The sequence below is a fragment of the Eleutherodactylus coqui genome, chromosome 10 (genome assembly GCF_035609145.1).
Source record: "Eleutherodactylus coqui strain aEleCoq1 chromosome 10, aEleCoq1.hap1, whole genome shotgun sequence".
NCBI classification, from domain to species: domain Eukaryota; kingdom Metazoa; phylum Chordata; class Amphibia; order Anura; family Eleutherodactylidae; genus Eleutherodactylus; species Eleutherodactylus coqui.
The window spans coordinates 75276376-75348464 of record NC_089846.1 but is presented as its reverse complement, the minus strand read 5'-3'; the positions used below and the strand labels follow the sequence as shown (position 1 = coordinate 75348464).

At 47.5% G+C, this 72089-nt stretch overlaps 1 protein-coding gene across 1 annotated transcript; it reads left to right on the top strand.

Annotated features, from left to right (window-relative positions):
- Positions 1 to 15398: 15398 nt before the first annotated feature.
- On the top strand, positions 15399 to 41048 carry LOC136580608 (serine/arginine-rich splicing factor 4-like). Its single transcript, XM_066581299.1, has 9 exons — positions 15399 to 15469; positions 24284 to 24394; positions 27164 to 27400; positions 28611 to 28733; positions 31313 to 31390; positions 31478 to 31609; positions 33499 to 33651; positions 34918 to 35030; positions 38624 to 41048. The coding sequence occupies exons 2-8, from the start codon at positions 24290 to 24292 to the stop codon at positions 34993 to 34995; spliced, it is 906 nt and encodes a 301-aa protein (XP_066437396.1). The 5' UTR covers positions 15399 to 15469; positions 24284 to 24289; the 3' UTR covers positions 34996 to 35030; positions 38624 to 41048.
- Positions 41049 to 72089: the final 31041 nt, after the last annotated feature.

Genomic DNA, 72089 nt, shown 5'->3' with positions numbered 1-72089 from the left:
CTTGTCCTAATATATGAGGACCCAGACATGACTACACAGGGCACCCTTAGTACTTGTCCTAATATATAGGGGACCCAGACATGGCTACACAGTGCACCCTTAGTACTTGTCCTAATATATGAGGACCCAGACATGGCTACACAGGGCACCCTTAGTACTTGTCCTAATATATAGACCAAATATGACTACACAGGGCACCCTTAGTACTTGTCCTAATATATGAGGACCCAGACATTACTACACAGGGCACCCTTAGTACTTGTCCTAATATATGAGGACCCAGACATGACTACACAGGGCACCCTTAGTACTTGTCCTAATATATAGACCAAATATGACTACACAGGGCACCCTTAGTACTTGTCCTAATATATGAGGACCCAGACATGACTACACAGGGCACCCTTAGTACTTGTCCTAATATATGAGGACCCAGACATGGCTACACAGTGCACCCTTAGTGCTTGTCCTAATATATATGGACCAGACATGACTACACAGGGCACCCTTAGTACTTGTCCTAATATATGAGGACCCAGACATGACTACACAGAGCACCCTTAGTACTTGTCCTAATATATAGGGGACCCAGACATGGCTACACAGGGCACCCTTAGTACTTGTCCTAATATATAGACCAAACATGACTACACAGGGCACCCTTAGTACTTGTCCTAATATATGAGGACCCAAACATGACTACACAGAGCACCCTTAGTACTTGTCCTAATATATAGGAGACCAGACATGGCAACACAGTGTACCCTTAGTACTTGCCCTAATATATGAGGACCCAGACATGGCTACACAGTGCACTCTTAGTACTTGTCCTAATATATGAGGACCAAGACATGACTACACAGTGCACCCTTAGTACTTGTCCTAATATATGAGGACCCAGACATGACTACACAGGGCACCCTTAGTACTTGTCCTAATATATAGACCAAATATGACTACACAGGGCACCCTTAGTACTTGTCCTAATATATGAGGACCCAGACATGACTACACAGGGCACCCTTAGTACTTGTCCTAATATATGAGGACCCAGACATGGCTACACAGTGCACCCTTAGTGCTTGTCCTAATATATATGGACCAGACATGACTACACAGGGCACCCTTAGTACTTGTCCTAATATATGAGGACCCAGACATGACTACACAGAGCACCCTTAGTACTTGTCCTAATATATAGGGGACCCAGACATGGCTACACAGGGCACCCTTAGTACTTGTCCTAATATATAGACCAAACATGACTACACAGGGCACCCTTAGTACTTGTCCTAATATATGAGGACCCAAACATGACTACACAGAGCACCCTTAGTACTTGTCCTAATATATAGGAGACCAGACATGGCAACACAGTGTACCCTTAGTACTTGCCCTAATATATGAGGACCCAGACATGGCTACACAGTGCACTCTTAGTACTTGTCCTAATATATGAGGACCAAGACATGACTACACAGTGCACCCTTAGTACTTGTCCTAATATATGAGGACCCAGACATGACTACACAGTGCACTCTTAGTACTTGTCCTAATATATGAGGACCCAGACATGACTACACAGTGCACCCTTAGTACTTGTCCTAATATATAGGAGACCACACATGGCTACACAGTGCACCCTTAGTGCTTGTCCTAATATATATGGACCAGACATGGCTACACAGGGCACCCTTAGTACTTGTCCCAATATATAGACCAAACATGACTACACAGGGCACCCTTAGTATTTGTCCTAATATCCAGGAGACCAGACATGACTACACAGGGCACCCATAATACTTCTACTAATATATAGGAGACCGGGCATAACTACACATTGCGGACGGCTGCAGGTTGGACGTGTTCCATTGACTTCAATGGAAGCTGTCAGTGCGGATTGCACACAAAAATAGAACGTTCTGCGATTTCAAATAATAATAATAATAATAATCTTTATTTGTATAGCACCAACATATTCCGCAGCGCTTACATAGACAGGGGGAGTACAGAAAGACAAAAGTACAAAAAAATTACAGAACCACGGTTACAATCGTAATCAGTTGGTGGAAACAATAGGGAAGGGTCCTGCTCCAACGAGCTTAGATACTACAAGTAATGGGGGGATACAAAAGGTAAAGGGCTGGAGATGTGCACGGTATGTCGGGGTGGAGAGTGAGGGATTCTATACACAAACAATGGTCAGATGTTTGGCCGTGTGACGGCAGAATCGGTATGACTGCAGGGGCAGTTTATGACAGCTAGCAGGGATTGCAGTCAATAGGTCAGGGAGCATGTTATCAGGTGGCATACAGAGGAGTCGGTTTAGGGTATGCGGTATGCCTCCCTGAAAAGGTGCGTTTTTAGAGCACGCCTGAAGTTTTTCGAGTCCTGGATTGCCCGGGTATCCTTTGGTAATGCGTTCCAGAGGTCTGGTGCTGCTCTGGAGAAATCTTGGAGGCGGGAGTGAGAAGTTCGAATTAGAGGGGTGTGCAGTCTAGTTTCGTTTGCCGAGCGGAGAGCCCGGGCTGGGTGATGGATTGTGATGAGGGAGGCAATATAGGGGGGGCGCTGCACTGTGGAGGGCTTTGTGGATTAGGGTAGTAAGTTTGAATTGAATTCTGTATTTAACGGGCAGCCAGTGCAGTGACCGGCACAGGCGTCCGAGTAGCGGCTGGACAGGAATATGAGCCGGGCTGCGGCATTCAGGATGGATTGGAGAGGGTAGAGTCTGGTGCAGGGGAGGCCGATCAGCAATGAGTTGCAATAATCGAGTCGTGAGTGGATGAGGGCAACAACAAGTGTTTTCAGCGTGTCTATGGTGAGAAAAGAGCGGATTCTTGCAATATTCTTGAGGTGCAGCTGACATGTTCGGGCGAGAGATTGGATGTAGGGGGTAAATGAGAGATTGGAGTCGAATATGACCCCAAGGCAGCGGGCATGCTGTTTGGGAGTTATGGTGGTGCCACACACTGAGATGGAGATGTCAGGATGAGGTCGGTTTGTGGAGGGTGGAAATACCGGTAAGTCAGTTTTAGAGAGGTTTAGTTTTAGGTAGAGAGAGGACATAGTGTTAGAGACAGCAGACAGACAGTCGGTGATGTTTTGGAGGAAAGGTGCAGAGATGTCACGGGAAGAGGTATATAGCTGGGTGTCATCAGCATAGAGGTGGTATTGGAGGCCAAAGCTCCTGATGGCTTGTCCAACAGGGGCTGTGTAAATAGAGAAAAGGAGGGGGCCGAGGACTGAGCCTTGGGGGACCCCAACAGCAAGGGGAAGAGGAGGGGAGGTAGAGCCAGCAAAGGAGACACTGAAGTAGCGGTCAGATAGGTAGGAGGAGAACCAGGAGAGAGCGGTGTCCTTTAGGCCGATGGAGCGAAGCATAATGAGGAGGAGTTAATGGTCAACAGTGTCAAATGCTGCGGAGAGGTCGAGGAGGATCAGTAGGGAATAGTCGCCCCTCGATTTGGCTGTCAGTAGGTCGTTTGATACCCTTGTAAGGGCAGTTTCTGTCGAGTGTTGGGGTCGGAAGCCAGACTGTAGGGGGTCGAGGAGAGAGTTCTCTGATAGATAGCTTACAAGGCGGGAGTAAACCAGCCGTTCAAGTAGTTTGGAGATAAAGGGGAGGTTTGAGATGGGTCGGTAATTGGCAACGTCAGTCGCGTCAAGAGTCGGCTTCTTTAGCAGTGGGGATATGATGGCGTGTTTGAAAGAAGAGGGAAAGATGCCAGAGGTCAGAGAGAGGTTGAATATAGTGGTGAGATGGGAGATGACCACTGGGGAGAGGGATCGGAGGAGGTGTGAGGGGAGAGGGTCGCTAGCGCAGGTGGTGGGGCGAGCAGAGAAGAGCAGTTTGGAGACTTCTTCCTCTGTCGCTGGTCTGAGTACAGACATTGAGCAGGAGCTAGATGCAGTGCTGACAAGACTAGGGTCAGGGCTAGTCTGGGATTGGGAAGTTATTTCCTGACGGATGTCATCAATTTTCTTTTTGAAATAGGCAGCCAGCTCTACAGCACTGAGATCCGTCACCGGGGGCTGTGGTTTAGGGCCGAGAAGGGAGTGAAAAGTATCAAAGAGCCGTTTAGGGTTGTGGGATAATGAGGAGACGAGAGAGGTGAAATAGACTTGTTTGGCATGATGGAGGGCGAGGTTGTAGGTTCTGAGCATGAATTTGTAGTGGAGAAAGTCTGTGGACGTTTGCGACTTCCTCCACAGCCGTTCAGCACTTCTAGAGCACCGCCGGATAAAGCGCGTTTGAGGCGTGAGCCAGGGTTGCCGCAGTCTACATCGGATGGCTTGGATCCTGGGGGGAGCCGCTTCATCCAGGGCATGTTTGAGAGCGGTGTTGTAGCGATCGGCAGCCAGGTTGGGGCAGGAGAGGAGAGAGATAGGGGACAGAGAGGACTGTAGGGACTCAGCAAAATCTTGGGTGTGTATGGCCTCAAAGTTCCTATAGGTACGGTAGGTAGGTGGGTGTGGAGAGATGTTAGGGAGCGTGACAGAGAAAGAGAGGATGTTATGATCTGAGAGCGGGAGAGGGGAGTTAGTGAAGTTGGAAGCAGAGCAGAGACGGAGGAAGACCAGATCCAGAGTGTTGCCATCCCTGTGAGTGGGAGAGGCTGAGAGTTGAGAGAGACCAAGGGAGGAGGTGAGCGAAAGAAGCTGAGAGGCAGATGGGGAGTTGGGGTCATTAGTGGGGATGTTAAAATCGCCTAAGATGAGGGTTGGGATTTCGCAGGATAGGAAATGGGGAAGCCAGGCGGCAAAGTGGTCCAAAAACAGGCGAGCAGCACCTGGGGGGCGGTAGATAACTGCTACTCGCATGGACAGCGGGCGGAAAAGCCGTAACGTATGTACCTCAAATGATGGAAAGGTGAGTGAGGGTACAGGGGGGATGACCAGGTAGGTACAATTTGGGGAGAGAAGAGCACCTACTCCTCCGCCACGCCTGTCATCTGGTCTCGGGGTATGGGAGAACAGCAGGCCATTGTAAGACAGTGCAGCAGGGGATGCCGTGTCAGACTGCTGTATCCACGTTTCTGTGAGAGCGAGCAGATTAAAAGAATGGGCAGTAAAATAGTCGTGGATGGTGGGGAGTTTATTACATGCTGACTGGCAATTCCAGAGGGCACATTGAAAGGAGTCAGGGGAGCGTATGCATGGGCTAGCAGTTGGGCTTGAGGGGTGTCTTAGTGAGTCAGATAGGGGGTAATAGTTAGGAGCAGTGGAGGGTGGGCCAGGATTGGGAGAGATATCCCCAGCAGCTAGTAGCAGCAGGATAGCAAGCGTGAGCAGATGGTTAGGAGATTTATGGGGGTGGCAGTTATATTTGTTAGTGGTATTAGGGGGTGTGAGGCGTAGTAAGAAAGTAAAGAGTGCATGTGAGCTGTGCATAGGGGAGGACAGGAGAGAGGGGCTAATGTGAATAGTGCCCCCTGGAGGTGGGCACTTGAAAGAAGTACTGAGAATGAAAGCAAGGATGAGAACAGAAGTGACAGCATAAGCGATAGCTTTGAAGCGAAAAGCATTTGAACAGAGGTTGCGGCGTACCTTTCTCCTACCCTGTTGAACTGCCATGTTAAACTGCATGGAAGTCACACTTAATCACGGGCGCACTTCGTCACAGGGACCACATGCGTACACTGCCACATGCGTGCCAGTGAAGGGATACTACTTTTAAAGCCAAGCTACAGCCAACACCTGGGAGGGACTAGTTCAATTTAGGCTCGTTAAGCAACTGGCTAGTGACCCACCCAGAGGTTTTATGGCTCGCTTACATAAATAACACCTCCACACTAAAACTGGACATAGAAGTGGGGGGTGAGACTATATGGGGGGGGGGGGGGTTGTACAGATATGGCCAGTAGTCAAGCTAGGCAAGAGACACATACCATAAGCATAATAGTGAAAAGATGCAAGAAAATAGCAATGGTGCAGGTTAAGCAGAGATGAAAGCAGCAGGGGGGTGGGTGGACATCAATTGCAGGAAAAAGCACATACCTGTTGAGAAGGAAAGGATAAGCAGATATTAATTCATGCCATGTTAAACTGCATGGAAGTCACACTTAATCACGGGCGCACTTCGTCACAGGGACCACATGCGTACACTGCCACATGCGTGCCAGTGAAGGGATACTACTTTTAAAGCCAAGCTACAGCCAACACCTGGGAGGGACTAGTTCAATTTAGGCTCGTTAAGCAACTGGCTAGTGACCCACCCAGAGGTTTTATGGCTCGCTTACATAAATAACACCTCCACACTAAAACTGGACATAGAAGTGGGGGGTGAGACTATATGGGGGGGGGGGGGGGGTTGTACAGATATGGCCAGTAGTCAAGCTAGGCAAGAGACACATACCATAAGCATAATAGTGAAAAGATGCAAGAAAATAGCAATGGTGCAGGTTAAGCAGAGATGAAAGCAGCAGGGGGGTGGGTGGACATCAATTGCAGGAAAAAGCACATACCTGTTGAGAAGGAAAGGATAAGCAGATATTAATTCATGCCATGTTAAACTGCATGGAAGTCACACTTAATCACGGGCGCACTTCGTCACAGGGACCACATGCGTACACTGCCACATGCGTGCCAGTGAAGGGATACTACTTTTAAAGCCAAGCTACAGCCAACACCTGGGAGGGACTAGTTCAATTTAGGCTCGTTAAGCAACTGGCTAGTGACCCACCCAGAGGTTTTATGGCTCGCTTACATAAATAACACCTCCACACTAAAACTGGACATAGAAGTGGGGGGTGAGACTATATGGGGGGGGGGGGGGTTGTACAGATATGGCCAGTAGTCAAGCTAGGCAAGAGACACATACCATAAGCATAATAGTGAAAAGATGCAAGAAAATAGCAATGGTGCAGGTTAAGCAGAGATGAAAGCAGCAGGGGGGTGGGTGGACATCAATTGCAGGAAAAAGCACATACCTGTTGAGAAGGAAAGGATAAGCAGATATTAATTCATGCCATGTTAAACTGCATGGAAGTCACACTTAATCACGGGCGCACTTCGTCACAGGGACCACATGCGTACACTGCCACATGCGTGCCAGTGAAGGGATACTACTTTTAAAGCCAAGCTACAGCCAACACCTGGGAGGGACTAGTTCAATTTAGGCTCGTTAAGCAACTGGCTAGTGACCCACCCAGAGGTTTTATGGCTCGCTTACATAAATAACACCTCCACACTAAAACTGGACATAGAAGTGGGGGGTGAGACTATATGGGGGGGGGGGGGGGTTGTACAGATATGGCCAGTAGTCAAGCTAGGCAAGAGACACATACCATAAGCATAATAGTGAAAAGATGCAAGAAAATAGCAATGGTGCAGGTTAAGCAGAGATGAAAGCAGCAGGGGGGTGGGTGGACATCAATTGCAGGAAAAAGCACATACCTGTTGAGAAGGAAAGGATAAGCAGATATTAATTCATGCCATGTTAAACTGCATGGAAGTCACACTTAATCACGGGCGCACTTCGTCACAGGGACCACATGCGTACACTGCCACATGCGTGCCAGTGAAGGGATACTACTTTTAAAGCCAAGCTACAGCCAACACCTGGGAGGGACTAGTTCAATTTAGGCTCGTTAAGCAACTGGCTAGTGACCCACCCAGAGGTTTTATGGCTCGCTTACATAAATAACACCTCCACACTAAAACTGGACATAGAAGTGGGGGGTGAGACTATATGGGGGGGGGGGGGTTGTACAGATATGGCCAGTAGTCAAGCTAGGCAAGAGACACATACCATAAGCATAATAGTGAAAAGATGCAAGAAAATAGCAATGGTGCAGGTTAAGCAGAGATGAAAGCAGCAGGGGGGTGGGTGGACATCAATTGCAGGAAAAAGCACATACCTGTTGAGAAGGAAAGGATAAGCAGATATTAATTCATGCCATGTTAAACTGCATGGAAGTCACACTTAATCACGGGCGCACTTCGTCACAGGGACCACATGCGTACACTGCCACATGCGTGCCAGTGAAGGGATACTACTTTTAAAGCCAAGCTACAGCCAACACCTGGGAGGGACTAGTTCAATTTAGGCTCGTTAAGCAACTGGCTAGTGACCCACCCAGAGGTTTTATGGCTCGCTTACATAAATAACACCTCCACACTAAAACTGGACATAGAAGTGGGGGGTGAGACTATATGGGGGGGGGGGGTTGTACAGATATGGCCAGTAGTCAAGCTAGGCAAGAGACACATACCATAAGCATAATAGTGAAAAGATGCAAGAAAATAGCAATGGTGCAGGTTAAGCAGAGATGAAAGCAGCAGGGGGGTGGGTGGACATCAATTGCAGGAAAAAGCACATACCTGTTGAGAAGGAAAGGATAAGCAGATATTAATTCATGCCATGTTAAACTGCATGGAAGTCACACTTAATCACGGGCGCACTTCGTCACAGGGACCACATGCGTACACTGCCACATGCGTGCCAGTGAAGGGATACTACTTTTAAAGCCAAGCTACAGCCAACACCTGGGAGGGACTAGTTCAATTTAGGCTCGTTAAGCAACTGGCTAGTGACCCACCCAGAGGTTTTATGGCTCGCTTACATAAATAACACCTCCACACTAAAACTGGACATAGAAGTGGGGGGTGAGACTATATGGGGGGGGGGGGGGTTGTACAGATATGGCCAGTAGTCAAGCTAGGCAAGAGACACATACCATAAGCATAATAGTGAAAAGATGCAAGAAAATAGCAATGGTGCAGGTTAAGCAGAGATGAAAGCAGCAGGGGGGTGGGTGGACATCAATTGCAGGAAAAAGCACATACCTGTTGAGAAGGAAAGGATAAGCAGATATTAATTCATGCCATGTTAAACTGCATGGAAGTCACACTTAATCACGGGCGCACTTCGTCACAGGGACCACATGCGTACACTGCCACATGCGTGCCAGTGAAGGGATACTACTTTTAAAGCCAAGCTACAGCCAACACCTGGGAGGGACTAGTTCAATTTAGGCTCGTTAAGCAACTGGCTAGTGACCCACCCAGAGGTTTTATGGCTCGCTTACATAAATAACACCTCCACACTAAAACTGGACATAGAAGTGGGGGGTGAGACTATATGGGGGGGGGGGGTTGTACAGATATGGCCAGTAGTCAAGCTAGGCAAGAGACACATACCATAAGCATAATAGTGAAAAGATGCAAGAAAATAGCAATGGTGCAGGTTAAGCAGAGATGAAAGCAGCAGGGGGGTGGGTGGACATCAATTGCAGGAAAAAGCACATACCTGTTGAGAAGGAAAGGATAAGCAGATATTAATTCATGCCATGTTAAACTGCATGGAAGTCACACTTAATCACGGGCGCACTTCGTCACAGGGACCACATGCGTACACTGCCACATGCGTGCCAGTGAAGGGATACTACTTTTAAAGCCAAGCTACAGCCAACACCTGGGAGGGACTAGTTCAATTTAGGCTCGTTAAGCAACTGGCTAGTGACCCACCCAGAGGTTTTAATGGCTCGCTTACATAAATAACACCTCCACACTAAAACTGGACATAGAAGTGGGGGGTGAGACTATATGGGGGGGGGGGGGTTGTACAGATATGGCCAGTAGTCAAGCTAGGCAAGAGACACATACCATAAGCATAATAGTGAAAAGATGCAAGAAAATAGCAATGGTGCAGGTTAAGCAGAGATGAAAGCAGCAGGGGGGTGGGTGGACATCAATTGCAGGAAAAAGCACATACCTGTTGAGAAGGAAAGGATAAGCAGATATTAATTCATGCCATGTTAAACTGCATGGAAGTCACACTTAATCACGGGCGCACTTCGTCACAGGGACCACATGCGTACACTGCCACATGCGTGCCAGTGAAGGGATACTACTTTTAAAGCCAAGCTACAGCCAACACCTGGGAGGGACTAGTTCAATTTAGGCTCGTTAAGCAACTGGCTAGTGACCCCACCCAGAGGTTTTATGGCTCGCTTACATAAATAACACCTCCACACTAAAACTGGACATAGAAGTGGGGGGTGAGACTATATGGGGGGGGGGGGGTTGTACAGATATGGCCAGTAGTCAAGCTAGGCAAGAGACACATACCATAAGCATAATAGTGAAAAGATGCAAGAAAATAGCAATGGTGCAGGTTAAGCAGAGATGAAAGCAGCAGGGGGGGTGGGTGGACATCAATTGCAGGAAAAAAGCACATACCTGTTGAGAAGGAAAGGATAAGCAGATATTAATTCATGCCATGTTAAACTGCATGGAAGTCACACTTAATCACGGGCGCACTTCGTCACAGGGACCACATGCGTACACTGCCACATTGCGTGCCAGTGAAGGGATACTACTTTTAAAGCCAAGCTACAGCCAACACCTGGGAGGGACTAGTTCAATTTAGGCTCGTTAAGCAACTGGCTAGTGACCCACCCAGAGGTTTTATGGCTCGCTTACATAAATAACACCTCCACACTAAAACTGGACATAGAAGTGGGGGGTGAGACTATATGGGGGGGGGGGGGGTTGTACAGATATGGCCAGTAGTCAAGCTAGGCAAGAGACACATACCATAAGCATAATAGTGAAAAGATGCAAGAAAATAGCGTGCAGGTTAAGCAGAGATGAAAGCAGCAGGGGGGTGGGTGGACATCAATTGCAGGAAAAAGCACATACCTGTTGAGAAGGAAAGGATAAGCAGATATTAATTCATGCCATGTTAAACTGCATGGAAGTCACACTTAATCACGGGCGCACTTCGTCACAGGGACCACATGCGTACACTGCCACATGCGTGCCAGTGAAGGGATACTACTTTTAAAGCCAAGCTACAGCCAACACCTGGGAGGGACTAGTTCAATTTAGGCTCGTTAAGCAACTGGCTAGTGACCCACCCAGAGGTTTTATGTCGCTTACATAAATAACACCTCCACACTAAAACTGGACATAGAAGTGGGGGGTGAGACTATATGGGGGGGGGGGGGGTTGTACAGATATGGCCAGTAGTCAAGCTAGGCAAGAGACACATACCATAAGCATAATAGTGAAAAGATGCAAGAAAATAGCAATGGTGCAGGTTAAGCAGAGATGAAAGCAGCAGGGGGGTGGGTGGACATCAATTGCAGGAAAAAGCACATACCTGTTGAGAAGGAAAGGATAAGCAGATATTAATTCATGCCATGTTAAACTGCATGGAAGTCACACTTAATCACGGGCGCACTTCGTCACAGGGACCACATGCGTACACTGCCACATGCGTGCCAGTGAAGGGATACTACTTTTAAAGCCAAGCTACAGCCAACACCTGGGAGGGACTAGTTCAATTTAGGCTCGTTAAGCAACTGGCTAGTGACCCACCCAGAGGTTTTATGGCTCGCTTACATAAATAACACCTCCACACTAAAACTGGACATAGAAGTGGGGGGTGAGACTATATGGGGGGGGGGGGGGGTTGTACAGATATGGCCAGTAGTCAAGCTAGGCAAGAGACACATACCATAAGCATAATAGTGAAAAGATGCAAGAAAATAGCAATGGTGCAGGTTAAGCAGAGATGAAAGCAGCAGGGGGGTGGGTGGACATCAATTGCAGGAAAAAGCACATACCTGTTGAGAAGGAAAGGATAAGCAGATATTAATTCATGCCATGTTAAACTGCATGGAAGTCACACTTAATCACGGGCGCACTTCGTCACAGGGACCACATGCGTACACTGCCACATGCGTGCCAGTGAAGGGATACTACTTTTAAAGCCAAGCTACAGCCAACACCTGGGAGGGACTAGTTCAATTTAGGCTCGTTAAGCAACTGGCTAGTGACCCACCCAGAGGTTTTATGGCTCGCTTACATAAATAACACCTCCACACTAAAACTGGACATAGAAGTGGGGGGTGAGACTATATGGGGGGGGGGGGGGTTGTACAGATATGGCCAGTAGTCAAGCTAGGCAAGAGACACATACCATAAGCATAATAGTGAAAAGATGCAAGAAAATAGCAATGGTGCAGGTTAAGCAGAGATGAAAGCAGCAGGGGGGTGGGTGGACATCAATTGCAGGAAAAAGCACATACCTGTTGAGAAGGAAAGGATAAGCAGATATTAATTCATGCCATGTTAAACTGCATGGAAGTCACACTTAATCACGGGCGCACTTCGTCACAGGGACCACATGCGTACACTGCCACATGCGTGCCAGTGAAGGGATACTACTTTTAAAGCCAAGCTACAGCCAACACCTGGGAGGGACTAGTTCAATTTAGGCTCGTTAAGCAACTGGCTAGTGACCCACCCAGAGGTTTTATGGCTCGCTTACATAAATAACACCTCCACACTAAAACTGGACATAGAAGTGGGGGGTGAGACTATATGGGGGGGGGGGGGTTGTACAGATATGGCCAGTAGTCAAGCTAGGCAAGAGACACATACCATAAGCATAATAGTGAAAAGATGCAAGAAAATAGCAATGGTGCAGGTTAAGCAGAGATGAAAGCAGCAGGGGGGTGGGTGGACATCAATTGCAGGAAAAAGCACATACCTGTTGAGAAGGAAAGGATAAGCAGATATTAATTCATGCCATGTTAAACTGCATGGAAGTCACACTTAATCACGGGCGCACTTCGTCACAGGGACCACATGCGTACACTGCCACATGCGTGCCAGTGAAGGGATACTACTTTTAAAGCCAAGCTACAGCCAACACCTGGGAGGGACTAGTTCAATTTAGGCTCGTTAAGCAACTGGCTAGTGACCCACCCAGAGGTTTTATGGCTCGCTTACATAAATAACACCTCCACACTAAAACTGGACATAGAAGTGGGGGGTGAGACTATATGGGGGGGGGGGGGGGTTGTACAGATATGGCCAGTAGTCAAGCTAGGCAAGAGACACATACCATAAGCATAATAGTGAAAAGATGCAAGAAAATAGCAATGGTGCAGGTTAAGCAGAGATGAAAGCAGCAGGGGGGTGGGTGGACATCAATTGCAGGAAAAAGCACATACCTGTTGAGAAGGAAAGGATAAGCAGATATTAATTCATGCCATGTTAAACTGCATGGAAGTCACACTTAATCACGGGCGCACTTCGTCACAGGGACCACATGCGTACACTGCCACATGCGTGCCAGTGAAGGGATACTACTTTTAAAGCCAAGCTACAGCCAACACCTGGGAGGGACTAGTTCAATTTAGGCTCGTTAAGCAACTGGCTAGTGACCCACCCAGAGGTTTTATGGCTCGCTTACATAAATAACACCTCCACACTAAAACTGGACATAGAAGTGGGGGGTGAGACTATATGGGGGGGGGGGGGTTGTACAGATATGGCCAGTAGTCAAGCTAGGCAAGAGACACATACCATAAGCATAATAGTGAAAAGATGCAAGAAAATAGCAATGGTGCAGGTTAAGCAGAGATGAAAGCAGCAGGGGGGTGGGTGGACATCAATTGCAGGAAAAAGCACATACCTGTTGAGAAGGAAAGGATAAGCAGATATTAATTCATGCCATGTTAAACTGCATGGAAGTCACACTTAATCACGGGCGCACTTCGTCACAGGGACCACATGCGTACACTGCCACATGCGTGCCAGTGAAGGGATACTACTTTTAAAGCCAAGCTACAGCCAACACCTGGGAGGGACTAGTTCAATTTAGGCTCGTTAAGCAACTGGCTAGTGACCCACCCAGAGGTTTTATGGCTCGCTTACATAAATAACACCTCCACACTAAAACTGGACATAGAAGTGGGGGGTGAGACTATATGGGGGGGGGGGGGGGTGAGACTATATGGGGGGGGGGGGGGTTGTACAGATATGGCCAGTAGTCAAGCTAGGCAAGAGACACATACCATAAGCATTATAGTGAAAAGATGCAAGAAAATAGCAATGGTGCAGGTTAAGCAGAGATGAAAGCAGCAGGGGGGTGGGTGGACATCAATTGCAGGAAAAAGCACATACCTGTTGAGAAGGAAAGGATAAGCAGATATTAATTCATGCCATGTTAAACTGCATGGAAGTCACACTTAATCACGGGCGCACTTCGTCACAGGGACCACATGCGTACACTGCCACATGCGTGCCAGTGAAGGGATACTACTTTTAAAGCCAAGCTACAGCCAACACCTGGGAGGGACTAGTTCAATTTAGGCTCGTTAAGCAACTGGCTAGTGACCCACCCAGAGGTTTTATGGCTCGCTTACATAAATAACACCTCCACACTAAAACTGGACATAGAAGTGGGGGGTGAGACTATATGGGGGGGGGGGGGGGGGGTTGTACAGATATGGCCAGTAGTCAAGCTAGGCAAGAGACACATACCATAAGCATAATAGTGAAAAGATGCAAGAAAATAGCAATGGTGCAGGTTAAGCAGAGATGAAAGCAGCAGGGGGGTGGGTGGACATCAATTGCAGGAAAAAGCACATACCTGTTGAGAAGGTAGGCTCGCAGAAATTGCAATCGGATTCCGCTCATTGGAGCGGCCATGCGAATGTTCTACTTTTTCAATAGGCATAGAATATTGCGTATCGTCCGCATGGGTGACGATCGCGGATTCCGCAATTGAAATTTGGTTGTGTGAAGCCGGCCTTAGTAAAAGCGCATTTATTCAAATATCACATTATTAATCCCAAATGCTGAAAGCAATTGCCAAAAAAATGCATTCGATGAATTGTCTGATCCCCGTCTGCAGGAAGTGAGCAAAAAGCCGTACGCACCCCAAATAGTAGCAATAACCACTACAATGTGCAAAAACGGGCCGCCGTACAGCGCAGTAGCAAAAAAAGTAAAAAGGTTACGGGAGTCAAATGACGGCAGCCGAAAATATTTCATATTAGAATATAGAGTATCTAGATGTGGTTTCACTTGCACCGCAGCTTTAGTTCTGTAAAACCTCTCCCTAAAGAAGGCACAATAGCTTTTTTTCCATTTTGCCTCATAAGGAGAACTTTTCGATCACATCATGTGGTGGGTTAAACGGTAATGAGAACAATATAACCGGTCTCGCAAAAAACAAGCGTCACAAAGCACGGTCAGCAAAGAGAGAATGGAAAATGGATGGCACAAAGTATCCAGTCGCCTCCGTAACCAATCACAGCGCAGCTCTCATTCTACTAGAGCAGAATGCAAAGTGAAAGCTGCGCAGTGATTGGCTGCTGCGGCAGACACTTTGTTTCCGTTCATAAATCTCCCCGATATTTTTTGGAAGGGAGGAGAAAAAAAATGTAAAAGAGCGTCAGCAGGAAGGGGTTAATGCTACACTCTGGAGCCCGTGCGTACAACAGGCCACAAGTCCCCGGTTATGGCTGGCAGTGGGGACTGCGCCCGTCGTGGGGCGATCACCGGCCACACAGTTAAGCTTGTGCTCCTAGGGCCCCCCCCCTGGTGGAGGGTGTGCGGTCCGCAGGAAGTGACGCGCGGTGTTGAAGCGGCGGCGTCAGACCGGAAGGGGCGGGCTCGGGCGCTTTGTGCGCGGCGCTGACAACGGTCCGGCGGTGGAGAGGTGGGTGATGCTGCGCGCGGCTGGCCGCGGTGTCCGATCCTATCTGGCCAAGGGGAAGCTGCTCAGCAGCCGCAGGGTCTCCACCCAACAGGGGGCGGTGCTGCCGCAAGCTGCGGGGAAGGAGAGCAGTCCGGGGAGTCAGCAGCTCCCATGATTGGCAGTTGTGTGTGATGGAGGAGGAGCGCTCTGCGTGCGCGTGGGGGGAGCACCCTGCGTGGGCGGTTGGGGGGTAGCGCTCTGTGGGCACGCGTGGTTGGGGGGGCGGAGCGGGTGCGCGTGGTTGGGGGGGGAGCGCTCTATGGACCCGCGGGGTTGGGGGGGGGGAGCGCTCTGGGGGCTCGCGCGGTTGGGGGGGGAGCGCTCTGGGGGCTCGCGCGGTTGGGGGGGGGAGCGCTCTGGGGGCTCGCGCGGTTGGGGGGGGAGCGCTCTGGGGGCTCGCGCGGTTGGGGGGGGGAGCGCTCTGGGGGCTCGCGCGGTTGGGGGGGGGGAGCGCTCTGGGGGGGAGCGCGGTTGGGGGGGGGAGCGCGGTTGGGGGGGGGAGCGCGGTTGGGGGGGGGGAGCGCTCTGGGGGGGGGAGCGCGGTTGGGGGGGGGAGCGCTCTGGGGGCTCGCGCGGTTGGGGGGGGGGAGCGCTCTGGGGGCTCGCGCGGTTGGGGGGGGGAGCGCTCTGGGGGCTCGCGCGGTTGGGGGGGGGAGCGCTCTGGGGGCTCGCGCGGTTGGGGGGGGAGCGCTCTGGGGGCTCGCGCGGTTGGGGGGGGGAGCGCTCTGGGGGCTCGCGCGGTTGGGGGGGGGAGCGCTCTGGGGGCTCGCGCGGTTGGGGGGGGGAGCGCTCTGGGGGCTCGCGCGGTTGGGGGGGGGAGCGCTCTGGGGGCTCGCGCGGTTGGGGGGGGAGCGCTCTGGGGGCTCGCGCGGTTGGGGGGGGAAGCGCTCTGGGGGCTCGCGCGGTTGGGGGGGAAGCGCTCTGGGGGCTCGCGCGGTTGGGGGGGGAAGCGCTCTGGGGGCTCGCGCGGTTGGGGGGGGAAGCGCTCTGGGGGGGAAGCGCGGTTGGGGGGGAAGCGCTCTGGGGGCTCGCGCGGTTGGGGGGGAAGCGCTCTGGGGGCTCGCGCGGTTGGGGGGGAAGCGCTCTGGGGGCTCGCGCGGTTGGGGGGGAAGCGCTCTGGGGGCTCGCGCGGTTGGGGGGGAAGCGCTCTGGGGGCTCGCGCGGTTGGGGGGGAAGCGCTCTGGGGGCTCGCGCGGTTGGGGGGGAAGCGCTCTGGGGGCTCGCGCGGTTGGGGGGGAAGCGCTCTGGGGGCTCGCGCGGTTGGGGGGAAGCGCTCTGGGGGCTCGCGCGGTTGGGGGGAAGCGCTCTGGGGGCTCGCGCGGTTGGGGGGGAGTGCGTTGGGGGGAAGCGCTCTGGGGGCTCGCGCGGTTGGGGGGGAAGCGCTCTGGGGGCTCGCGCGGTTGGGGGGGGAAGCGCTCTGTGGGCGCGCGCGGTTGGGGGGGGGAGCGCTCTGTGGGCGCGCGCGGTTGGGGGGGAAGCGCTCTGGGGGCTCGCGCAGTTGGGGGGGAGCGCTCTGTGGGCGCGCGCGGTTGGGGGGGGGAGCGCTCTGTGGGCGCGCGCGGTTGGGGGGGGGAAGCGCTCTGTGGGCGCGCGCGGTTGGGGGGGGAAGCGCTCTGTGGGCGCGCGCGGTTGGGGGGGAAGCGCTCTGTGGGCGCGCGCGGTTGGGGGGGAAGCGCTCTGTGGGCGCGCGCGGTTGGGGGGGCACGCGCGGTTGGGGGGAAGCGCTCTGGGGGCTCGCGCGGTTGGGGGGGAGCGCTCTGTGGGCGCGCGCGGTTGGGGGGGAGCGCTGTGGGCGCGCGCGGTTGGGGGGGGAGCGCTCTGGGCTGCGCGCGGTTGGGGGGGAAGCGCTCTGGGGGGGCGCGCGCGGTTGGGGGGGAAGCGCTCTGGGGGGGGCGCGCGCGGTTGGGGGGAAGCGCTCTGGGGGCTCGCGCAGTTGGGGGGGAGCGCTCTGTGGGCGCGCGCGGTTGGGGGGGGAGCGCTCTGGGGGCTCGCGGGGTTGGGGGGGAGCGCTCTGGGGGCTCGCGGGGTTGGGGGGGAGCGCTCTGTGGGGGGGAGCGGGGTTGGGGGGGGAGCGCTCTGTGGGCGCTCGCGGGGTTGGGGGGGAGCGCTCTGTGGGCGCTCGCGCGGTTGGGGGGGAGCGCTCTGTGGGCGCTCGCGCGGTTGGGGGGGGAGCGCTCTGTGGGCGCGCGCGCGGTTGGGGGGGGGAGCGCTCTGTGGGCGCGCGCGGTTGGGGGGGAGCGCTCTGTGGGCGCGTGCGGTTGGGGGGGGGGGTGCGCTCTGTGGGGGGCGCGCGGTTGGGGGGGGGGGAGCGCGCGGGTGGTTGGTGTGGTCATAGGGCAGGTTTCCAGTAGCCTAGGGAGGGCTTTTTTTATACTCGTCAGCTTCCCATTCCCGCTCTCATGGACCGTGCAGAGGACTGAAGGCTGCAGGAGCCACAGAGCGTTGGAAGCTTGTCAGCAGCGTAGTGACGGGGATCTGCCCAAGTATAAATAATCCCTCCCCGGACTCCTGGGAACATGTAGTTTCTGCTGCTCATACCTGCTGACAGGTTCTCCCTTCTATCAGATCTGCTTCACTGCCCTACCACTAGGTGATCCACCCCATACAGCGCAGTGGCAGCCACATGACACAGAGGCTCCGCCCACTCAGCTGGTTGTTGGGGCTGTGGATGCTACACACTGCTCCTCGTCGCCGGGGTCTGCTCTCCTGCTGCTGGAGCGATGCGGTTTTTCCCTCAATGGATAAATCCAACCTCTTGTTCACAAGTAGAGGATGAAAGCCGCCGGGATCTTCTGCTGTAACTACCGTAAGGCCAGTCACAGCAGCGGAAGATTAGCGCGTATTACGCTGCCATGTACACATACACTGACCGATGTAGTTTCGCCCACCTTTTTGTGAAGGAAATGCGTGATATGTGAGCGCAAAAAAGAGCGCAGTATGTTCTATTTTGTCGTGTATTACGAGAGATTGTTCTCTGCGTGTAATTAATGGCGCCCAAACACAATTACATGACGTAGGGGCGGGGCTTCCTGGAGGGGGCTTGCTCATCTGATCGCTCCCTGACACCATTTGATGCCCCTTTTACACAGCGGGAGAAGCTCACAATCTGGCTGAGCGGGCAACTTCCTTACAGTCGTGCAGCGTGTCTAGCCCCCGCAGGGTCCTGCAGTTCCCACCTGGTTCACCTTCCTATGACCGATGGCGGTTTAACCCCTTGGTGACCGAGCCTGTTTGCACCCTAATAACTAGGCCAAATTTTAGAAATCTGACGTGTCACTTTAATGTAGAATAACTCCGTAAAGGTTTTGCATATCCCGGTGATTCTGACATGTTTTGTACTTCATTTAGGTGGTTAAAATAGACCGATAGAATTTGTGCATATTTATTAAAAGCGCCAAATTTGGGAAAATTTTGAAAAAGCTGTCATTTTTTTCACATTTTTAATTGCGATATTTCAAATATGTGCCAACATGCTGTACAAATGTTTGCTAAGATATTTATTTCCATCCGTTTACTTTATTCTCGGCGCACATTTGAAGAACTGTTATTTTCTTTAATCACTAGGAGACGTACAAATGTAACATTGACGGCCGCCTGCGCTTGCTGTCCTACATCTGGTGTGCATGCGCAGAAAGTGGCGTCATGTCCTTCTGGACTAGATCGCTGCGGGAAATTGTGGAGGACGGGTGTGAGTAGTTTCAGCGCCCCTCATGAAACCGATCCATGAGGGTAGCTGAAACTTCAACTTTTTATTTACATTAATACGATCGGTGTTATCCATTGGATAGCGCCAATCGCATTATCGGGAAAGGGGCTTCCCACGGATCCCCGTAACAGGTCATTTCATCTACCTCCAGTAACTGACAGCATGGAGCTGTCACGTCCAGAGCCTGCAGGGCCGTAATCCCCAGCGGCAGCGTGTTTTTATGTCCCTGGGGATTTAAGCCCAGCAAAGCAGGGCATAAGAAGGCAATGGTGCCGTCTCTAAGGGGTTAAACTGCCCGACAAGTGAATGAGCCGCTGATCTATAGGCCGCCTGAAACTGAATGCCGAATGAAAAGAGTGCGGTTCTCAATGTGTTGGCTGCGTCGTAACTGAACAATTATCCAGTTTTGCTTTTTTGTACAATTTTCTGAACGATCCTTACAGTCTAAACCCAGCATAACGTTGGCGATGTTACGGACGTGTCCTTAAGTGCCCCCCCTTCCTGCAAGACTTTATACGAGGGGCTGCTGATAAGTCTTTGGCTTTACCCAGAAAGAAACGAGATAGGAAGATGAAACTATATTTATTCCACATCCTCTCCACTGATGCCAACACACTTCTTACATTGGTATTCCAAGTTCTGTAAGCCTTGCAAAAAGAAGGATTTCGGTTGTGCCTCAAACCAGTCATCTGTAGCAGCCATAGCATCAGAAATGGGGTGAAATTTGGTACCCTTGAGGTTTGGAAACAGATGATAGTCGGAGGGAGCTAGATCTGGTGAATAAGGTGGGTGGTCAACCAGCTGGAAGCCTAGCTCCTCCAGTTTTGCCGTGGTCGCTTGTGCAGTTTGAGCGGAGGCGTTGTCTTGCAGGAACAAGATTCCTTTGGACAGCTTGCCGCACCTTTTGGCCTTCAGAGCTGCCTTCAATTGGTCCAAAAGTTCAGTGCAATAACTTGCATTGATGGTGGAACCATTTTGAAGATAGTCCCCTAGCAGCACGCCCTCCTTATCCCAGAACACAGTCACCATCACCTTAGTGGCTGATTTGGGTGAGGAGAACCCCTGTGCCTTCACTCTTCTGACTGCTCCTTGGTTTCAGGGTCATACAAATAAATCCAGGTCTCATCCATAGTGACCAGTCGGTCCAGGAAGTTCTTATCAGTCTGGAAACGTTGACAAATGGACCGGGAAGTTTTCACTCTCATGCTTTTCTTATCTGCTGTCAAACATTTGGGGACCCGCTGTGCAGATAGCTTCTTCATGTTCAAATGTTCATGGATAATGACACAAACACGTTCACGAGAAATCCCCATGATGTCGGCTATTCCTGCAGCTGAAATTGGCCCATTCTGCAGTATGAGGTTGTGCGCGGCATCAACGATCTCCAGAACAACAACCTCTCTCGGTCGCCCAGGACGTTCCTCATCATTGGTGCTGAAGTGGCCCGTTTTAAATTTGGCAACCCAATTCTTAACTGTGGAATATGAAGGGCACTGATCCCCCAATGTCTGCGACATATCACCATGAATATCCTTCGCGGACTTTCCTTGCAGAAACAAGAATTTTATCACTCCTCTGCTCTCATTTGCTGTGAATATCGCCTTAGACTCCACCATTTTGTTTTCCCGCGTGCCGAGATCACTGTTGCCATAAGCTACAAACACAAAATTTTTAAAACCTATATTAGACACACAAGGCTTTCATGTCATGTAACATTCGTTACCATAGAAACAAAATAACACAAAGCCAAAGACTTATCAGCACCCCCTCGTATATAAAAAGAACAAAGACAGCCTGCAGGTGACTGGCATCGCCACATCCGTACTAGGAAGGGGTATTAGTGTATCTTGACGCCACCAGGAATTCCTGGTGGAGTCAAGATTGACAGGGGGAGACGCCCCCTCATGCTGATTGGCAACTAAGGGGTGTTAATCATCAGGTCCTGCAAGCCCACTATAGCTTCATACTAAAGGTATACAGCGGCCACGCAGACCCACTACAAAGTTACTTGACCTGCGGCGGTGCACAAGCAGCAACCGCTGGCATGGCAGCACAGGACACACACTTCCTGCAGTGGCAGCACACAAGCACCAACCCTGAAAATGTCGCCAGCCCATACCCGGAGTCTCACTGGAGTGGCTGTGACAGAGCTGTGTTGCCGGCAGCGCAACAGCGGTGACAGCGGAGGTCCGGCACGGAGCCCTGAAGCTGGGACGGAGGTTGCGGGCGGAATGGAGAGGTGAGCAGCCGTGCACCTCTCACTGTTGGCTGAAATGCCGGTCCGCACGGAGAACACACGCTGCAGTGTGTGCATACATGTTTCCCAGCTCTGCAGCCTTACCCTCTGGGTTACTATAGTAGTTAGCCTTACATTATGACATGTTAATGCTGCGATGTTACACCCCTAACATGACACCATTTACAGGTAATAATGTAAGGCTAGCTACTATAGTAACCCAGAGGGTAAGGCTGCAGAGCTGGGAAACATGTATGCACACTGTGCTACTACGGTCTTTCTCCCTTCACCCTATCGGGAGCTAGGGGTGTGAGAGGGACGTTCCTCCTGTCAAACCCCTAGCTTCCTGGTGGTGTCAAGGTACACTAATACCCTAGGAAGGATTACACTATTTATCCCGCACACTAAATTCCATTAAAGAAAAATGCCAAAATACCCATTTTTTGGTTCATCTCAGCAAAACAGGAAAGAATAATCAAACAGTTATATAAACCTGAAAATGGTACCAATAAGACTGAAGCGGTCCCTTGCAGTGCAGCTCTGCTGTTGGGAAGTATTAGAATGTGGCACCAGAGCAGTAAAACAGATAGGAATCTATAACTTTGGTGTCGTCACCGCTGTGACCCGAATAATAAAGGTAACCTAATATTTCTGGTGAGCGCCCTAACAAATGCCCTAAACTCAGGGAAATGGCTTTTTCTTTTCTATTGCCTCCTACAAAAAATGTATAAAGGTTATTGAATACACAAAATTGGTTTCTATAAACATTACAACTCATCCCGCAGAATCCCAGATGCCAGGTGCTTAAGGCTAAAAGTGGTCATTAAAGGGGTTCTGACATGAATAATGTTTTTATGCTTTAGCAGCCATTGTTCCCTGGTCTGCCTAATGGACCCAGGGAACCCATGGTTTAATGGCTGCTAAAGCATAAAAAGATAATACTTACCTTGTCTTCTGTTGTTGTTGACATCAGGGGGTCATCTCCCGGCAGGCGCTGCTCCTCCTCTTCTGTCTGCACGAGCAGCGCCGCTCCGGGATCGCGCGCATGCGCAGTGGAGAGGTGCCCTCTGACAGGAGTCAGGACGGGCTGCGTCTCCACTGCGCATGCGCAACACTCCGGAGTTCAGCCGGACGGACGGGCCGCCCACAGCAAGCACTGCTTGTGACGTGCTTGCTGTGGCGGTCTGTCCGTTGACCTTGGAAGTGCCTGACGGATGGACCAGAGCAGGAAGCGGTCTTTTTGACCGCTCCTGCTCTGCTTTAAAGGCACAGAAGAAGATGCCGGCTGGAGGGGACATGCCTGGCGATCGGGCCAGACCAGTCAAGGTGAGTACAAATTTTTTTTTTTGATGTCAGAACCCCTTTAAAGGGCTTGTACCACTACCACTAGTTCTGCCCCGCCCACAGGATAGTGGATCGCTTGCTGATCGGGGGGGGTCTCGCCACCTACTTGGGGATATCAGCATTCTTATTGAGCGTGAATGGCGCACTATTCTTGTGCTGCTGACGGTTTTCCATCTCGCCCATGGAAGTAGATCCATTGCAAATATTGGTTTGTATTTTCATGCGAGTTTTGTCTCGCAATGTACAAAACTCACACGATTTTCTTCCCCATGTGAACGTGCGCCGAGGGGTTTGTTGCTAAAAGTAGCCTTAGGCCGCTCTCACACACCATTTAGAAACGCCGCGCTAAACACTGTAAAACACCTCATTGATTTCAATGGGGCTTCTCAGACGAGTGTTCAAATGCAGCGATTAGCAAACTCCGTTCTATTTTGTACCTTTCAGTGCTTTGTAACGCACCTCACCGCCCATTGTAATGAGGGGGTGCAGTAAAATCCGCTGTTGTATGCTTATTTCCTGTAGTGCTTCTGGTCTGTGCTGACCGCTGCAGCGTCACTGCCTGTTCTCCTGGCTGCACTTGCATCCCAAGCACTATGATGCCAGGAGTTCAGGACTGTGAAGCTGCAGCAGGCGGCACCTGACTGCCACTGTAGTACACACCGGGAGCGTCTCTTAGAAGAGAAGACAGACGAGTATGGCGTCACTTGTTTTATTGCATGGCTGACCAATAAAATAATTCATAAGCCAGACCTCCCCTTTAACACCTATGTGACCCTTCTTGGCGAGCAGGGTAATCGCGCTGAACAGAACGTCTCTACATGGGAACCGACCCCTTCCGTACCTTTATAATCACCCGTCCAGCGTGCTTCTGTTCGGGAATGTCACTGGGGAGAAAGCGGACATGGCCTCAGAGTAAGCAATAGATAACTAGAGAGATAGCCCCCCCCTCTTGTAGGGAGGCTCAAGGACCCTGTTGTACCGCCTCTAGCTTGGATACAAGATGTAATACGGGTGGGCATGGGCTCTAGGATCCTGTTGTACTACCTCTAGCTTGGATACAAGAGGTGATACTGGTAGGCATGGAAGCTCTAGTACCCTGTTGTACCGCCTCTAGCTTGGATACAAGATGTGATATAGGGGTATGGAGGCTCTAGGACCCTGTTGTACCACCTCTAGCTTGGATACAAGATGTGATACGGGCGGGCATGGAGGCTCTAGTACCCTGTTGTAATGCCTCTAGCTTGGATACAAGATGTGATACAGGGGGCATGGAGGCTCTAGTACCCTGTTGTACCGCCTCTAGCTTGGATACAAGATGTTATATGGGGGTATGGAGGCTCTAGGACCCTGTTGTACCGCCTCTAGCTTGGATACAAGATGTGATACGGTTGGGCATGGAGGCTCTGGTTCCCTGTTGTACTAGCTTGGATACAAGATACGCTTTGATGGCTGTTCTGTATAATAAGGGGAACTTGTTGTCTTCCTGCAGGTAATAATGGGCCCTCGCAAAACAGACTCAAGTTCTAAGCGGAAGAGGTCAACGCCACAGAAGCTAAAGAAAAGAAAATTGTTTGCTGCCTCGGAAAATGATTTCGTAGAGGTACGGTACGCAGCTCTCATGCACAGGGCCTTATGTAATGAAAAGCTCTATAATCCTAAAAAGCGGCAGGATAAGGGCACTTATAGAGGCAACAGATCCCCTCAGGTCAATTCAAACATTCACATTAGTTTACAGCATTTCTTAAAATACACCCCTCAGCTGCTGCAGAAACTCTTGCTGAAGTGTAAGTGTCCCCCCCAACAGTAGCATATTTGGAGCTGTGTGCTGTCCACCTTAATCCACGGAGAGCAGACAGCCACGTTATAGGGCTGTGGCAACCTCATTGAGGACTGCCAGTCCATGGGAAAACCTCGTGGTGTCCTATTCTTGTCTGTATCCTGAGAAGTGGCACGATGGGCCGTGTCCATGTAAACCGGACAGCACAGAGCAGTGGCCATGCAAGTGTCCCATGCAAGTTATGCCGGATCCTCAGGCGCCGGCCTAAGGCCCCATGCCTAAAAGTGGGTCGGAATCCAGCCCTGGCAGTGTCCGTGCTTTTCTTCAATCTGTACTGCGGGTGGTCTGCAAGGCTCGCAGTCGGACATGTGCAGTACAGTTTTTTTTATTTATTTAAAACCTCTTCTTTTTCCCCGTCATCGCTAGGCGATGACATGAAGTCTGCAACCTTTCCACAGTGTCAATTGCGGAAGGGCCGCAAATTGGGCGGCTTCCATAGACTTCCATGGAAGCTGTCCGCGCAGAATCGGCGCAAAAATGGAGCATGCTGTGATATTTTTCCCTCCACAATCGTGTGCATGACAAATCACTTTTCCATAACATGCCACGGGCGGTACTTGCTGCTGAACCCGGGGGTGGACACCAGCTCCAGATTCCGCAATGCAAATCCAGCCGTGTGCAGGCGGCCAATAGGAGAGATTTCTGTCAATCATTGACTCAGTGATATGCAACTTCCTAAATCTTTTCATGAAGATGATCTGCAGCTGCTGACGGGTGGACGGCGTGATGGTGTGCAGCTGCTGACGGGTGGACGGCGTGATGGTGTGCAGCTGCTGACGGGTGGACGGCGTGATGGTCTGCAGCTGCTGACGGGTGGACGGCGTGATGGTCTGCAGCTGCTGACGGGTGGACGGCGTGATGGTCTGCAGCTGCTGACGGGTGGACGGCGTGATGGTCTGCAGCTGCTGACGGGTGGACGGCGTGATGGTGTGCAGCTGCTGACGGGTGGACGGCGTGATGGTCTGCAGCTGCTGATGGGTGGACGGCGTGATGGTCTGCAGCTGCTGACGGGTGGACGGCGTGATGGTGTGCAGCTGCTGACGGGTGGACGGCGTGATGGTCTGCAGCTGCTGACGGGTGGACGGCGTGATGGTCTGCAGCTGCTGACGGGTGGACGGCGTGATGGTGTGCAGCTGCTGACGGGTGGACGGCGTGATGGTGTGCAGCTGCTGACGGGTGGACGGCGTGATGGTGTGCAGCTGCTGACGGGTGGACGGCGTGATGGTGTGCAGCTGCTGACGGGTGGACGGCGTGATGGTGTGCAGCTGCTGACGGGTGGACGGCGTGATGGTCTGCAGCAGTTGGCACACAGAACTGTGTATTACAAACTGCAATTGCTGAAGAACCTCTTTTTAAACAATACATGTCAATCACTTATTGGTTGACAAAGGAGAAGTTGTTGCACGTATGAGATAAGCGGTGTCTGTAGCGTTGTATGAGATAAGCGGTGTCTGTAGCGTTGTATGAGATAAGCGGTGTCTGTAGCGTTGTATGAGATAAGCGGTGTCTGTAGGGTTGTATGAGATAAGCGGAGTCTGTAGCGATGTATGAGATAAGCGGAGTCTGTAGCGATGTATGAGATAAGCGGTGTCTGTAGGGTTGTATGAGATAAGCGGTGTCTGTAGGGTTGTATGAGATAAGCGGTGTCTGTAGGGTTGTATGAGATAAGCGGTGTCTGTAGGGTTGTATGAGATAAGCGGTGTCTGTAGGGTTGTATGAGATAAGCGGTGTCTGTAGGGTTGTATGAGATAAGCGGTGTCTGTAGCGTTGTATGAGATAAGCGGTGTCTGTAGCGTTGTATGAGATAAGCGGAGTCTGTAGCGATGTATGAGATAAGCGGTGTCTGTAGGGTTGTATGAGATAAGCGGTGTCTGTAGGGTTGTATGAGATAAGCGGTGTCTGTAGGGTTGTATGAGATAAGCGGTGTCTGTAGGGTTGTATGAGATAAGCGGTGTCTGTAGGGTTGTATGAGATAAGCGGTGTCTGTAGCGTTGTATGAGATAAGCGGAGTCTGTAGCGATGTATGAGATAAGCGGTGTCTGTAGCGATGTATGAGATAAGCGGTGTCTGTAGGGTTGTATGAGATAAGCGGTGTCTGTAGCGATGTATGAGATAAGCGGTGTCTGTAGCGTTGTATGAGATAAGCGGAGTCTGTAGCGATGTATGAGATAAGCGGTGTCAGTAGCGTTGTATGAGATAAGCGGTGTCTGTAGCGTTGTATGAGATAAGCGGTGTCTGTAGGGTTGTATGAGATAAGCGGTGTCTGTAGGGTTGGCCGCTGATCTCTGTATAATAAGAATGGGATGAGGATACAAACATCCCTTCTAGACACCTTCCTGACTAGTAATCCTCTGCAGTCGGTGCTGTAAGGATGTTATTGGCTTCCCCGCCTACAGTCTCGGCCGCTCACACAGGTTACTGATACAGTACTTGGATACTCAATTTCCGAAGGTTAGACATGAAAGGAGCCGCAGAGCTGAGTGCTGAATCCCCGCAGGTCTGTTATATCTGCACTGTGTCTCTTATCTGCAGTCAGATCAGGACGACAACCAGTTGTACTTGTCTCAATTGCCCGAAACTCTGCACAACCGAGAGAACGTGACAAAAACGCCTTCTCAGACGCCGACTAAGAAGGAAAGCCTGACGGAAACCCCGCAGAACAAAGAAAACATGCCTGAAAAATATTCCAGCAGCTCAGGATCTGCAAGTAGGGGTCGAGGGCGGCCGAAAGGAAGCAAAAACAAGACCTTCCCTGTATCCGTGACTAAGGTGAGAGATTGCCACATCTTCCTGGGTCATTACATCTACATTACTAACATGTCAGGGAACCCGTCGGTCCTGTGAGCCCCATAAAGTAAGTTTAAGGGCTCCAAACAGGAGCGCCCATTCCCGGGGGTGATTTATATTGTTGCCTGCCTGTTCCCTTGCCGACTGTCCACGGAGCCATCACTGGCTCCACTCATTAGGCTCCTCATTGCGCACACAGAGGTCCGATGTTGCGGTCTATTATTTCATCTGTCCCACCAGTTAGAATTAGGATTTATTCCAGCTTCTTGGGCTGGATTCACACCAGCGTATCTGTATTTACATACACATGAACACAACTTTTTCGCGGAACGGACAGGGCTTTCTTTGTGTGCGCATCAGCATATTTTACTGTACTTTCTGCTTACGCAAAAAAATGTGCCAATGGGTCCAGCCATAATTAGTGGAATGCGTTCCAGATGTGTTTTTTTTCCTGCGCAATTATGCAGTGTTTCACGTATCTCATAGCGTATTTTGCGCGCATTTGCGCATCCCTACTGGCTCCTACCGGGACTTTTGGTGCGCAAATGCGCAGGAAAATGGGGCATGCTGAGTTTTTTTGTGCAACCGAAATGAGCTGGAAAAAATATTGTGCATGGTAACAAACCCATTGGAATCGGTAGGTTCTATTCACTGTGTTGCGCTTGCAAATAAGCTCATGTGAAATTGCCTAAAGGGCCTTTTACTTACTGCGATTATCGCTTAAACAACCGCGGGATTGAACAAACTGCTGACATTTTTGAATAAATTACACTTGCAGATGATGGCTTTAATCATCTGTGTTTTCCTCCAGGAGTTGTTTGCTCAGCCGGGCCTGTGTTTATGGGATGGTTTTCGGGCCAGCAGGGGTCTATTGTCTCTTCTAGTAAAGTAAACTGTGAACTCCTGATGTGCAAACACCAGCACACTGATAAGGTCTTTTGAACAGAGAAGGGATGGTTTTAATACTGGCTAATAACCAGCTGTAGACGAATTGAAGGAATAGCGCACGACTGCCCGCCTTTACATGTAACCATTATCGCTCTTTCGGCACTTTGAACAGATTTTGAGCCATAATTATTGCGTGTAAAAAGGCCTTTAGTCTGAGGTCAGAGCTGCTCCAGAGCCCCGATGACCGGCTCATAACTGTAGAACTGAACATAATGTTCTAACGAAGTCTTTTATTGCTTCGTAGGTTTATTCAGTCCGTGAAGGGAAGTCGCAGGTATATTCCCCCAAAAAAGAGAATGATGTGAAGAATCAAAATGGAGTAGAGACTCAAAGTCGAGGCAGAGGCCGACCAAAGGGAAGCACAAAGGTAAGTCGGCATCAGGGAATATGTCTTGTAGATATTATTTCAGTAGACCGTTTTATTTCTTGAATTTCCATGCTTTTAATGATTTCATTCCTTAGGGCTGTGGACACCTTTGGGGGCAGATTTTTTTTTTTTACTTAAATGCATGTATTTTGCACTGACAATCATTAAAAATGTTGCACGGTTTGTCTTCTGCAGCTTTAACATATCACTTCATATAGAAACTGCAGGCTAGGGACCCTTTTACACAGAACAGTCGGGCACAGGGGTGAGCATCGCTCAGTGAATGGAGGCGGAGTGGGTGGGCCATCATTCTTGTGCGCCTGCATCCATTCACAGAAAATAGACATTCATGAATGAACGCCTGCCTGTTCACACGGGCTGATCATCTTTTTTTTTCTCATGCCTGCACAATCCTAACGCCGAACAAATTCTCATTCATCGCTCAGATCATGCACGCATTTACACTGTACAATTATCACTCCGATTCCTGCAATCCAGCGAGAATGTGAACAATCATCGTACAGTGTAAAAGGGCCCTTTATCTCAGTAGGAGATTCATCAGTGAGGCTGGACTGACGGCTTGAGGCCCTTTTACACGGAATGATTATTGTTCAAAAAATCATTTAAGTGAGCGAAAGTGAACAGTAATCATTTACTTTTCATTTGTCCCTTTCATGCAGGCATAAAAATCGTCTCATTCACTAATCATTCAGTTTAAATAGCGGCCATTCAGTCGCTCTCATTCCCGAATACAGTGAAGGTGAACAACGGAACAAGCCAACGATGTATCTGCCATATAAACGGGCTCAATGAATTGTTTGGTGTAAACAAACCCTAATGGCCCTTTTAGGCCTCATGTCCACGGGGAAAATCAGGCCCGCCGTGGATTCTTCATGCAGAATCCACAGCGGGTCCCTCCTTTCCCGCGGACATAAGGCCTAAAAAGAAGATTTACTTACCTGTCCGGATGCTGCGGATCTTCCCTCCGTCGCGGCTGTGCACTTTTTTTTTTTTTTTTTTTAACTCCTGCTCTCTCGCGCCGGAGAGCAGGAATTCAGCTGCGGGTGTGCCGCGGATCCGGACGGCTTCCATAGGCTTCAATAGAAGTCTGCGGGAGCTGTCCCCGGGGGAGACATGCACTAAAATGGAGCATGCTGTGGGTGTTTTTCCACACACGCATTCCGCGCCTCAATGGAAAATGACATCCGCAGGTATTTAATTACTTGCGGGTGTCCAATGCATTCCTATCGGGCGCGGATCACGTGTGCGGGTGACCCGCTGCGGATCTGTCCTCATGGACACGAGGCCTTATACGGACCAAGAATCTCATGATTCTTGTTAGCCCAACAGAATCAGCTGGTGACGCCCTCATCGACTCGGGCAGCCCGGTTAGATTTGTGCAGTCCTCGGGCACTTATCGCTCAGGGTTTCATCTTCCTATGTGGAGCGAACGACATGATGAGTGCCCGAGCCGGCACTGACTGAGACTGAAGAAGGAGTGATAACTTCACGATTCTCGCCCCTCACTCAGTCGTCTGCCGGGGTTTAAACTGAGTGATTATCGTTCAGTTTTGTTAATTTGAAGGATTTTCTGAATTCTAATCGTTCTGTCTAATCTTGGCATTAGTTTCCCTCTATTGTCTCTTCTGCACCTTCTTATCAGCTAATTTATAACCAAAAGAAAGTTTCTTTGTTGTGTTCATAAATTGGCTGATAAGAAGGCGCTGGAGAGAAGGGTTACGGCCCCTTTACACGCTGCGATTAAAGCTTAAGCAACCGCACAACTGAACGAATTGTGAACGAACTGCCGACACTTTTGAATAACATTAGTCTCCTGTACTAATCTGTATTTCCCCTCATTAGCTTACGTAAACTCAGTAGCAGATGGGTCTGTGAGCAACAGCAGATTCCATTGTATTTCTCCTTGCATACACAATGGGTACATTGCCCTCTCCCAGTAAACACTGCACTCATTGTGCATGCTAAGCAAACAAAACCATCGTTAAGTCGCTGAAAAGACTGAAAGAACAGCATTTAAATGGAACAATTTTTTCAGCGGCTTCACGATGGCCTTTATGCCGGCAAAAAAACAGCACTGAGCAACAATTGAACGAATAGTGCACGATGGCCGCGTTTACATGTAATGATTATCGCTCACTTTCGGTGGTTTGATCGAATTTTGAGCAATAGTTGCGTGTAAATGGGCCTTTAGAGGCTGAAAATTAAAGGCCCTTTTACGTGGGACAGTTATCAATCAAACACCCACACTCCTATGGGTATTTGAAAGAAAGTCATCCTGTGTAAAAAGCATGCAGAAACTTGAACGACTAGCCGTTTATCAGCGTGGCTTATGCTGGATGCATTCAGTGCATCTTTAGACACTTGGTAACTGTCTTCCACCCATTTGCTGGCACTTAGTGTAGCATTTACCTATACTCCTTTCCCAAGAAGCCACGTCCTTTGTTGAGGTACTGCTGAAAGTGTCTAAAACCCATAAGAGCGGTGCACAGTAAGTGCGCCAGTTTAGCCTGAATTCAGACACATTTAGCTTAGTAAGTCTCCCCATTGTATTTCTTTAGGTAAAACCCATTGCTGAGGATATCCAAAAGAAATCAAGAGGAAGGCCAAAGGGAAGCAAAAACAAGAAGCCATCCAAGGTTGGTGAGAGGAGCGTGATGCTGGCTGTTCCTCCTTAGAAGTTCTTATAGCATCCTCATAGTTTACTCTTGTCATACTGATCACAGAAATTAACACCTGGATCCCCAAAGGTGGGAAGAGGGAGACCCCGTAAATTGGCATTAACAAATGAAGAAGAAACCCCAAAACGAGAGAGGGGGCGACCAAAGGGAAGTTTGAATAAGAGGTCACTCAAAAAGGTGAGATGTACTCACATGGTATGTTTAAGTCCGCACTCGCTCCATGCCTACTGTCTTTCCCTAATCTCTGCTTTTCAACCCCTCCTGCTGTAGTCCTTTTTATTTATTTATTTAATTAATCTTTACATCCCCATAATCCTAATTTTTTAAATATTTTTGTGGCCACATAAGGGCTGTTTGTTGCAAAAGTTGTGTCTTTCAGTAATACCATGTAACGTACCATTAAAAATTGGGGTGAAATGGGGAGGCCCTGGTCAGTGGTAATTGTGACACTACATATAGGGTGACATATAAGAACGCTTTGCGCCAGTTTTCTGGCATCGAAAAGTCGCAAAATTTTGCACAAAGGCCACTTGCGCAAAAGTCTAGTGACTTTTCACCTGTCTGCAGAAGCTTTGCAACTTTTCTTTTGTTTAAGTGGACTGTGCTTGGGGAGGGGGTGTAGCTGCCCTGGATCGCCAGATTTATATATAATTTACGCCAGACATGTACGCCTGGCCGGGACCAGGCGTACGTTTCTGTGAAGGCGCACAGAGTTGTGGAGGATGTGGTGAGTGCAGGAATAGGTATCTGCCTCTTTATGTATTAACCCCTTCTCGCTCCAGGACGTACATTTACATCCTGGAGCGTCGTGGTATGTATGCAGAGAGGTCTACTACAGCTGACACCCGCGGGCAATAGCCGCGATCGGCCGTTTGGCCGATCGCGGCTATTAACCCTTTAAATGCTGCTGTCAATTCTGACAGCGGCATTTAAATCTCCCGAACGATGTTCCGGGTCCTGCAAGGCCCCTTTGGTGAGATTGGGGGACCCATGGGGTGGCTTGATAGACTGCCTGTCAAATGGCAGTATGACGTAATGCTTAAGCATTACGTCATACTGCATGAGCGATCAAAGCATCGCTGGTTGTAGTTCCCCAGGGGGACTTAAAAGTAAAGTTAAAAAAAATCAATAAAGTTTTATTAATTGTAAAAAAAAAAAAAAAAAAAAAAAAAGTAGTAAAAGTTTCAATCACCCCCTTTTTGCCATATCTATTATTAAAAAATCTAAATTTATAAAATAAAAATACATATTTGGTATCGCCGCGTCCGCAAAAGTCCGATCTATCAAAGTAGCGCATTATTTTCCCCGCACAGTGAACGCCGTCCGAAAAAAATAAAGAACCCCAGAAATGCACTTTTTCAGTCACCCTGTCTCTCAGAAAAAACGCAATAAAAAGCGATCAAAAAGTCGTATATATTCCGAATTGGTAGTATCGGAAACTACAGGACATCCCGCAAAAAATGAGCCCTCACTGAACTAAGTGGACAGAAACATAAAAGTTATTGAGCGCACAAGATGACGGCAGAAAATAATTGAAAAAAATTAAATGTCTTTGAAGAAAAAAAGAGTAGTACAGTAAAAAAAAACTATACAAGTTTGGTATCGTAGTAATCGTACTGACCCATAAAATAAAGTTATCATGTCGCTTTTGTTGCAGTTTGTGCGCCGTAGAAACAAGACGCACTGAAAGATGGCGAAATGTCGTTTTTTTTTTTCATTTTACTCCACTTAGAATTTTTTTAAAGTTAAAAACTACAACTCGTCCGCAAAAAACAAGTGACGTCGATGGATAGATAAAGGAGTTATGATTTTTTTAAAGGGGGGGAGGAAAAAACGAAAATGGGGGGAAAATAAAGGGCCGCGTCATTAAGGGGTTAAGTGCACCATGCATTGGGAAAAATGTACTGAGACCGCAGCAGGAAATGTCAGGCTTAGTAGATTTTCCTCATAGTGTTTGGTGATGACCAAGATCTGTACATCTCCAGAGTTCAGTCTGCCTGAGAACATGAGTTGCCCATGATGCAAGCGGCTGGCACATTCTCACTGGTTTTGACATTCTCTTTTAGTTAGCTATTGCACTGAGGACCCAAGAAAAAAGGAATCGGGGGCGTCCAAAGAAGATTGTTTTGCACCACAGCGCTGTAATGCCCCTAACCCCAAAGCGTCCAAGAGGAAGACCAAAGAGTACTGTCAGCGTCGCACCGGTGCCAAGTGATTCGGTAAGAGACCAATACGACAACTAGATTGCCTGGGAGCATATTTCAGTACATTGTATCTTCTCTTTTCTAAGGTGTGTGTGTAAAAAAAAAAAAATAAAGAAAAATAATGTTTCTAGAAAGGACCCACAATCCACTAGGATGCAGTGCTGCAGACCTGTGTACTCGGTCCTTAAGAAGCTATAAACATAGGATTGATTGCAGAGATGTACAGAACTCTGCCTGTAATACTAAGCCTGGCCACTGCAGTAACACTAATCACCTATTCACAGTACAGGTGAGAAGTCTGATCGGTGGGAGTCTCGCTGCTGGGATCCTCATCTGGTACTGAGAACAGGCGTCCCATGTCCCCCTCTACTCCTCACTGACCACCCCCCATACAGTGGGGAGGACTTGTGGAGCAGCAGTTGATCATGTCTTCTGCCATTCTATTCTATGCTGCTGTTGGGAATAACCGAGTGCTTATACTCTATCTCTGGCAGATCAAGTGAAATGAATAAAGTGGCAGCACGCATGCTTTAAGTTCAAAGTGCTAACGACCACTTGTCCGTTAATCTGTGTGTGTGTGCTTCTCATGTCGTCTCTTATATGCTGACAGCAGCCATGTGCTCACAGGACCTTTGATGTCACCGTCATGTGATCAGTCACCTGGGCTCTGACCTCCCCTGATCACAGGATCATGTGTGCTGCGCATGTAAGCAATAATGGTGACGTCATCACGGGTCCTAAACGAGCAGCTATGTGCTTAAAACTCGAGTCCCTTTCACTAGATTATATCAGTCAGTGGCAGATTGCGCCACCACAAACACAATTTCCTAATAATTACTAGTGTAAAAACATTTACTAAAGGGCCCTAAATTGTATTGGTGTGCATATACATGTGTAAATCTATCAGATACTGTGTTTCCCAAAAAATAGGACCTACTTTTGATTTTCGGCGATTTTCGGGGAGGCTAGATATATAAGCCCTGCCCTGAAAATAAGCTCTAGCTAAATTACATAAACCAATGCAATGGCTTTTTTTTTTTTTTTTTTAATCGACCGCTGCATTGATTGGCTGAGCAGCAGTCGAAGAAACAATCAACATCCGTCTCGTTGTGGAGGCGGGATTTATGAATACGTTGACTGTAGATCAGCCAATTCCTAACAAGGAAGTGATGCTGTATGACGGCTGAGGACTGCGGGAAGCAGCGTGAGGGACCCGGTCCGTTATTATAAACCAAATACTTGTTCATTAGAACAGTGTACTGACTGTATCATCTTTTGCAGCTGAAAGGTTCAGAAGACTACACAATTGAGGATGATAAGGAGGATGATGAAGATAAGGAGGATGACTATGATGAATAAAACAGCAGATGTTGGAATGATCATTCTAAGAACTGGTAACTGTTCTTTTCGTTATCCAACCTACGAATTACCACTTGTTGCCGGTTGGTGACCTTCTTATGCGGCACAGCTGTCACATTCGCTCTGTAAAGTGACTATTCAGATGATTGTTGTCGTGTGTAAAGCCCAGCTTCTACATATCGCTGTGTAGACACTGCAGACTAACTGTATATTGTCCGTGGCCGCTGGCGGTAAAGTTACATTACTCTTGCCTAGGATCTGAGCAGCAGCGGCGTAAATTTGTCAGCTGCCCCGCCAGTGGTTGTGGACTCCCTACAGCAGGTAAAACACCCCAAACTGTTTGTAGTTTACGGGTCCCTACAACGTCAGCACTACATTAGCGTCTCTCACCTCCTCTTTCTTCTCCGCTCTCCTGTCAACATGGGATCGGAGGAGAGAGAAAGACAGTGTTGAATGCCAAGCAGCACACATTAAGCCCCTATACACATTAATCAGTTTGCTCACATGTAGCAGATTTTTCTGCAGATCCATGTCAAAATCCATGCCATTCCACAATGGGAAAACTGCACCAATACCGCTACATGTGAACGCACCCTTGCATTATTATATTACGTTAATCCTCAGTACCATGTGTATACATTAAAAACCATATAGGTTAACATTTTTAATGATGGTATATCAGTAAGGCTCAATCTTCCTTAGGGAAGTCTAATTCTTGGCCAGAAAGGCAGTTGCAATGAGGTGGATGGCTGTGGAGCCACCCTCTGCAGCGGGCTGAAGGAGGTGGGTAGATGCAGTAATCTCTTACGAAAAAATAATATACCAACATAGGGAAGTCTCAACAACTTTCAAAAGTTGGCCATGGCTTAATTATGGGGGCTGTGGCTTAATTTGCACCAAACACTATAAACTGATTAAATGAAACGGAAACATTATGTACTACCAGCCTAAAAGCTAAAACACATGGGAGCCAATGTTTGTTGAACTGCTTAATGCAATATATGTTAAACTTTGTTTAATTCCTGTTTTAATTTGTTTTTACATATGAGAAAGTTTGTACAATATTTTCTATCACGATTATGTTGCTTGTACCAATTTTGCAATATTTTGAATAAAACAAAGTTAGAAAAAATTCAGTAAAACTCCTAAATTGCTCAGAAATGTAAATTTTTTAAAAAGTGCTTCCAAAATAAAGTAAACAAGTGGAACTATATCAGAAAAAAATAAATCAGCACGATATATATTTACTAGATATGAGCGAGCATACTCATTAAGGGCAGATACTCGAGCGAGTATCGTCCTTTTCGAGTACCTGCCTGCTCATCAGAAAAGATTCGGGGGGAGAGCGGGGGGGGGGGGGGGAACGAGGGGAAATCTTTCTCTCTCCCCCCTGCTCACTCCCGCAATCGACCTCTCAACCCCACTGCCACCTGAATCTTTTCTGACCAGCAGGCAGGTATTCGAAAAGGACGATACTCGCTCGAGTATCTGCCCTTTACGAGTATGCTCGCTCATCTCTAATATTTACATATTTGATATACTGTAGTTGAAAAAACATTTTAAAATTTTCCTTGATTTTTGGCAGTTTTAGTAAATACGCGCAAATCATATCGATGTACTTTTACTACCTAAATCAAGTAGAACGTGACAAAAAACAGTCTCAGGATTACTTGGACGTGTAATTTTACCTTTGTTAAATAAGGCATATACAGTCTTGGTCTTGAAGGGGTTAAACGCTATTGCAAAATGACTGTCAACCCAAAATACATGCATTTAAATGAAAAAGGTGTCCATGGCCTTTAAATGTGTTCTCCGGGGACATAGTTTTGTTCGAAAACTTCTTCAGCCTGCAGTCGTATAATGACAGAACTCGTACTCGCCCTTCCATTCTCCCCACCGCCGCTAACTCTCCGGTTTTCACTAGTCTTAACTTCCTGGAGCAGGGAGCTGGTGATTACGTTCCCGAAAAAAGGGCCATGTGACAGTTGCAGCCAATCACCAGCTCCACTTTAGCCATTGAGTAGCTGTGGCGCTCATGTGATCCACTGTTGGGTCGTTATCACTCCCCTCCAGGAAATGAAGTTCAGCGGGGACTGGAGAGCCGACAACACGGGAGTGGGGAAAGCATGGAAGGGAGAGAATGTGTTCTTCTATATTACTGCAGGCTATGGAAGTTTTTGAGCAAAACTATGTCCCTGGAGAACCCCTTTAGGGTAAGCCTGCAAATAAAAGAAGCTGTGCTGCATGGTGCAGTGTTGTGATGGGCATGGTGCACCTCCATTTATAGAACTGTCTAACAATAAGGGCTCTTTTACATGGGCTTGGTTTTACTGCAGTATGGGTGCGTCAAAAAATTGCGGCTAAACTGCACTAAAAATCGCGTGAATGAGCAATTTTTCACGCACAAAAGACCCGAGCTTCATGCGCATGAAAATTGCGCATTCACTAGAGCAGTGTGTTGCTTTAAAATAAATCAGCTGCTCCATGGGGCGATAGAGATGAAAACTCGGCAGGGCTTCAGGATTTTCCCATAGAAGGGAGGGAGTGAGGGAGTGAAGGTATATCCCCATAGTGCAGGGAGAGGCGGGGTGGGGCTACAGGGGTTTCCCAATGGATATTCCGATAGGGCGGATCCCTCTAGCCCTGCTCTCTTCCCCCCACGCTCTCAGGGAAGCCCTCTCTCCCTGCTATGGGGATATCCCTTGGGAAACTGGCTGCTGGGGAGGGAGGTGGTGGGAGTTCCCAGCTGCTTACAGCGGGAAATTTAAAACTTGCTGCCTGGAAGCGCATTTTAAATGCCCCACTGTAAACTGTTAGTTTCCGCAGGGATTAAGGGAACCCCATGGGAGATGAACAGAACCCTCAGGGCTTCCCCTCATCCCCACGGGAACTAACAGGAGTTTACAGCGGGACATTTAAAATGTGCTTCTGGATTTAGCGACTCCGCTGCTGTGTGGAATTCCCCCAGTCAGCAGAAATTCTCCTAATGACTTATAATCTTTGTTTTGGAGCGTCAGACATGGCTAAACTCCAGCTCCCATAGACATCTATGATTACTCCAGCGCAGCTCGCGCCAAAGATGGGTCAGGTCCTATCTGTTCACGCAGCACAGACCTTAGATGCGGCATTGTGGCCACGCATGTCCTTTCTTTTTAAGGTGCAAGTTTTCTTCATCTGAACGTTTCTATAGGAAGCCATTGGATCTAATAGATGCGATTTTTAAATTTTTATTTATTCCTATTCTGCATGAAAACGCTGTGTGAATGAGCCCTTAGACTGTCCTTGTTGCCCATAGCGACCAATTGCAGTGCAGCCTTCATTTATGGAACTATTCTGTTAAAATGAAAGCTGAGCTCTGATTAGTTGCTATGGGCAACACAGAGCGTTTTGATAAATGAGGTCCCCTGTATGTCCTGCAGTATACATGGTGTAGAGCCTGTCTGGCCGGTAGTGTGAGGGGGATGCTGCGGCGGACATCATATGGGGGCAGCCTGGACCTTCAGTCATCAGATCTCCAACTAGAAGATAATGTATACGTGTGAGCATTGATGCGCCCTCGAGGACCGTCTGTCTGTCTTCTGTGGTTGGCGCCCTTCACCTACTTAACTTCCTTTTTTTTTTTCTACAGGAAAACCTTTTGGTGAGCGGCCAGCAGCGTGATGTTGGAAGAGAATGGCGTGGCTGGACGATGTCTTTTGTAGTGACGGGCAGTATAAGATGTACATTTTGATGTGTAGTGATGTTTTTTTCTTTAGGTTCTGTGGGAGCCTTAAATATTCTTACGTTAACATTGCTTTATTGTAATTTGCTGCCGAACGGTTTCTACCAATGTGAATTGTAACGAGGTAGACTTTTGCTTATTTCCTCTTTTTACCATAATATCTTTAATGTAGCCAATGTTTTTTTTGTTTGTTTTTTTTCCTTTCTCTTCAGTGACTAAATGAGCGCAGCTTGTTACGTGTTCAATTAAGTTTTCTCACAAGGATACTTGGGGCCATTTACAAACTCTACAAAGAACACACGAAAAACATCATATATGTATGTATTCGGGCATCTGATGATATTTACATAACGGGCCAATTTCTGTGGGAAAAACAAAAAAGAGGCATGGAGTGACAAAAATGTACTTAAATTGTTACTTCAAAGTAGTAAGAACCTTAAAAGAGCCTGTGTGATTGGGAGGAGCAGGAATGACGCTGGTGGCAGCCGCATCTCCGGAGGAGATCCAGTTGGAAGACATGGAGAAGGCGATGGTAAAACTAGCAGCTGACGGCCAAATGCAAGAGAAGGCTAGGAGAATGAACTTTGTTTGCAGCCCACCTTATCATAAATGAAATACAATGCGTTTCGGGGTCCGCCAGAATACGGCGGGCATCAATGGTTTTTACTATAGATTGAATGAAGAGCGAGGATCGTCTCGTGGCACCATCCGTTTTTAATGTAAATGAAATGGATCTCAATGAGTTTCAGAGTCAAGTACAGACGATTCAAGTGGATGATGGCATGAGTGGTTTTTTTATCAGCATAAGGACATGTCAAACATTTTGCTCGCTGGGGCTTTGGCTCTAAGATCCCCACTGCTCATTAGAATAAGCCATCTTATTGTCCCTTCTCCCTAGCTGAAGACACAGCAGTAGGCTCTCTTGAGTCTGTCTTCTGTTCGCAAGCAGTGACAGTGCTTGGACAAGAATTCAGCTGGCCCGTTCCAGCGATCATTGGGGCACTGGGCAACCGGACCTCCAGTAAGCAAACCTTTTGACATGTCAAAACTTTTTAGAAAGTGCAGCTACACTTTTAATGGCTGACGGTACCAGTGGTTTTTATTGTAGACAAAATGCCATACCTTGCATATTGGGGTCCCTTGAACTCCACAAACCCTTATATTGCATGTTACCTGCAATAAACCCATTTCTGCCTCCAGCTGTTGACTATCGTAAACTGTCCGCACAGAATCTCTCCTTTTGTTATAGCTTCAGCGATTGTTTCCAGCAGACATGACGGTGTGCTTTCATGTACACAGACTAGTCATAGGCCAAGTAGACTTGGGTGCAGCCTTTGCGCCCTACAACACCCATTAGGAATGCTCTTCAGGCTAACCGTCTTGTCACAATAAGGAATATCTAAATAGAAAAGATGAAGTGTCATCTGTACGTGCGCATGATGCACCACTGTTCAGCATTTTCTCAGTACTTTGCCAAAATCCTATCTACTCCTTTTTTTCTTTGTAAATCACCCCCAAACCCTCCCCCATTTACAATGCAGAATACACCGGTACAAAGGTTACAATTACACGTGGTTCAATACATTAGGTTGAGGATGAAGGTGGAAATTGTGGTTATTCAAAAGGCCAATAGGTGTAGAAGTCTTCATCTGATTACGGCCCAATCTGTATATTATAGTGCGCTTGAGACATTATATTACTTAAAGGGAACCTGCCACCAGTCTGTCAGATATAAATCTGCCTACATGGTTTAAGCACTGTCGAGATGAGCGTACCAACGGTCACTCTGCGGATCACACTGTGTCAAGCATACCTGCAAACAAAATAAATTTTATTTGTCCTGCACTGTATGCAAAATATGGGCGATCGGTCTGGTGAGGGGGCCAGACCGTTCTTGGTGGGCTGACTGGGCCATCTCTGCAGGCCTGTGTAACACCGCCCTTCTGCAAGCAACGTGGGGGTGGTCACATCACTGCAGCCACGACTCAAGTCCCACATGCGCTCTGTGGACTCTCAGACCAGTGCATGCGCAGTAACCTGTCCTGAGTGTAGCAGATTTATCTCTTCCAACTGGTGACCGGTTCCCTTTAAGTTGAACTGAATCTGATGTAAGCGGTCTTCCTAGCTGCAGAGAGGCTTCATGGGATTTTATATATATATATATATATACCGCTACATGTAAGCTAGTCAGATGAGCTGTATGTACACCATGTTTGTAAATGACCCGTGTGTCAGGAAGAGACTTGTTCACTTTTTGTTCTGTACTCTTTAAGTATAGTTTAGTGTCTTGTAATCAGTTTTACAAAAATAAAATGTCTCCTTTCTTGTGAAATCCTTGTGTCCATACAAACTCCTGCTCCATAAGGAAAACTACCGCAGGGGGCTGAGATCCTTCTTTATTGTATAGGGGTGCATTCACAATAATGCAGGCTTCAGAGCAGAAATCTCAGCATCTCCTGCTCGTTCAGTGTCTCCACAAAGTTTATTCTAGTGATCTCTAAGGAATAGTCCTTTTGCATGGCAGAAGCTCAGCGAAGCTTTTGGGCCGCCTTCACACAAGCTGTATTCGCTGCGGCTTTCTGCAGCAAGGGCTCAACTGCACCTACATGATTTTGCCACGGATTTGCAGCAAGCTTCAACCTTTCCATTACAAAGGTTGAAAGCCGCTGTCAAAACTGCATCATTAACTGATATGCTGTGCATTTAGGATCTGCAGTGTATTTAATGCAAAACTCTTTTTACTCAATGTGGACAAAATTTATAAAATCTCATCCACATAGCTTGTTTTGTAAATGCTGCAGATGTTCCACAGCAAATTCTGCACCATTTATTGCCTGTGTAAAGGCACCCCTAGGGATATCTATTTCCAGTGAGAGACTGCAGGTCTTAGAGCATAATACGGGGTGTAACTCATGATCCGCAGAATAAGGAGTGAAGCTCTGGAATATAATACAGGATGTAACTCAGGATCAGTACAGGATAAGTAATGTATGTACACAGTGACTCCACCAACAGAATAGTGAGTGCAGCTCTGGAGTATAATACAGGATGTAACTCAGGAGCAGTACAGGATAAGTAATGTATGTACACAGTGGCTCCACCAGCAGAATAGTGAGTGCAGCCCTGGAGTAAGGTGTGGTTTGTTGGAGCTCCTCAGAGAACCAGGGTGTGGTTGCAGTCCCAGCTGGAAGCTTGTTTTGGATCCCAGGATCAGAGCACCTAGCTGGGCTTCCTTTTCTATGGAGTCCTGCAACTCCCCCCCGGCTTTGGTCGGAGGGGGGAAGTGCTGTGAAGGCAGCGTCAACACCATCAGCGGCGCTGGCGGCATACGTGGTTTCAGCAGCAACAACCAGGAAAGCCGGAGCAGCTAGTAAAGCCGCGAAGAGAGAGGGTCCGGGTCGCAGGTGCCGTGACATGGCCCAGCAGGTTGGTGCAGCTGCATCTGACAGCGCCGGAAGCGAGATGATGACCCGCAGTCAAACTCGCAGCCAAACGCTCGGCAAAGGAGGTAAGCCACAGTGGAGTGATCGTCGGAAAGGGGAGTCTGTGGTTGAGCTGGCCTCCCGTCTGGCCACCAGCATGGCGGGTTATGAATGTGCGGGGAGAGAAATCCTCCTGCAGAAGGAGAAGCTGCGGTCGGCCAGGTCACTGAAGGACCAGACCGCCGCTAAAGGGAAAAGAGATGCAATCAGCAAGTCCATACAGGACTGTAAAGACTGCATACAAAGGTGCAAGGAAGAGAGGGACAGGATTTTGGAGCAAAGTGGTGCATTTTAAGGAAAAGTTACTTAGTGATAGATTTTCCAAAATGGCGTCAGGACACAGTGGTCACAAGGAGGCTGATCACTCCAGCGATGGAGACAGCAGTGGTGACTCTTCTGATGAGGACACCTACCAGAACAGTCTGAGGGAGCAGCCTGTCTGCTCAGGAGAGCAGACCCAGAGTGGCACTACAACCACCAGCAGCCTCCGGCCGGAGCAGGTTGCGCTGCCTGCAACCTCCAGGGATTCAGATCCGGAAGAAGATAAAAGCGATGGGAGCGCTTTAATAATGCTGCAGATATGGCTGTTGGAATCCCCCCCTAATATGAGCGGCCTTCAGTTTGGTGATTTACCAGAGGAGGATGTCAAGATCAAGGCGAAAACAGGGAAAAAAAGGAATTTGGTGCAGGAGAAATATGTATATGAGACGGGGGCGCTGGTTTGGCTGCAAAGTCAGATCAGGGCACCCCCTCCCTGAGAACCCCGGTTTATGACTCTGCAGTGGGTTTTGAACATGGGAACAGGGATAAAGGAGTTAAACTGGCCGGGTCCTCTGTCCCTGTTTCAGTTAGTGTAGTGACAGAAACAGCCAGCAGGGCGGCCAGCACAGGACAAGGCAAAAGAGTTTGGCAGTGGTGGAACTGCCAGCGCCAGTAAGGCCAGTGATGCGGAGGGTGCTGTGGGGTCGGGATCGGGGGTCCCCCCGTGCGACAGGTCGGTCTGCAGGGGTCCCTCAGTCTAGGTCCCAGTCTAGGTCCCAGGCACCCAGTGATGTGGAGGCTGCTGGCAAAAGTAAAGGAGAAAGCAAAAATAAAAATACTAAAAGTGCTGGAATACAGAGTGCTGACCATGGGGGGGTCATTACGGTGGTTGCAGCTGCGCAAGATGGGGCAACAGTGCCACCCCCTAGGTCTACCAAGGCCCAAAATAAAAAAGCTGCTTCCAACCCCAAGTCTGATCCAGAGCGTCTTGGTATGAAAGGTCTTGGTATGAAAGGTGTGGATGTGTCTGGTGCGGCCCGTGTGTCTGATGCTCCGACGCACTTGGAGGCACGGGCTGAAGCTACTGTTCCCAGCACAGGGGCACCTACTGTAAATATAGGCACAGGTTCTGGGGATAGTCAGGGCGTATCACAGGTTCCTGTCGCCCCTCCGGCGGCGACCACAGCTGGTAGGAGTTATGCCAGTGTCGCCGCTGGAGGGGTCCTCCTTGTCTCCAGGCTCTAGAGAGGGCGTATTGCAACAGCGCCTCCTGGGGGCTCTACGGAAGGGGGAGAGTTCAATCACAGTTGGAGGAAGAGAGGTGAACCTATCTCTTTGGACAGAGAGACACGGCTTAGGAGCCTTCCGAGAGCAAAGGGGGGAGACCGTATGGTCCCTACCAACACCCGGGCAGGACGCAGGTCGTAGGAATATGGTCCGTCTTCGTTGGAGGGGCAATGATACATGCCCCCCGAGGGCGAGGGTAGTGAAGCTTCTACTGAAGATGGGCTTTAGGGCGGTTGACATCTTTGCCCTGATCCATCCCTTCAGCACGTCTGAGTTTGACATCAGTTTCGTTCGCCCAGAGGGTCTAGAACTCTTCTGGGGGAATTACGAGCTGATGAAAAGCGAGCCCGGCTGGCGAGACTTTGCCGTCCAGGTGGTGTCTCGCCAGAACGAAGTCAAGAAGGTGACCGTTTTGACTCGTAACGAGTCGCTTTCTTGTTTTGATATTATGACGTGGCTCGGTCGATATGGAGAGGTGACGGACATGCCCAGAAAGAACAGGGACGAGCACGGCATCTGGTCCAGGGCCTGGATGTTTATGGTCAAGCTGAAAGGGGTTGTCCCGCGGCAGCAAGTGGGTCTATACACTTCTGTATGGCCATATTAATGCACTTTGTAATGTACATTGTGCATTAATTACGAGCCATACAGAAGTTATAAGAAGTTTTTCACTTACCTGCTCCGTTGCTAGCGTCCTCGTTCCCATGGAGCCGACTAATTTTCGGCGTCTAATGGCCAAATTAGCTGCGCTTGCGCAGTCCGGGTCTTCTTCTTTTCTCAATGGGGCCGCTCGTGCAGGATGCTGGCTCCGTGTAGCTCCGCCCCGTCACGTGCCGATTCCAGCCAATCAGGAGGCTGGAATCGGCAATGGACCGCACAGAAGCCCTGCGGTCCACCGAGGGAGAAGATCCCGGCGGCCATCTTCAGCAGGTAAGTAAGAAGTCACCGGAGCGCGGGGATTCAGGTAAGCACTCTCCGGTGTTCTTTTTTAACCCCTGCATCGGGGTTGTCTCGCGCCGAACGGGGGAAAGGGGGGGTTGAAAAAAAAACCCGTTCCGGCGCGGGACAACCCCTTGAAGCGTTCAGGAAACTCAGTGGCACACATACCATCTGCAGCCTTCCTCGGCAGGGATCGTATCCTGGCCTTTTACCAAGGGCAGCCGAAGCTCTGCCACAGGTGCGGCGACCCCTCACACTTGAGCGCTGCTTGTAAGACCTTGAAGTGCGCTCTGTGTGGGGGTGTGGGTCATCTAGCTGCCTCCTGTGCGGAGATTTGGTGTAACCTGTGTGGTGATCTCGGGTGACCGACCATTCAGTCGCTGTCCACGCTCCTTTGCCAATGCGGTGTCAGCCCCTACGGATGGGGGCCATGGTGCGGCCTCTGGGGGTGAGGGGACCAGCAGAGGTGGAGGAGCTCAGGAGCCAGGGAAGAACCGGCAAAAGATGGCTGCTGAGCAGAGGCGTCAGGACAAACGCAGACGGAGCAGGGAGCTGACAGGAGCGCCCACAGCAGGTGGGTCAATGGTGGCCCCTGTTCCTGAAGTAAATTTTGCGGCTGAGGCCTTGAGGGACAGCAAAGTGGATGAAGAGGACAGGAGGATCCAGAGGGAGGAGGGAAAGACCAACTCTTCAGATTCCTCCCACTATGAGAGTGTGGATGAAGAAGGAAAGAGGTGGTTAGAGAAACGGCGTAAGCTAGGTGCCACTAGGAGAAAGCGAAGGGGGGATTCAAGATCTTCTCCCACCCTGGGCCAAGTACTGGAAGGAGAAGCCTGCTCGCCTCCAGTTGGACTCTCCAATGGGTACCGGGCCCTTCAAGACATCTCTTCCTCCTCTGAGTGGGAAGCGAAGGGCAAGGTGCCTGGGGCAAAGAAAGGGTCAACAGGGGGCGCTGAGTCTCCTCCTCGTGGAGGCATAGTTCCTTCCGGGGAGGGGGCTACTCTGGAGCCTGGAAACAAGGACGATGGGGTCGGGGGATCCCCTGCTATGGACACATCTGTGTCCAAAAAAAGAAGCAAGGGGCTTTCCTCCGACCCCGAAGAAGCGGGTGTGAGGAAGAAAGCCATCTAATTTAATCACTCATGATGGCGGCACCCACTCCGCTGACTCTGGCATCAATTAACGTTGCCAGCATTAAGTCAGATACGGCTAGATTTGCGGCCTTTGATTTTCTCGGCCGCGTTGAAGCAGACATTTTATTTTTGCAGGAGGTCAGGCTGTCTGATTTGGCAGCCATGCATAAGGCAAAAAGGGAGTGGAGGTCAGGCCCTTCCTACTGGTCTCTTGCGGCCGAGCCGTATAGCGGAGTGGCGGTACCTTTTACCGCAGCGTTCGAATGCCGACGAGTAATTGAATTAGAAATGGGAAGGTGCCTGATCTTAGATGTCCTCATGAAGGGACAAGAATTGAGACTTGTAAACATCTACGGTCCCCAGTCAAAAAAGGACAGGAAGAGTCTCTTTATGAGGATTAAGCCCTACCTTTTTACCAGCCGCCAAGTTGTCTTTGGAGGTGACTTTAATACAGTCACAAGAGCCCGTGATAGGGGAGGCTCTGGAGACAGGCGGTTGGCTTTTGATGGCGTCGCACTTAATAGTGTAGCTAGCGAGGCTCGCCTGGTGGATGTCCACATCCGGCACACCCCAGGCCACGAGGGATTCAACTTTTATAGAGGTATGAGTAGGTCTAAAATAGACAGGTTTTATTTGAAGGAGAAAGCCATCTCTTCACCAGTGTCCGTTGTTGAGGTGGAATTCTCCGACCACTGCCTAATATTGTTTTCTCTGAATGTTGCAGAGACCCCCCGGATGGGCAGAGGTTTGTGGAGACTGAATTCATCACTCCTGGAGGAAGCAGAGATAAGACAGTCCTTTGAGGATTTTTTGCAGAGCCAGGTACCATTACTGGATCTCTGTAGCAGTAAGTCAGAGTGGTGGGAGATGTTCAAGAGGAGGGCGGCGAGGTTCTTCCGAGCGCTCTCCAACCTCAGATGCCTGGACAGGTACCGCCTGTACAATGGCCTGAGGAGGAAACTCGAACATCTCGTTTCGACTGGAGGTATCCGCGAGGAGATCTCCAGAGTGAAATCTTTACTCAAGACTTGCCAGTATGACAGACACGCATCCTTGGTTTTTGGGAGGGATTTCGGGAAGTACCGCTCGCCCGACCCTTACAGAAACTGTAGGATGTCAGTGAATAGTAAAGTGGTCACTGGACTGATTGACAGTACGGGGTCCCTGAATCGATCCAGATCAGGGATTCTGGAGGTCGTCAGATCCTACTACTTGCAACTCTTGGGAAAGAGGGGTCTAGATTTGGAAGTGATGTCGGCTTTCCTGGCTGAAACTGTCCCTGAGCCGGGGGTAGACACCTCTCTTGGCGTTTTGACAGAAGAGATCAGAGAAGAGGAAGTTAGAATGGCGATTGATTGGCTCCGGCTCAAAAAGGCGCCAGGTACGGGTGGATTAACTTTCGAGTATTATAAGACCTTCAAGGACCTCTTGAGTCCCCTCTTGACAGAGGTATTTAATGAGTGTCTTTCCTCGGGCACTCTGCCTAGGTCAATGAGGAGGTCGGCCTTGATCATTCTGTCAAAAGGTTAGGACTCGAGCCGTATTGAGAACTGGCGTCCCATAGCGCTTCTCAATATGGACAGGAAGGTTCTGGCAAAAGTGCTGTTTAATCGGCTGGTGAAGTTTGCACCCCGGCACCTCTCGGGGGCCCAGCATTGCTCTGTTCCAGGACGTAGCACCTTTAGCGCTGTTCTTGGTGTCCGGGAGGCAGTGGAGCAGGGTAGGGCTGGTCACTGGGAGGGGTACTTGCTATCCTTGGATCAGGCCAAAGTGTTTGATCGGGTTAATCACGAGTACCTCTGGTCATTCCTTGTGAGATATGGCCTGCCAGTGGGTTTTGTTGATTGGCTGCGAACATTGTATGCAGGAGCTGAGACTTTCCTGCTGGTGAACGGTTGGCCCGGCCGCCGTTTTGAGGTGGGGTCCAGCGTCCGTCAGGGCTGTCCTCTAAGTCCCCTGTTGTATGCGTTTGCGATAGATCCCTTCCTTAGGAGGGTTGATTATGGACCTATAGCAGGGGTTGGGATGGACCAGGCGATGCCGGAGGCTACTCTGAGGGCAGTGGCGTATGCCGATGATGTCACGCTCTTCGTGTCCGAGAGAGAGAGGAGGCGGAGTTTGTGGTGTCGGAGGTGGACCGCTACTCGGAAGCTTAGGGGGCTATGGTCAACTGGGATAAGTGTGAAAGTCTCTGGTTAGGAAGGGGGGATCCTGTGTTTGATCTCCCGGACACTCTTGCGGTGCCCCAGACTTCAGCAAAAGTTCTTGGCATCAAATTTGGCCAGGGGGTTTACCCCATGCAAAATTGGGTAGACAGGCTAGATGGTGCCACTCACAAGGTTAATCAGTGGAAGGGTTGGTCTTTAACCCTTCGGGAAAGAGTTAGCCTGATCAAAACATACCTGCTCCCTTTATTCATCTACCTGGGCAGCGTATGCATTTTGCCAGAACCTCTCTGGACCCGGGTCTACAACCTGTTCTTCCTAATGTTGTGGGGGAATAGGTTGAACCTGATCAGGAGAGATGTTACATACCGCACGAGGAGACTAGGGGTGTTATCTATGGTCAACCCCATGGTGTTTCTTGTAGACACCTTTTTTAAGATCAACATGGTTTCGGCCTTTCTTGCAGGAATGGGAGACAGGAGGGCGAGTGAAGGACCTTCGCACGCAGCACGGATATCTACCGGCTTATGCTACCTTGGTTCTGAAGGTGATACGCCAGTGGGGTCTGGGGATGTGGGAGATCAGGACTCTGACGAGGAGGCTCCTCGACGAAAGAGTCCTGTTGATCCATTTCCAGAAGCCCCTGGCGCTCAAGGACTGCCCAAGTCGGGACCTGGAGGGAGGGTTACGTTTACTGAATTCAACCCGGGTCCCCTTGAAGTTTTGGGACTTGGCTTGGCGCTGCTTTCACGGGAGACTGTATGTAAGGAGTAACTTGAAGAGCAGGCCTCTGATTGACAGGGGTTGCCCCCGTCAGGAGTGCAGCGACATGCTGGAAAGCATGGAGCATTTCCTGCTTCAGTGCCCCTTTAATACAGAGGTATGCAAACGGGTAGGGGTCTCCATAGGCTGGCCTCAGCTGGCACACCTCTCCTATGCGGAGTGGGCTTATGGAGCCTTCAGAGGTCTTGGTGGCAGGGACCGTCGCACTTTATTTCTAGTTAGCCTAGTGGTCAGGTTCCACATCTGGAGTGCACGGTGTTTAATCTCGATGGAGCTGAAAGTCCTCCCCATGGATACGGTATGTAGGAACATCTTGGGTGACCTGGTGAAGGTGCGTTCTTTGGAGTATGAGAGGCTGGGCACATCTAAGGCTTCTCTCCTATGGAGAGGGCTTGTATTTCGTTAGGGACAGTCTTTTCTTAATCTTCTAGGGGCAGAGTAGGGAGAGAGGAGGAACAGGATAGGGAGAGAGGAGGGATAGGGCAGGGACAGTTTTCATGAAGGGTTAGACTGAGGGACAGACTAAGGAAAGTCTAGGGCAAATTAGGAAAAGAATAGGGAGACCTTTTTTAAATTCAAGGGATAGTACTTTGTGATGTCTGTGCCCGGCTTATCACCTCCAATCCCGGTGGGGGGCTGGGAGTGCACCATGAAGCTTTTTGTTTTGATTTGGGCAAAATGGAATGAAGTAGGGCTGCAGGAGAGCTGACCTTAGGCTTTCGGGTTATGTATATAGTATATATTAGGTATGTTGGTTTATTGGTGTTTATTATGGTTTTGTATATATTGTATATTGTATATATTCACGTTTTGGGTGGTAGGTAGGTTGGGTGGGGAGTTAGGGGGAGTGGGATTCACGCCTTGAGCCGTAGCCTGGCACGTCCCGAACATTGAACTCTGGGCACGGACTGGTGGAGCGGGCATGGCCCCCAGGCTGCGGCGGGCACAGTGTGGTATTTATACAAAAAAAAAAAAAAACCCTAGTGTGGCTTGGCACGTCCTGAACTGAACTCTGGGCACGGACTGGTGGAGCAGGCTTGGCCCCCAAGCTGCACTAGGAACCTAAAAAAAAAACAAAAACCATATTTTTAGTTAGTTTTCTATGCCATTTTGGCTCGGTCTTTCTGTTTGGATTTGCTTATTTATGTTGTTATTTTAGTTATTTATGCTGTGTTTATGTTATTGCTTACATTTGTTTTGTGTGGGTACAGTGCGGTATGGCTGGACCTGGAGTTATAGTTTACAAGGTTTATGTAGTTATAGTTTTCCTTAGTTTTATATTTTAGGTATATACTTGTATATTGTGTTTATAGTCGTACATTGTGTTATATGTTGAGTGCGTATGTGTGTGGGTGTGTGCGGCGGGGAGGAAACCCGGATATGGACATTTACTTTGTTTATGGATCATGGACTGTGGGTGAATGGCCTTATATTGCTTTATATGGTTATTCTTATTGTTACAGTTTGTCTTTGTTGTGTTTTTTACTTTTATAATAAAAGATCTACAGGATATAACTCAGAATCAGTACAGGATAAGTAATGTATGTACACAGTGACTCCACCAGCAGAATAGTGAGTGCAGCTCTGGAGTATAATACAGGATGTAACTCAGTAGCAGTACAGTAAAAGTAATGTCATGTATTCACAAAGTGACACAATTTTTACGTAGTAATGAATTAACATGTTTGACTCATTCACAGGACGGGGATATGTCCATTTGCTTGGACCCCTGCTGAGATCACAAACAATCACTAGACCTTCCCGTGTCTCGCTGGAATGGAACAGCTTTTAAACTGACGCTCCATTCAAAGTCTATGAAACTGACAGCGATAGCAAAGTTCAGCAGTGGGACTTCCAGCAATCAGACACTTATCTTACGGCCACAAGATAGGTGATGAGCGAAGCTTCTCAGAGAAACCCTTTAATTTCACATATAAGAATAGATTGGTTTTAAAGCTTTAAATCCTGTAAAGTGGCGGTCAGTTGTGAACAAACTTTTTCTCAGCTGCAGGCCTGCTGATAGAAACTCAAATAAGAATCACAAGCAGCAGAGATCTTATAACCGAGAAATTAGAGGATGTTGGTGCAGGATATCACATCACAAGTTTATTGACCTTGATTGATTAAAATATCAATTGTGGCAGTAATTGACTGATTATGTGTCTGAATCAGCAGCCCGTGAGGCACACTCCTTAGACCAGCTATACATGTATTTATAGCAGTCAATAGGAGGCCTTAGGTTAGGCTACTGTAAAAATACAGTGGCCTAGTGTAAGGGCAGCATAGGAATCCCTTGTGGGGAACAAGCTGGGGGTTGCTCTAATATCTGGAAGCTGAAAAACTCCCTTACATGCTATGGTTAATATACACTTTGTAAATCAGAAAAACACTACCCCTCCTCCCCCAAAGAAGTTGTCGTTTTGCTGTAAAGCCCGGCATGCAGTTCCATTTCACGATGTCGGGCAGATATGTAATGATGAGAGTTGTGGTGATGAGATGAACAGTCTTGTCACCGGAGGCCCTACAAGTGGTTTCTCCCCCTCGGCCTATAAGAGACTCTCGGAGGCTCCTTGTGTGTGGTGACCTCTTCCGCTTGTGTAGAGCTTCTTGACCACTAATTGCCTCTATGACACAGAGAAGAGACCCTGTTATCAGAGTCTGAGAGGGGGCGCGTTATTGGGATGTGAGAAGTTGGATGGTTGTATCGATGAATTGTCCCACACCGGGCCGTTCTGTCGGGACTGTTAGGAGGTTTTCGGACCAGTGGATGTGTGAGCACATACAAGGCAACCGGACTCATGACGCCCCCTACAGACCACGAGTAGAGAGGAGCGTCTGACCAGACTGTTAGGGGGTGTTGGGACCAGTGGATGTGGGCATACAAGGTGACCAGGCTCAGGACGCCTCCTACAGAACATCAGTAGAGAGGAGAGTCTGACCAGACTGTTAGGAGGTGTTGGGAGCAGTGGATGGAGGTACACAAGGTGACCAGGCTCAGGATGCCCCCTACAGACCACTAGTAGAGAGGGGCATCTTACCAGACTGTTAGGTGTTGAGACCAGTGGATGTGTGAAGGCACACAAGGTGACCGGGCTGAGGACCCCCCGACAGACCACCAGTAGTGAGGCGCGTCTGACCAGACTGTTAGGAGGTGTTGGGATTAGTGGATGGGGGCACACAAGGCAACTGGACTCAGGATGCCCCCTACAGACCACCAATAGAGAGGATCGTCTGACCAGACTGTTAGGAGGTGTTGGGATCAGTGGATGTGTGAGGACACACAAGCTGACTGGCCTCAGGACGCCCCCTACAGACCATCAGTAGAGATGAGCGTCTGACCAGACTGTTAGAAGGTGTTGGGACCAGTGGATGTATGAGGACACACAAGCTGACCAGGCTCAGGACGCCCCCTAGAGACCACCAGTAGAGAGGATCATCTGACCAGACTGTTAGGAGGTGTTGGGATCAGTGGATGTATGAGGACACACAAGCTGACCAGGCTCAGGACGCCCCCTAGAGACCACCAGTAGAGAGGATCATCTGACCAGACTGTTAGGAGGTGTTGGGATCAGTGGATGTATGAGGACACACAAGCTGACCGGGCTCAGGACTCGGGATGCCCCCAACAGACCACCAGTAGAAAGGTGCTTGATTTTTCTTTTTTACAATGTGTTTGTGAGGCGCTGCTTGGTTCCCATGGTAACTGGAGGCCTGATACTGGCCTTCAAGTATGTCTGCTTTGCAAGCCAGCCTAGGATAGTTATTAAAAGTATACTAAAGCACTGCAGTGTATTATATTAGCAATCAAGCAATCACATCTTTACATAGTAACATAGTATGTTAGGCTGAAAAAAGACAAATCTCCATCCAGTTCAGCCTGTTTCTACCCCCCTTGTTGATCCAGAGGAAAGCAATGAAACAAAACAATGATGCAGAAGCCAATTTACCCCATTTGGGGGGGGGGGGGGGGAATCCCAATCCCTCCCAACTCCATAATGACAGTCAGAATAAGGCTGGGAACAACACTCTTCAGAGAAGGTTCCTTTCAGATTCAAGTCCAGCAGTTGAAAGGTCCCGCTATTAACAACCCATGCTGACTATTTAATGTCTATATCCTGTAATATCATAGCGCTCCAGTCCCTCTTAAATTCCTCTATGGATTTTGCCATCACTACGTCCTCAGGCAGAGAGTTCCACAGTCTCACTGCTCTTACTTGCAGCATTCCTGACCTGACGCCCCCCCCCCCAACAGTAATTCAGGGACCATAAAAGTTTCACTCCCTTATCAGTGCCTAGTCAAAAAAGTCTGTTTGCTGTTGCAGTATTCCTTTTAAGTGCAAACCAATCACATCCATGTCTGTGTCTTGTCATAAGTATGTATGTTATAAGTGTGTATAAATATTCATGCCTCTTCAGATCTTTTCCATTTTAGCCTGATGAAGAGCCCGAGAGGTTCACAAGCTCGCTACTACATCATGTATTTTTGTTAGCCATTAAAAGGTATCATATCTACAAGATTATGTGGTTTCTCTTGCTGGGATCAATCACATACTGCTCTTACAGTAATAATCTTTATATAGCACCAACATATTCTGCAGCACTTACAAAGCAGGAGAAACAAACAAAACCCCGGTCACATGTAGTAATCAGCTGCGGGAGACAGTATGGGGGCAGGGCTCCAACGAGCTTACATACTACAGATAATGGGGGGATACAGAAGGTAAAGGGGCTGGAGATGTGCACGGTATGGCGAGGTGGAGAGTGAGGGATGCTATACACATAGACAGTGGTCAGACTTAAGCCGTGTGATGGCTAAATCAGTATGACTGCAGGTGGCGGCTGGGTGATGCATTGAGATGAAGGATGCAATACAGTGCTGTGGAGAACTCTATGGATGAGGGTAGTGAGTTTGAATTGAATTCAGCGTTTGACGGACAGCCGGTGCAATGACTGGCACAGGGCAGAGGCGTCTGAGTAGTGGCTGGACAAGAAGATGAACCTGGCTTCCGCATTCAGGATGGATTGGAGAGGGTAGAGTCTGGTGCAGGGGAGGCTGATCAGCAGTGAGTTGCAATAATCGAGTCGAGAGTGGATGAGGGCACCAAAGAGCATTTTTAGTGTATTCACGGTGAGAAAAGGGCAGATTCTTGTGATGCTCTCTAGGTATAGGTGCCATGCTTGGGCCACAGATTGGATGCAGTAGGCAAGTTATATTTAGTGGGGGGTCCATTTTATCTGCCTGCATCTCATGTGACATTTCTTTTTCTTTCATGAATATACTTGAGTAAAATTCATTTAATAGATTCGCCTTCCCCCCATCATCTTCTATGGTTTCTCCTGCATTATTTGTTAGAGGGCCAGTACTTTCAGTTCAAATTCTTTTACCGTTTATATAATTGAAGAACAGTTTAGGGTTATTTTTGCTCTCTTTTGCAATCAGTTTTTCTGCTCCTCCTTTGTGGTTTTTATACTTTCCTTACATATTCATTTTTTCCCCTGTATGTTCTTAGTGCTTTTTCACTGCCTTCTTGTTTTAGTAATTTAAACGCTTTTTTCATTTATTGTCCACCTTACAGTCTTGTTGAGCCACATTGGTTTCCTTCTATTTGTAGTTCTTTTATTTTTAAAGGGTATGAAATGCTCACGAGGTATTTAGGATGTTTTAAAACTTTTCCCATTTGTCGCCTGTACTGTTATTTTTGAGGACATTGTCCCATTTAACCCCTTGAGTGGCACGCCCGGAAATTTTCTGGGACGAGCTCCACTGCCCATAGCGATATAGCCCGGAAATGTGATAAGGGGGTCCTGATGGGTCTCTGTGGAAGTCCCCTAAAGGCACAACAATAAAAAAAAGTTTTAAAAAAAGTTTAAAAATTATTAAAAAAATAAAAATAAATACTCTTGTCTCCCTTTACTTTGTAAAAAATTAAAAATAAAATTACACGTGGTATCCCTGCGTCGTAATGACCCAGAGACGGAAGTTAGTACATTATTTAACCCCTTAATGACGCGGCCTCTTTTTTTCTTTTTTCCCTCCCATTTCATTTTTTCCTTCCCCGTTTAAAAAATCATAACTCCTTTATTTATCCATCGACGTCACTGTATGAGGGCTTGTTTTTTGCGGGACAAGTTGTATTTTTCAATGGTGCTATTTAAAGTACCATATAATGTACTGAAAAACGTTTACAAAATTCTAAGTGGAGTAAAAATAAAACAAAAATGACATTTCGCCATTTTTCTGTGCGTTTTGTTTCTACAGCACACAAACTGCAACAGAAATGACATGATCATTTTTTTCAATGGGTCAGTGGGATTACTAGGTACCAAACTTGTATAGTTTTTTTTTGCTGTAGTACTTGTATTTTTTTCAAAGACATTTAATTTTTTTAAATTATTTTCTGCTGCATCTTCTGCGCACAATAACTTTTTTATTTTTCCGTTGACGTACTTGAGCAAGGCCTAATTTTTGTTAGATGTACTGTAGTTTACGCTAGTGCTAATTCGGAATACATACGACTTTTTGATTGCTTTTTATTGCATTTTTTCTGGGAGACAGAGTGACTAAAAAGTGCATTTGTAGCATTCTTTATTTTTTTTTTGGACTATGTTAACCGTGCGGGGTAAATAATGCACTACTTTGATAGATCGCACTTTTACGGACGCGGTAATACGTAGTATTTTTCTTTTGTGATTTAGATTTTTTATTATAGATAATGCAAAAGGAGGGTGATTTAAACTTTTATTACTTTTTTTTAAGTGTGAAAAAGTCGTGAAAAAGAAAAAAAACTTATTACAATTTGGTATGGGCATAATCGTACTGGTCTGTAGAATTACTTTAATATATTATTTATACTACTCAGAGAATGCAGTGAAAAATAAAAATTAAAAACATGCCAGAATTACAGATTTTGTTAATCTTGCCACTAGAAAAAATTGAATAGAAAGCGATCAAAATTTTATATATTTTAAAAAATTAGATAAATGAAGACTAGAGTTCATCCTGCAAAAAACAGGCCCTTCTAGAGCTCTGGCAATGGAAAAATAAAATTAATATGGCTCTTGGAATGTGGCGACATAAAAGCAAGCCTTTAAGAAAAAAAATGTTTTAAATGTACAAAAATAGCAAAACATAAAAAAACTGTATAAACTTGGTATCGCCGGAATCATGCTGACTCAGAGAATAATGTTATCACACTATTTATTCTGCACACTGAACGCCGTAAAAATGAAATCGAAAAAACAAATGGCAGAATTTCTTTTTTTCCCCAATCTCCCTACAATTTTTTTTTACAAAAGTTATGCAATACATTATACATACCCAAAAATGATGCCATCAAAAAGTACAACTTGTTCCGCAAAAAACAAGCCCTCATATGGAAAAATGAAAACGTTATGCCTCTTGGAACGCGACTGCAAAATTGGTTGAAATTATTAAATGATTAGACCATTTAAAAAACCTGCCCTGGTGGGTCTGACAGGGTGGTAAGAAACCCGCCACCCAAGGGGTTAATGTTGCCGAAACTAATTCTGAGCTGGTCAAAGTTCGCTTTGCTAAAGTTTTGTTTTTTTGTCGCTCCCTGATAAGGATTCCTATTGAACTAATTATATTGTGGTCACTATTTCTCAACTTTCACTCAACCCCATGATTCTGTCCGGTCTGTTGGTTAATAATAAGTCCAGAGTGGCCCTCTCACTAGTTGGCTCCCGTACAAGTTGGGTAAAATAGTTACCATTAATTGTTGTTAAGAACTTGTTCCCCTTGTCAGATTCACAGGTTTCATCTTCCCATATTATATCCAGATAATGAAAGTCTCCCAATATAACTTAATTGCGATTTGACACCTCTTCTATTTGTCTTAGTATTAAGTTTTCAGTTTCTTCCATTATTTTTGGTGGCCTATAGGAAATCCCTATCAGGACTTTGTTAGTTTTCCCTCTCTGTATTACTAACCATAGAGATTCCTCTTTTTCATCTCCTGCACATATATCTTTCGTAGTCTCGGCATTAAGTAGGATTTAACATATAGACATGCCTCTCCCCCTTTCTGGTTTCCACAGTGTCTTCTGCAGAGGTTGTAACTCTGTAAGTGCACCGCCCAATCGCATTCTTCATTAAGGCCATATTTCCGTTACTCCTACTATATCAAAATTTTCTTCAGACAGTGTCACTTCTAGCTCACCCACCTTACTGATCAGACTTCTTGCATTTGTTGCTAAACAATTTATATCGTTGTGCTTATGTTTGTTTTTATTATGCTGCTTATGATCCTATTAGCTGCTCTATCAGTTCTAACTGTACTAACCCCTCCCACTGCTCCACCCCATTCCTTAATCTCGGAACTGTTTACACTGTCTTCCCTCCTATTACTCTAGTTGGTCTCCCCCCCAGTCCCTGGTTTAAACACTCTTCCAACCTTCTAGCCATCTTCTCCCCCAGCACAGCTGCACCCTCCCCATTGAAATGCAGCCCATTCCTATAGTAGAACCTGTATCCAACAGCAAAGTCCGTCCAGTTTTCCAGGAACCCAAACCCCTCTTGCCTACACCAACTCTGGAGTCACTTGTTTACCTCCCTAATCTCCCACTGCCTTTCTTGTGTGGCACGTGGCAAAGCTAGTATTTCCAAGAAAACTACCTTGGAGGACCTTGCCCTGAGCTTAAATCCTAGGTCCCTGAAATCATTTTAAGGATCCCCCATCGACCTCTGACTTTGTTATTGGTGCCAATGTGCACTATGACTGCTGGATCCTCACCATCCCCTCCCAGTAATCTGTCAACCCAATCCGCGATGTGTAGAATTTGAGTGCTAGGAAGACAACACACTGTTCGATAATCTCAGTTTTTGTGGCGGGTTGCCCCATCTGTCCCCCTAATAATGGAGTCCCCCACCACTAGGACCTGCCTAGTCTGCTCTAGATTTTTTTTGTAACATTTATCTGATATGGAGGAATAAAGTTTTGAAGATTTTTGCACCATTACATTCTGCCACAAGCCTTTTTAGTTATGTATGGACCTCTCCTTGGAACGATTCAGGTTCCTTCTTTTGTGACTGTTACATTATCCAGTCCCACCTGTGCAGGGTTGAATTAAGTGCTGCTGGTAACTTCTTTTCATCTCCATAGTGGTCAGGCGCCATGTCATGCTGCAGCAGTGCTAATCCTGTAATGGCATCCCCCTTATCTGCCAACTTTACAAAATTGTTGGGGTGTGCCAGTTCAGGACTAGCCTAACTGGATCTCTTCCCTCTATCCCTCCACCTGTCACCCAGCTAGCTGCCTGCTCATGCTGCCCTCCCAAACTACCAACCACCCCCACATCTACCCCAGCGAGTGCTCAGTGAGCAGCAAGCTACTTTAAATGATGCTAACGGATCTCTGTGTTTCCGACCGTGCATTTAGATTCAGGATCCAAGCTTCCAAATGCGCAACACACTCACGTCTCGTACAGCAGTATGCACTCTCAGATGGTTGTTTAAAGACAGCGTACATGGCACATAATGTACACTGGACGGTATTGTCAATCATGGAGCACATTCTAAATACGAATCATAGAAATAGATTAGAAAAAAGAAATTCAAAAATTTCAAACAAGCAGTATGTCGCTTGTTATCAATGCTGGGTTGGAGCTGCAGGTGTAGTAGCCGAGCCTGTCACTGGAGAGTAGTCAGAATAGCCAGGAGACGTTATCGGGAAGTCATGGTATGCAGTACAAATAGGATGAGATGGAAGCGTAGTCAATGGAAGCCAAAAGGTTGTTCTGGATTATGATTTCTCCAGCAGGCTTTGGGGTATTTTGCCGCTTCCGAATTATATCGTGTGCACACATCGTCGACCAGAATCAGACACAAATGCTGGTCTAAAACTGGGAGAGTCTCTACAATGTGTAGAGGCTCAGGCTTTTTATTATAACACATGATAACCGCCTTTAATGGGCGTGCAACAGATTACATCAGTAACATATAGGATTCTCATTTGTCGGATCATATAGAATCTCCCACCTCTCTGCCCACCCTCCCTCACGTCCGCCATAGTATGGACTTTGTCTTCTTTAGCATGCAGACAACCTTAAGCAGTTTCTGTGTATGTGGCAACCCATTGTTTAACTAGCTTGTATGAGGAGTGGAAGGGGGCTAGGTAAACACTCAGTATTAAACACAGGATATACACGACACTATGGCCCTTTAACTCTTAGAGGCTGGTTGTGCAACTTGTGTAATTCCTATGTACTTAGCTAACATTAACATCAGACATCCTTCACCATCCCATTGTCTAGTAAATACCATGATTAGATTGTGTGTCGATCAAACTCCAGAGCTAAAAGTCATTACAACAGCAAAATACATTTGGGTTATATAAATCGATAGACATTTTATACCAAAATAATCATCATGTCTATCACAATCCCCCCTTAAAATGTCTATCCTCTAATTCTCTATCTAATTTTCACAGTTCTCTGCGCATGAGCCTATAACTGGAGCGCGTTGAAGGTTCGTTTTAGGGTCTTCAAGGGGGTGTAGGACTTGTCCACTCCTTCTGGGGATGCATCCAGCAAACTCATGGTGGGAGCGGCTTTTCCAGCATCAGTTTCACAGGTCTCTCTGACACAGGGAATAACACAGCAGACTAGAACAGAAAAGGTAACCATCAGTTCACATACAACAGCAACGCCCGTCTGTGCCAGGATCCTTTACCACCCGCTCATCCATGGCGAGTACTGGTCCCAAAAGTTAGCTCTTTTTAGTTAGTGCGGTCAGCTTCTTAATGGCAACTGCGTCTTTACCCGCGGGTCACGTGTCGTCTAGGATGTAGGTACAACAAGTCTCCCCTATTATCTTACAGACACTCCCCTTTTTAGCTAAAGTCATATCTAAGGTCATTCTATTTTTTAAAAAGTCATAGTCGAAGTAGGTCCTATTGGTCGACTAGTCCCTATAAGGCGTCTCTAGTATAATTTATAAACCGCTGTTAATTATAATAAACATAATTAATCCAATCAACGTTTATTTACCATAATGACCAGGAAAATGGACTCGAATCTAGTTTTAACTTGGTCTCTAATTTTTAAAACTTGTCAGGTACCCCCCTTGGCTATCCTATGATGTCAATGTATACGTGTAGATCAAAACTACCACCAGGGGTCTCTCTTCTCGCTCTAGCATAATGTTACAATACTAGTAGCGTGCACAGGTACGCACGGCGTGGGACTCCCTAATCTTCACCCACACCAATGTCCCTCCTGGAGATAGTCCTAATGGTGAACACGTCCAGGTCGCCTCACCCTGACCCTACACTACCTAGTGACAAGACTGGAAGGAACCGCCGTACCTATGCGGAAAACAAGGATAGACCAACATGACAGGATAACCACAAAACACAGACTGAGTTGGATCGAGATAAATTAACTATTGGGGGTCACCTCATTATCCTCAATGTTGTCTGACAGGATGTGGAGGAGCATAAGGGCTTTACTAAGGCACACTCCCCTGTCCAATTACCCTCCAGGCGGGTCCTCTACCTCATGTCACTACAAAGCCAGTAAACGTCTCCTAAGGACTGAACCTGATTCTGTGTCCATTCCCCTCCTATCGTACCGTAGGAGGAGCAATACCCGTTGGTGAGTTCCCCAAAAATCTCCCTCCACCCTGCCTATTTGCCCGGCAGGTGTAGTTTCCAGGGTAGTCAGTAACACTCTCTCCGGTGCAAAACACTTAAGTAGTTATAGAGTATTCCTTCTTCCACTTCTCACGGACAGTGTAATTAGCGGAAATGTTCGTGAAGAGACTAATAAACCACTCTTCAGCATCTACAGGGAGATTTAGGGGGACCATCCCCGAGTGTAGTCGGGCACTACCGCACACGCAACAGTTAGACTTGTTGCTCCTGTTAGCATTGTACCTCATCAACTCCAACCAGAGATTCTGGTCAGAGTAGCCAGTCGCTACTGTCAAGGTGTCCTCAAAGGTAGGGTCGGCTATGATCATCATGTTCGTCAAGGTCTTTATCTTACGGCGGAGGGGGTTAATTATGGGCACGGGACTAAGTGAAGGCTTCCATTCGGCTGCATCTACCATACCCCCTTTTTTAAACTTCCCTAAGGGATCTGTCCTCCCGTACCGGTATGTCCCCAGACTGTAAGTCCCCCCGTCCCCCGGGCTTGGATCTCCCATGGTTAATGTAAAAACCGCATTAAAACCAAGCAACATACTAAGTTCAGCCTTCCAATACCTGCTGTCCTTATTATTCTCAAGGAGGGTTATACGACTAATTAGGGATTTCCCGCTCTTATCTTTCTTATTTAAGGCACTTCGCGGTTTATAGGACCAGTCTATTCCTGTGTTACATCCCACTAATCCCCAATAACGGCAGTCTTCTCCCCAGACGTTATCAGTGGCGCGAACATATTGTATTCCCCGGGTATATAAGTCATATAACCAGCTGGACTGAGCTAAATCTGGCCTGCGGTGGGATCTTGCGCCTAGACACGGGACCACAGTACAATAGTCGAAGGAATATGCGGCTACTTGAGCATTGGACGAGTTATACCAGAAGGTAACCATACCCTCATATTCTTCCGACTAAGGATTCCAGTTGCCACCCTCCTCTCTCACTAGCCCTAACCAGAGTAATGTCTTTGGCACAACTAAGACTGGTCTCCCGGATCTGAAGCTTTCTTACAGTATCAAGCATGGATCCATGTAAGTCTTTCGGCTAGTTTCACAGCTGTGGCAGTAGTCAGAAGCACCTGGTAGGGGCCATCAAATCGGGGCTCAGGAGGGTGCTTCCTGGGGAACTTCTTGATGCGCACCCAATCCCCAGGCTGCAAGATATGTGTCCCAGTGTCTGCCTCTGAGTCTGGAAGAGAACACCTGTGCATAGGCTTTGGTTAGTTCTTTAACAACAGAAATCACATACTCAGTCAACACATCAGATTGTAATTGTAACTACTGAGGATAGTAACAACCTAGCCTTGGGGCTAGCCCAAACAATCTCGTAGGGAGATAATGTATAATCCCCCCTGGGTTCATATCTAACACTGTATAAGGCTATTGGATGACAGTCTTTCCAAAGTGGCGTCATTTTTAAGTATCTTACTTTTTAGCGTGCCACTACGTCTCTCCACATTTCCACTACACTAAAGGTGGTACAGTATGTAAAAGGCCTGGGATACACCCAGAGCAGACATGACATGTTACATTCACCTGCGAGGTTTATACCTCTGTCTGACTCTGAATCACTTCTGGTACCCCATATTCACAGTTTACCTCGTTCATGAGCTTCTTTGCGGTTACCTACTTGTTTGCCTTGGTAACAGGGTCAGCCTCCAACCTGCAAAAACATCAACAACAACAAGCACGTATTCATACTTCCCAACAAGTGGGAGCTGAACGTAGTCAATTTGCAATCCCTGAAATGGGTAGAGTGGTCCAGGCAAGTGTGATGTGGCAAATTTACTTCTGCCCTGTCTTACCTATGGCATAGATCATGCTAAACCGGACAAATGATGCAGCAGCTACAGAGAGCCCAGAAGTCGCCCATCGTCTTTCAAGCGTCGTCGTTATTGCTGGTTTACTAGGTGGGTCTTTCCGTCCATCAGCTGGGCCATCATGGGATACAGGAACTGTGGTGGGCAAGTGCTGTTGACCGTTCACCACACGCTGTCCTGTTTCTGCTGCTCCCATATTAGTCCATTTATTCTTTTCTTCCTTGCTGGCTTGTAACTGTAAAAGTCTTTTAGCATATCAAAGTCCAAATTTTTGTCAATGTCCAAAGTTTTTTTACCACTGACTCATGCTGTCAGTATCTTTCTTCTTTCTTCCACGGCTTGAGGGCCGCTGCCTTTGCTATGCTGTCAGCGAGGGTGTCGTCTCTCGCCTCTCCAGTGTAGGAATCGGTGCGAACTCTCAACTTTGTCAGGTAGAAGTAGGGCCTCCATGCGACTCTGTACCGCTGCACCATTCTCAATTGGTTGTCCTGCTAAGGTAAAAACTTTCTGGCCTTCCATATTGGGCCGTAATCATGAGCTATGCCAAATGCATACCAGGAGTCAGTGTAAAGGGTTGCCGTCTTACCTCTCGCCACTCTACACGCCTTAGTGATGGCCTTCAATTCCGCTTCTTGTACTGTGACATGCGGAGGCAGAACTTCTGCTTCTAGGACATCTTGTTGTGTGACCACTGCATATCCGATGTGGAGTCATCAATCCTCACCCTGGTACCATCTGCAAAAAGCTCAACATATGCATTATCAACAGAGGTTCTGATAACTGTTTGCATATCTGCAGTTTCTTACTGTATTAGTACTAAATAATCGTGCTGATGTTCTATTTCACATGGCTCAGAATCTTGTTATCTTATTCCATTTATTTATTTTTTTCAAACCCAATAGCTGATCTACAACACCTAGATCATCTATGGCCCAGATCACCTCTGCCTCCCCCCTTTTGAACCGGAATACTCAACGGAAAAAAAGAGTAATTGCGTTCAAACTAGTAAACCAAGAGGCACAAAAACAAGCACTTTGTAGGTCAAGGTGACATTGTATGCAGCGAAGTCTGAGCGAAAATATCCTTTAGATTTTTTTTTTTTTTTTCAGGTTGCAGTTAGCATTTTTTAACACAAGGGGGCGCCACACAATTCAAATTTTACGTCACCCAGTGTAATAGTATTTCAGGGTATGGCCAGCGTTTAGCTTTTACTCTCCTGTCGGAATATAATTATAGCTTCAGTGTAGACTGACACTAGAATATACAAAAGGCTTAAAGAAAAACTAAAGAATACGGATGAATTAACATCCTACTCTGGGCAATTCAGTCCCTTTTTCTTCACATAAAAAGTAAAATTACTTCACCAAATTGCATGAAAAAAAGTTTGCTGGGTGACTATAGGGAAATTATTTCATCTGTAGGAGCCTTCCGTAACATCATCTGTCTGAGTATCCATTGGAGAAGCGGGCAGTGGAAAACAGAGCCCCTGGGAACATGAGAGAGTGTCCCCTGTCATGTATTCCTGGTCTCTGCCCCCCATGCATCAACTCCAATCTTCCATGCACTATAAACCAGCTTAGTCATCTACTATGTCCCAAGCTGCATCTCCACAAAGGTTTGTTTCCCTGAACTTATCACACATCCAAAGTGGCCACATCTTGGAGTGTAACAAAGGCCGGTCAAACAAAACCTTACTTCAGACAATCATGATGTTAGCACTGGATACAGTGGCATTGGGGAATATAGGCCTCCCAAATGCAGCAAAATGGCCGCCAGAGGCAGAAGGGGGCGGGGCTACAGATCTCCCAGGTGATGCAAAATGGCCGCTGGAGGAATGGGCGGTCCCAGGAGTAGCAGCACTTCCAGGTGAGGCAAGATGGCCGCTGGAGGAGGAAGGGGCGGGGCCAGGAGTAGCAGCACTTCCAGGTGAGGCAAGATGGCCGCTGGAGGAGGAAGGGGTGGGGCCAGGTCCTGTCCCGGATGGGGAGGGACCGGAAGTAACATCACACACCCTGAAAGTGAGAACATGGGGGGGGGAAGTAACTTCAGGGTGGGGGCAGGCCTCACTACATTTACTGCAGAGTCACACTATGTTGAATTGTAAACATTGCAAGCACGGCCGCCATTACAGGGAGGGGCTGTAGTCAACACAAAGGCATTACATTGTTCATTAGCAATACACATACCCCACTACATGCTTTCCCCTCTTCAATCTCTTAACTACATTATACCTAAAAACTAGCTAAAAACGCCTTTCTTTCTGCTAGGCTTCCTGCTCATCTTCTGAAAACTTTCTACAGCCTATCTTATCTGTCCATGACCTGACATTTCTTTCTGCAACTTTTCCTGGTCCTTTCCCATTGTTCAGTAAACTCTGCTCCCTTCCCTTCAGCAACCAGATTACAAGCTCTATGACCTTTGCCCTTGCTCACTTTGCTCCCCATTCTCTAAACAACCTGCGTCTATGCCTAACCTTCTCAATCTGCTCAACTCTATTCTATTCGAAGTTTCTATTCATTCTATTTGAAGACACAGTAGTGTTTCTCTTGTAAAATCTGCTTTCTTCAAATCCTTCCAATATAACCTCTCTTTCCCACTCAGATTACAATGCACATTAATTCTACAAAACACAGGGAAAGACAAAGTAAACAGAAAGGGTTAATTGAGAAATGCTCTCAGTGGCTTAACTTCAGTCCACTCTCTTATCAGCACCCCTCCCCCAATAATCAACAACTGCACATTCTTTCTATAATACCAGACAGACGGGATTACTGGAGAATACCCACAACGGCTCAAGGTATATATCTCATCTACCTTTTTTAACAACCCACCGTCTAGTAATCCCCAAGAGCACTTCTTGTACACGTTCTAGACAGGACATTTTAGCTATACACAGAGACTGACGATTATTTTAAATGACCAAGAGTTTTCTGGAGACATCAGCCGTCACACCACGGCTATATTCACACGTATATACCTTTCCACATATGAGAACATAACACGCTCAATCATAAAAGGTAAGTATACGTATCATAAATCTTCCTAACCTCACACTAGTTACCTAGGAGCACGTGTCTCTCCGGCGTGTTCCCTCAGACTTAAACAGCCGAGTCCGCCCTCCTGACACATTAACCCTCACAGAATTTATCTCTTGGTCTTGTATACACAGTGTTTAACCGTCTCAGACACAACAGCATACAAAATACCCCTAGACAGGTAACATGGTGATTTTTCGAGTGGACAGACCTGTCTTTCAGTGAAGGTCCAGTCTGGATCAGATACAGGCAGATTTAGCAGTCAGAACCCAGATCACATCGGTAGATTTACATAAAGCAATCTTACCGTGTTCTGTAGATTTTCGGGCCCCTGAGTTCTGCGTGCCATCTGCCGATCTCTGTACGTTCCAGGCTGTGACCTCACAGATCCACTCGCCCACCCAGGGACGCCACTGTTCTGGATTATGATTTCTCCAGCAGGCTTTGGGGTATTTTGCCGCTTCCGAATTATATCGTGTGCACACATCGTCGACCAGAATCAGACACAAATGCTGGTCTAAAACTGGGAGAGTCTCTACAATGTGTAGAGGCTCAGGCTTTTTATTATAACACATGATAACCGCCTTTAATGGGCGTGCAACAGATTACATCAGTAACATATAGGATTCTCATTTGTCGGATCATATAGAATCTCCCACCTCTCTGCCCACCCTCCCTCACGTCCGCCATAGTATGGACTTTGTCTTCTTTAGCATGCAGACAACCTTAAGCAGTTTCTGTGTATGTGGCAACCCATTGTTTAACTAGCTTGTATGAGGAGTGGAAGGGGGCTAGGTAAACACTTAGTATTAAACACAGGATATACACGACACTATGGCCCTTTAACTCTTAGAGGCTGGTTGTGCAACTTGTGTAATTCCTATGTACTTAGCTAACATTAACATCAGACATCCTTCACCATCCCATTGTCTAGTAAATACCATGATTAGATTGTGTGTCGATCAAACTCCAGAGCTAAAAGTCATTACAACAGCAAAATACATTTGGGTTATATAAATCGATAGACATTTTATACCAAAATAATCATCATGTCTATCACAAGGTCAGAAGCAGGAGGTATCGATATGCAGTACAAATGGGATGAGACGGAAGATTAGTCAATGGAAGCCAAAGATCAGCATCAGTAGGTATCGGTTTGCTTGTAGAGAAGCCAGAGGAAGAGGAGCTTGATCAAGGTGGTGGAACACAATATTCACGCATTGAGGAAGTGGCAAAGCCAGGATTTTTATAGGAGATGCAATCAAGGCAAGAGGCAGGCTCTTGCAGCACAAGAGGTTCCAGGTTCAAGTCCTGACACAGTAAGTAAATAAGTGACTCTTCCCAAGTCACTCACTTAAGATTGCCTGTCCACGGGCATTGCGATATTCCGTGGCGGATCTCCACCGCGGGAGCCGCTGCCGGGGAGCAGTAGGCAGCTGATGGAAAATCGTGGCAATTCACAGCATGCTGCAATTCGCCATCTGTGAGCAGAGAATCGCTCTGTATACTAAGAATACAGCCACACACTCTTACTTCGGTTTTGATTTATATAGCTTTTAGATGTAGCGCTTCTGTTCCTATGTTCCTTAACAGAAATAATGTTAAAAAAAAATAAATGCTAGAATCGCTGCTTTTTGTTCTCCCACAAAACACAATAAAAAATTATTAAAAAGCTGCAAATACCACAAATTATTCTTCTTTGAACACTGAGAAAATTTAAAAAATTGCTTGGCCAGATAAGCACACAATAGACTGGTCACTAATGGGTTAAGTGGCAAGTTCAAAACAACATCTAAAGTCTTATGCAGGCAGCTATGATCATATCTATCGTTATCCATTTAGTCAGGGTCGACTCTCGGACACTTTCTGGACCAGCCCTCCGCGTGGCTCAGTTTTGTACTGCTTCTTTCAATTTGATCACTAGCTGGCATTATGTGGCTGAAGTATGAGAGTCTCTGTTTTGTAATTTTGCCCTCTAATGAAAACTTTGATTTGATACGGTCTAAGACTGTTTTTGTTCGTGATCTTGGCGGTCCAAGGAATTTGTAGAAGTTTCTTCCAGCTCATAGTTCGAAGGCATCAACCTGCTTCCAGTCTGTTTTCTTTGGGAAATGATTGCGTTGACTTCTGGCATTTCTTTGCAATGCTTAAGTCTTTGTTTTTCCAGATTCTATTCATACTTAACATTGCGCTGTGATCTAGCATGATTCTTTGTTTTATTTTGGGGCTTGATTCTCCATTACAGTCAATTTTCGATCGGAGGAAGATGTGCAGTGTCCGAGCAGAGGCGCACGAATGTGAGGGAGACCACAGGTAAACAAGATTGATGTCACAGATGGCTCTGCGATCTCTCCCTGCAATGACGGCAGAAGGCCTAGCTCTGTCGCACACAGTGGCAAAAAGGGTTACTACAGTTAACAATTATCAATGGTGGTTTGTCACATGCCTCTAGCTGTTGCCAAGTAGTTAGCCTAAGCTTGTGAAGAAAAGGGGAAAGGCAGGGTCTTTCAGATGTACAACACCCTCTATGTCTCTGTATGAGTACATAACCAGGTGTTACAGGACTTGTGACTGTGTGGCTACGCTGTAGGATCTCCCAGGCCGATACCGTTACCCCTTACTAAAAACACAGCCATCCCCGTTGTGCTTGTGTTCTGAGTTTCGAGGGACAGAGAAGTGTATCTACTGGGATGTGTGACAGCGCATTATTTTAGGAATTAGAGAACTTGCAAGTATTTGTAAGGAATACGTTGGGCTAAGACAGAATCTTAAGTCCTACCTAGCTATGGGGTCCGTACATTATTTTTCTCCCCTCATGCAGACAGTTTTTGCATAAACATATTAATGCAGTAAATGACATTTGTAAAGCATGTACTGTACAGGAGGCAACCTGTAAGGGAAGGAATTCACAGGTTACGCAATAGTCACACATCATTACTTCAAAGTCCTGTTAAAGAATCCATATGCTTCGCAAACACAAAGGGTAGGCATAAGTCCTTTCGATGCAAATGAGCAGAATAACAAAGAGTCCAGGACGCACCTTGCAATACACTTAAGGCCCATTTAGAGACAACGATTATCGCTCAAAAGATGTCGCTCAAGCGACTTTTGAGCGATAATCGTTGTGCTATTTACAGCGCAAGATGATCGCTCAAGATGAGCGATCACCTTGCGCTGCCAGCAGAAGATAAGCGGGCTGTCCCTGCTTGTCTTCTGCATCCAGCTGTTTTCTGCACGGAGCGCTCGGCTGTATAACAGCCGGGCTATCAGTGCAGAGGATGCAGAAGACAAGCAGGGTGTCCCCGCTTGTCTTCCACATCCAGATGTTTTCTGCACGGAGCGTCCGGCTGTTATACAGCTGAGCGCTCCGTGCCGGGTATGGAGAACAGAGCTGGACCGCTCTGTTCTTCATACCCAGCCTGTTATCGGGGAGCAGGATACAGCTGAAACAATAGTATCAGCTGTATCCCGCTGTGAATCCCTGATAAGGCTCATCGTCGTCTTTCAGCAAGCTGAAAGACGACGATGAGTGATGGCATAACGAAAACTGCACGATGTAAGTGCAGTTACACTCAACGATTATCGCTCAAAAGATGGCTTTTGAGCGACAATCGTTGTGTCTAAATGGGCCTTTAGTCCTTTGTCTGTGTAAACAACAGGTTAGAAGTGAGCAATAAACATTATATGTTACAACAGTAAAACTTTTAGAACCCATCAAGAAGCCTCTTGAGGCACACATGCTTGAATGTTGCTTTAACTTTTCTCTCAGGGCACAAACCTTGCTAAACAAACTTTAATAAATTAAAGAGTATTTATAATCCACAGGATTTAATAAATTAATGTAGGAAAGTTAGTCCTGCAAATGCAGGGTTAGTTGTCCACGAGTAATTATAGTGGATTTCCTCAGAACTTGTATTCTAGAAAGTCTCCTTCTGGGGATAGGTGGAATAGGCACAGGTGATGGTTGTGGTCGTGCAGATTCTGGAATTTGGAATGATATTGGTGGTGGCTCATACAACAGTCTAGCAAAAGGATTTTGATACCACAATATCTGATTCTTAAGGTCAGAGGGTGAGGGACATCCAGTGTCCTGACGTTCATCCATCTCAGCTTCTGAATCTGTCTCTATTTCTTCAGTTCCTGAATCTTTAGATCCTGATGAGAATAGTGGGGCTAAATAAACTTTTAAATGGTTGTGATGCACCACTTGAATATGTCCATCAGGCTGTGTTATACGGTACGATCCTTTTTCAGCGGATATTACAATAGCAACAGTATAAGGCTGCAATTCCCATCTTGAGTCTAATTTCCCTGTATGGTGCTCCTTCTTTAAGCATTCATGGTCTCTTACATGAAGATCTGTGGGGTGGGCACTTTTGTTAAGGCCCATTTAGGAGAGATGAATGTCGGGCAAACGATACCCTACTCTCATCCCTGCACATACTCACTGTTGTGCTGTTGCACAGAAGCTAGTATCGCTAGCTCACAGCGGGGCAGCTGGAGATTTCACTCCTCGCTCTCCCCCGCCCCTCTCCATTCACTTAACATAGCAGCCGTTCAGTACTGAACGGCCGGCTATGTTAAGTGAATGGAGAGGGGCGGGGGAGAGTGAGGAGAAAAATCTCCTGCAGCTGCCCAGGTCCCCTGCTGGGCACTCTGTGAGTGAGCCAGCACTACTAGTATGTGGGGGACAAATGTTGGGCATCGTTTGCCTGGCATTCGTCCTGTCTAAAGGGGCTTTTAAAATCTCTAGATAGCTTATTCCACACTCCTTCTAGGTGGTAATCCACAATATCTTGAGCTTCTTTGAGGCGAAACACATGATCTTGAACCCATTCTGTTTTAGGCAAAGGATTTGCGTCATCAGAAACTTGCACACCCATTTTCAAATCGGCATGTAGCCTTCCTTGCCGTCCAAACATAAGGTAGTATGCGGTATAGCCAGTAGAGCAGTGTTGTTATACGTGTAGAGTATTTCAGGTAACAACACTGGCCAATGAGCTCGTTTTCTCTGAGGAATGGTTCTCAACAGTTCTAGGATTGTCTGATTAGCTTTTTTACATAGTGCATTCCCTTGGGGATGATACGCTGTGGTTTTCAACTTTTTACAATGGTAGATATCACATAATTCCTGAAATAGTTGGGACTCGAATGCAGAACCTCTATTAGACAGTATTTTGTCGGGGCATCCATAATTGAAAATAAAGTATTTCCAAACAATAGCTGCTGTAGTGTTTGCAGTAAAGTCTTTTACTGGAACAGCTACGGTGAATTTAGTATAGTAATCAATTAGGGTGAGTACATAGTTGTATCGAGAGGAACTAGTCTTTATTTTAAGATGATCAATAGCCAAAAGTTCAGGAGGCTTGGTAGCAACAATTGGATGAAGAGTGGCTTTTTGGTCATTTTTAGCTCTTCTGCGGGTCTCACAAGCAGTACACTCCTGACACCATTTTTCAATGTCATTGCGCATTCCACTCCAATAGAATCTCTGTCTTATTGCAGCTTCAGATTTATGTACTCCAAAATGACCTGGCTGATTGTGGTATGCTAACAGTACTTTACAGGGAATGAGAATCTGATGAACATGGTTGCCAGTTGCAGGATCAGTGGAACTCCTTAGGATTAAATTCTTTTTTAAAAATAGTCTATTTCTTTGTCTCCAGAGATGCTGTAGTTCCGGATCAGAAGACTTGCGAAGGATCCCTTTGGGTATAGTGCCAGATAAAAAATATTCTTGGAGTTCACCAAATGTTCTGCTATACTGCTGTAACAGGAGCCATCTTTGAAGAGTATCAGTGGAATCACTTGTAGCATTAGAGTCATCTGTTGAGGAATAACAACGCTGTTGAGCTTGAGGCTGCATCCGCATGGGCTACAAAATATTACTACAAATCATTGCTACAATGTAAAGCCCATAGTTTCCAATGAGCTCTTTCATATGAGTGATGTTTTGTAGCAAGATTTTGTAGAGTGTGCGGATGCAGCCTAATGCACTTCAAAATTGGGCATTTCTATTTCTTCCCACTGATCTTACCCAGGGAGTATCATATTGCTTTGGGTAACCTAGAGAGAGTGTCAGCGTTTGGGTTGTTTTTTTCAAATTTCAAATTTACGAGTCTGGAGAGCCATCTCTGCTCTAGTGCTCTGGGTTTTGCTGAATTTAGTTAGATGAGCCACTGGATTATTATCTGTATAAGTGGTGACTGTTGCAGCTGCTAAATAATCCTTGAATTTTTTTTGTTACTGCCCAAATTAACACAAGCAATTCTAATTTAAAAGAGCTATAATTCAGATCATTTTGTTCTGATCACTTTAGTGAGCAACTAGCATAGGCAACTACTCTCTCTTTGCCTTCTTGGACCTGAATTAGTACTGCACTTAGCCCTTTAAAACTAGCGTCTGTGTACAAGTTGAAGGGAAAAGTATAATCTGGGTAGGCTAGAATTGAAGGGCTGACTAGCCTTTCTTTGAGGGTCTGGAATGCTTGCTCTTGTTTATTCTTCCAATTAATTAGTAAGGACCTTTTATGTGACTCTACAAGAGGTCCTGAGGAGACATTCAAAAGAGGGGCAGCTACATGGACAAAATTAGGTATTAAGTGCCAGTTATAGCCTACAAACCCTAGAAAACTCTGGACATCTTTGAGTGTTTTGGGAGTGAGCCAATTTCTGACTACGTCAGTCTTCTCAGGGTCAGGATACACTCCATCAGCACTAATCAGCTTGATTTTTAGGCCGCGATTTACTAGAATTTAGAAAACTTCTCGCAAGTGCTGCAAATGATCTTCATAGGTCTTTGAATAT

Coding starts and splice junctions, on each gene's coding strand:
- LOC136580608 (XM_066581299.1), top strand. CDS start 24,290: ATGGGCCCTCGCAAAACAGACTCAAGTTCTAAGCGGAAGAGGTCAACG. Junction 24,395..27,163: donor CGGAAAATGATTTCGTAGAG/GTACGGTACGCA, acceptor TCTTATCTGCAG/TCAGATCAGGACGACAACCA. Junction 28,734..31,312: donor GACCAAAGGGAAGCACAAAG/GTAAGTCGGCAT, acceptor GTATTTCTTTAG/GTAAAACCCATTGCTGAGGA.